Source organism: Chanos chanos, chromosome 3 (assembly GCF_902362185.1).
Source record: "Chanos chanos chromosome 3, fChaCha1.1, whole genome shotgun sequence".
Taxonomy (NCBI): domain Eukaryota; kingdom Metazoa; phylum Chordata; class Actinopteri; order Gonorynchiformes; family Chanidae; genus Chanos; species Chanos chanos.
In genome coordinates this window covers 46,515,219-46,576,166 of record NC_044497.1, presented here as the reverse complement: position 1 = coordinate 46,576,166, position 60,948 = coordinate 46,515,219, and the positions used below count along the sequence as shown (strand labels likewise).

At 42.3% G+C, this 60,948-nt stretch overlaps 2 protein-coding genes across 2 annotated transcripts; one reads left to right on the top strand and one right to left on the bottom strand.

The window, feature by feature from the left end:
* Positions 1-320: 320 nt before the first annotated feature.
* LOC115807089 (probable E3 ubiquitin-protein ligase HERC1) lies at positions 321-42,880 on the bottom strand. The gene is made up of 78 exons (XM_030767950.1): positions 41,957-42,880; positions 40,977-41,072; positions 40,298-40,480; positions 39,688-39,999; positions 39,172-39,268; positions 38,585-38,728; positions 37,901-38,028; positions 37,606-37,750; positions 37,161-37,332; positions 36,619-36,753; positions 35,390-35,555; positions 34,950-35,075; positions 34,628-34,837; positions 34,122-34,274; positions 33,079-33,211; positions 32,549-32,763; positions 31,150-31,357; positions 30,491-30,664; positions 30,094-30,208; positions 29,531-29,657; positions 29,055-29,265; positions 28,394-28,691; positions 27,979-28,063; positions 27,846-27,894; positions 27,373-27,611; positions 26,957-27,148; positions 26,494-26,614; positions 25,848-26,088; positions 25,457-25,627; positions 25,068-25,204; positions 24,752-24,849; positions 24,433-24,531; positions 24,129-24,296; positions 23,426-23,665; positions 22,921-23,004; positions 22,374-22,593; positions 21,785-22,076; positions 20,578-21,365; positions 20,104-20,305; positions 19,009-19,166; positions 18,314-18,397; positions 17,549-17,756; positions 17,238-17,365; positions 16,762-16,970; positions 16,252-16,520; positions 16,014-16,066; positions 15,516-15,713; positions 15,046-15,220; positions 14,453-14,702; positions 14,059-14,275; positions 13,432-13,682; positions 12,741-12,868; positions 12,272-12,396; positions 11,518-11,733; positions 10,718-10,845; positions 10,300-10,499; positions 9,970-10,084; positions 9,575-9,706; positions 9,383-9,484; positions 9,078-9,251; positions 7,875-8,165; positions 7,498-7,563; positions 6,949-7,074; positions 6,505-6,643; positions 6,199-6,380; positions 5,557-5,712; positions 5,283-5,405; positions 5,082-5,184; positions 4,651-4,820; positions 4,312-4,450; positions 3,849-4,015; positions 3,304-3,473; positions 2,974-3,139; positions 2,550-2,626; positions 2,065-2,317; positions 1,645-1,797; positions 871-1,176; positions 321-578 (listed from the first exon to the last, which is right to left on the bottom strand). The coding sequence occupies exons 1-78, from the start codon at positions 42,878-42,880 to the stop codon at positions 393-395; spliced, it is 14,391 nt and encodes a 4,796-aa protein (XP_030623810.1). The 3' UTR covers positions 321-392.
* Positions 42,881-49,249: 6,369 nt separating this feature from the next.
* Positions 49,250-51,094, top strand: esm1 (endothelial cell-specific molecule 1). Its single transcript, XM_030770048.1, has 3 exons — positions 49,250-49,634; positions 50,295-50,441; positions 50,967-51,094. Exons 1-3 carry the CDS (start codon positions 49,328-49,330, stop codon positions 51,044-51,046), a joined length of 534 nt encoding a protein of 177 aa, XP_030625908.1. The 5' UTR covers positions 49,250-49,327; the 3' UTR covers positions 51,047-51,094.
* The last annotated feature ends 9,854 nt before the right edge of the window (positions 51,095-60,948 follow it).

Sequence of the window (60,948 nt, the reverse complement as noted above, 5' to 3'; positions counted from 1 at the left end):
CTGAGGTGATGTTAAAAGGTCCCCCCTGGAAATCATTTTGAATTACTCAGTCTCTTCTGAGTTTAATAACTAAAAATGTGTTTCAAATATGTCAAGTCAATCATTTAGGACCATGTAGAAACACAACAAATGAAATGAATAAAGAAAAAGAAGAAGAAGAGGGGGAAAAAAAAGATTGCTTAAGCACTCCTGAGCTGACTGTGAACCGTGCAGGAGCGAGTGGGAAGCCCTTCGCAATGCACTCAGGGTCTTTTTTTTAAGCCATGTGACCAAAGTACCACTTACATACAGTGAAAGCTGTATTGCACCGATTTAAAGATCAGAGGCAGAAAAAAAGACACCAGGACCAACTTTTGTGCTTTTAGGAAATGGTATCCTTATTGAGAGGCCACTCAGTATTCAGTGTCAGATCCATCTGCGTGGTCTGTGTTTCGGGATAGCATGTAGTTGTCCATGTCTATGGAGGGACAGTTGTGAATGGAGTAGCGCAGGCGCTCGGCTAGCACTGCCTGGCTGGTATAGGGTGGGAGGCGGAGCTGGAAGAAGCACGTCTGGGCTGTTGGAAGGCCATTTATAGGCTGTGGAGTAAGAAGAGGTTTTGAAATGAGAATCACAGGTTTTCATTTGAGAAGTGCATCTAAACAAAGTCAAACAAATGAGAATTTTTGGTTGAAACAGACATGACAGTTGCTTTATTAGAGCTTATTTATATTTCAAATGCCATTGAAATATATGTCATTTGAAAATTTTGTTAGACTCAACCATTTTGAAATTACACAAAAAAAGTGATTGTAAAAAGTATTACATTCAGTAGATTCTGACTACACTAATCAAACTACTGTGAATTTTCAACGAATCTCAAGCCTTTACCCGATCAACTTTGATGATCTGAAACTTTTGTGTGATGTCAGCTGGATTGGACGGTAACCTGGACCGGCCGGACACAAATCGCAGAAACAGAACCCTCTCTTCATTGGTGAACTCCTCTAAGCTTTGCCACAGCCAACCAATCAGCTGGTGGCTGTCAGTGATGTCACGGTAACGCACAACCTTCTTAAGCATCTCTACAGAGACCTCCGGCAAACCACATACTAGTTCTTCCAGTTGCCGAGCGGTGAGGAGGGAGAGGAGAGGCACTGGGATGATGGAAGACATGCCCTCTCTCACGGCTGCGACCTAAAACAACACAGACACACACACACACACACACACACACGCACGCACACAGATGCAGTCAGGAACGGTAACTTTCACATAGCTATATAAATGCATTCTTCAACCTAACTGAACACATACATTTGAGAAATGTTGCCAATATCCAGATATTCCACACACAACACAAATATTTACAATGAAGTTAGCACTCCCTTGACACATAAACAGCCTTCTGTTATTGAAGCATTTGGATAGAAAGTTATATACAAGTCATTTAACTTTGTCAGTTATATTTCAGTCAGACAGAACCAGTTGGCGACTGCTGATAAAATAAGTTCATTTGTAGCATCTGTTTGTTTTCAAACAGCCTGTTCTGACTGGTATGAATATTAATGGAAGCTGCATGTGATTATTGTCTAATGAGAAATAACGTATAATGGTGCTGAAATTCCTGTGGGAAAGTGTGGAAAATGGTTTTAAAGAGAGTACCTGGCCGTCCATTTCGTGCAGCCTGTACTCCAGAGCTCGCTCCACATACTCTGTTCTGTTGGAGAAGGTCAGGGGGATGTTGTGTCCCCCAGGGACCACAGGGACTAGTTTCCCATCAGCACTGTGAGCCACAAATGAATCTAGAGGAATCATCTGGAGATACGGACAGAGAGAGTGAGGACATTAGGACAGTTTCCTCTATTCTCCATTGGCTTATTCACAGTAACTACTGGTGACTCACTGTTTTCACAGTAAACATGGGGTACATCACTTTAACCAATTCCATTAAAATCAGGTCTCCCGCCCCTGTTTATAGACAGGGGTTGTCGAAGCTGAGACTAAATGACTTGTCAAAAGGAATAAAGACATCAAGTCATATCATCAGCCTGTTAAATATTCTACATGTTCTGTATATCTCACCACAGTAAAGTTTTCCTCGGTGATCCCGCTGTTCTCTAGGTGCAGGATACCCTGTAGTGAACGATAGGTCAGGAGGTCAACCTCTTCCAGGTCAGCTCCACTGAGAGGGATAGAGCACAGTTGTTTCCACACCCATGGCGCTAGGTGGAGGTCCAAGGGCTTTTTTGTACGGATGGCTACAGCCATCAGAATACCCAGAAACCGGAACTGCACCGTGTGTTCATCTGACACTGCAGCCGGGTTCAGTAGGAACCTGTCACAACCAACAACGGAATCACTATTAGCTATGACACCCAATCATGTATCCACCGCTACTGCTAGCATTCACACAGCTTCTACACATCAGTAAGAAGTTAGAGGACACTGTGATAAGAATAATGTTGTTATAAGAACTGCGAGTATAAGCATTTGGAACAAGGACGAAATAAATCGTGAGTACAGAGAGCCAGAGTAGATCAGTGCGTCATTATAAATCACTTGTGTACCTGTCAGTGTTGCTGCCCACATCTGCAGAATTGTTGGGGGTGTGAATGAGTAAATCCACAACACCAGACTGCAGCTCCTGAGACACAGAGAGAGAGAGAGAGAGAGAGAGAGAGAGAGAGAGACAGAGAGAGAGAGAGAGAGAGAGAGAGATAGTCAGAGAAAGGAGAAGAGGGAGAGAGATGAAAAAGAACAGAGAGATATGAGAGAAATTTGTTTACTTTGTTGTATCTACTCAGACAAAAAAAAATCCATAAGTGAAAACTATCAGGACAATCTGTGAATTTTTCCTGCAGGCCTAATAGCATTTTGACTTGGGTCTTAAAGATCGTAATGACTTCTAAACACTGCTTTATATGACTCCACTATACAAAAGGTTGGTTTTAATTGGCCTTAGAGGGTTATGGCCCTTGTGATTCGACCAACCTGGCACATCTCAGTGATGGTGTCGTCAAACACGCCTCCGGCATCGTCTGCCCCCTCCCCAACAAGTTTGACCTTCCACGCTCTGGAGGGGAGCCGCAGCTCTGTGGGGTTCAGGTTCACCACTTGCTTTGCAATCTGCACAAATATGGGCTTGCTAGAGCGGCCCCTGTGGATTGGATGACCATGGAGATAGTTGAAACGTGTTGTAATTCTAACAGCCGTCATGTGAAATATCAAGGACTGGACACCGAATGACACGGAAAACACAGTTTCAGATCAGGACTGAGAATGGTTCTGGACTGGTGCAATACAGTAAATACGGATCTGTACCTGGCAGATATTCTTTTGACCGTGATCTGTGGGCCGTAGGTCTTGCCTTGAGTCATGGTTCTAGCTATGCAGCGGACCAGGGGCAGTGCGTTGACTTTAGGGGACAAGAGTCCCCTGAGGTGACCCTGAACAATGGCTGCAGTACCTGAGCTGTAGCGGGAGGCAGACACCTGGACAGAGGTCAGGCATTGCCAGTGTCAAAAACAGGAGAAGATCCACGATAGACTTACCAATACAAATCAATTCATTAAGCATATCCAAGGAGTACATCTAATAAGCGCAAACATTGAACACCTTCGTAATGGCTCAGTGGAATCTGGACAAGACTAGCTGAATTGTGCAATGGACTGCTTGTAACAAACGAACCAACAATAAAACTAAACAAGTAGAAGAGGGTGGAGAAGAGCAGACATATTACACATGGATTAGAGAAAGAGGTCTCACGTATCAGAAATGCAGTTTAAAAATGGAGGTATATTTTGACATAATGTTCTTCAGTCAAAAAATGATGCTGTGTGTTTGTTCCACAGGTGATTTGTAAATACCTGGTTGTGAGGGTCCAGGTTTAGCAGCCTCCAGGACTTGTACATGAGGTCAGAGAAGTGGTAGAGCACCCGTAAGCGTGTGCTGAGGATGTCAGGGCTGCAGTCTTTCAGGGTGTTATACTGGGGAGGTATAGACTGAGGGAGACCCAGCTGCACACCAGCAGATCCTGAATACAGAGGTACATCATTGAGGGCCCTCAGGGGGTATGGACATACACATGTACACATACGTGTGTGTGTGTGTGTGTGTGCGCGCGCAAGAATGTGCATGCAGTGTATATACAATAGTGTATCAGTTAAAGAGAAATTTCTGTATGTGTGTTCCTGTTCCTTTGTATTAGAGGTTCCTATAGGACAGACAGGTGCTCTTCTGTGTGTATGTGTGTGTATGAGTGTTTGCAGTGTTCCAGAGAGCTTTGTGAGTGTGGCCCTGAGTGCCTATTTAAGTGTGTTTGTATCATACCTGAGGTTCTGTTGGAGGGAGATGGTGTGGTCCAAGCTGCACTGTGGCAGCGTCCAGCAGAGATCTGCCGGATATTCTTTCCCTGTAGAGCTGTGACCAGCGTTGGCTCCTTAACTGGACTGGAGTGACCAAGTCCCAGCTACAACACACAACAAAACACCCAGAACCTCTCTTAGTTAGTAACTTATACTGAAAATGAGTACCTCCTTTAGTCATTGTAAGGAAGCTCAAATAAGCTTTTGGCACTGGACACACTAGTAAGCCATGAACAGATGTGTGGTGTTTGTGTGTGTGTGTGTGTGTGTGTGTGTGTGAGAGAGTGCGTGCGTGTGTGTGTACCTGGCCCTCGCAGTTACAGCCCCAGGCGTAGACATCTCCTGTGGAGGAGAGTGCCAGGATGTGTTCACAGCCTACGGCAATGTCCTCCACAAACACTCCCTCCAGCGAAGGCACCACCTGAGGACGGTTATGGTTCTTCAGCATGGAGTCTGGCAGGCCAATCAAGCGCTCTGTAAACAACAACCAGGATACACGCACACACACACACACACACATTTTAGAATATTCACAAACATCACACACAAACACATACAACAACACAGACTAACACACAGTCCTCTCAAACAGATGTTGAACCAACTAAACAACAGCAACTCTTCCTGCTGATTCACATGCACCCACGCGCACGCACTTAAAAATATAAACACAAAGAAAGATCTAGTACAATCTAGTAAGAAAGATTTATGCAAACTTTGTCTTGCAGTCCCTACCTTGGCCAAATGTATACACGTGACCATCCTTGGCCAGCGCGACAGAGAAGTGAGTTCCACATCCAACCTTCTTTACTCCCTTACTGCACAGAGCCTCCACTTTCTGTCAGTCAACAGTCAGACATGATAATCAGTTAATGAGAGAGGACTTTATCAAGTGTCTTGATTGTTGGAATCACAGAAACAGGTTTAGAGCAGTACCTGAGGATAACATTTCACCGTGCATGGCCCTATGCCTAATTTCCCATAATCCCCATCACCGAACGCCCACACGGTCAGCCCGTCAGATGACAGCACCAGAGTGTGATTAATTCCACAGGAGACCTGGACACAGAGCAGAAGAATCTGAACAGATCAGGATTAAACATTGCACTGTGCAAAGACATAATGTTAACTTAATAAGCTAGGGGGGAAAAATGAATATTGAATTTTAATTTTCCATACAAAAAGAAAAAAATGAATGGACAGATCTTACCTGCCCTATGTGGTAGCCCTCCAGTGCAGACACTCTCTCTGGCAACATTTTGTTTGAGGTTGATCTCTGACCCAGTCGTCCAGAATCCCCACTTCCAAAGGTGAAGAGTTTCCCATCTGCTGTGACCACTGCTGAGTGCTTGAAGCCACAGGCCAGCTAAGGAGAACAGAGAGAGAGAAAAAATCATAACTGATTCATGTCTGAAGCATGCTCACTGGCATTCACAAAGTGTATACAAATAGCACTGTTATTTGCATCCCCTTTAACAGCTCTCTGAGATGAACTGCAGTTAAATATCAGGCTAATTTACATCTTCTGTCCCTGGTATAACTGATTATAGCCTAACTGAGTGTTGGAAGCTCCTCTTAATTACTAAACTGTACTAGGGCGCTTAATTATTTCACTGAATGAGACCATTTATTAAAAGCAGTAAGTTCACAACAATTATTAGTTCAGACAAATGGCTTTGCACAACATTTTCAGGCAAAAATTTAGTATCCCACTTGAGAGTAACACAATTTGATTGCTTTTCTAAGGCAAAGGTCTAGCATGGACAATGGGGAACAACTTGAACTCCAGGGCTGGGTTCAGCACAGTCTGATGTAAAAGGCTTTAACATGCGTCCCGGTGCTGTGGGCTCACCTGCACCACTTCCTCCCCCTGTAGAGCCTCAATATGCTTGGGCCTCCTCTGCCTTTCAGTGTTTCCATGGCCCAGTTTCCCATAATCCCCATCACCCCAGCTGAACACTTCACCCGTCTCTGTCAGGGCCAGCGAATGGCCGTCCGAGCCGTATGACGTCACCAGCTGAGTCACCACGTAGCCTGAGAGAACATTCCAGAAAAGTGGGATTGATTGACAGCTGTGGCTTTCAGTAATAGGTCAATGGTGTCTGCTGACAAACCTCAAGGTTAAAGGTGAAGGTGTCTGTAGCATGTTTTATGTTACCTTGTAAAGCTGAGATGATGGTAGGGGTGTAAAGGTCATCTGAGTTACCCTGGCCCAGTCTCCCATAGCTGCCCTCTCCAACAGCCAATACTGTTCCATTTGCCTGCACTAAGAATGTGCAGTTCTGTCCACACACAACCTGACAAATAAAATCAGGTAACCTGTTACTAGATGTAATTTAAACTGTGTTGTTAACTACTATAGGTTTTATAAGCTGAAATAGCCATTCTAACATGTTGTGACAAGAGTAATCTTATGGTATACTATAAGCACTATTTCACATTAAGAGTGGTAAAAAGCAGTGATGATTCTGGGTAGAGGGGAGTGAGGAAAGTTAGACCATGTTAAGTAATGCTGACTACTGTAACGGAAATGTGCCGTGAGTACTGCTGCAGTAAGGGTAAGACACACATGAACGAGAGAGAGAAGAGTGTCATATCATACCTGTTGTGTCTGGGAAAGGGAGGGGGCAAGCGTGGGCACCGTCAGGTTGGTGCCAGCGTCTGCCAGCTGTCCGTGTCGTCCGTTACCCCACAGGTACACTTCACTCTTACCACCCTGCTGCCAGTCCTAATGCACACACATACACATGCACGCACGCATGCAATATTGACTCACAAAAGTCTCTATTCAACATATCCCAAATCACTGCTACTCATGACAGCTCCCCAAACGTTGTCTGTAACAAAACCAATAAAGCTGGGTATCCAACAAAGAGGCCATAAAGTAGTCTAGCTAGACTTGAATGGACCGCATTTCTTCCAGTCACCCTCTGAAGCATTTGGACCCAGAACAGGAGGTCATTTATAATGCTGAACAATAGTAACGTGTGAACAATAAATGATGGAGTGCTGCCACCAGCCTGGCCTTGAGTTAGAGCATAGTTCCCAGGGATTACAGTGACAGTGATGTATGAGAGATGGAGAGATTAAGACACATACACTCTCTATCCCTCTCTCTCTCACACACACACACACACACACACACACTCACCTCAGGTCTGTTGGTGGCCCAAGACATGAGCTGCTCATCCATCATGAAGCTCCATTTACTGTTATCCTGCAGAAAACAAAAGACTTTCCATAAAACTAAACAGCTAGAACAAATCACCCAGTGCTCAAAGTTATAGGTGTGCTGTGATAAGTGGTGTGTTACTGGGACATTCCAACGGCATATGAAACTACAACAAAGCCTAAACTTAATACTGCACAGAGGTACAAACGAACATATTTATGGTATTGAACTGCACTCTAAGGCATATGAGCAAATTCATTAAAAAAACACAGCACAATGTAAAGGACGTCAGTGGGATGGAAACACTGTCACTAAAACGCCAATAAGACAATCAGCATATTGTGGTACAATCTCACCAGAGGTTTGCTCGTTTCGGTGGCACCAGGCTGCTGGAACTCGGGGACAGTGAAAGCCTCTGGGAAGACAGAGCCTCGTGCGAAGGCTTCAGCACTCTTAATGGTGGTGGAGAAGGTGGAGAGCCAGCTCCACTCAGAGGGACAGGAATTTGGTTCAGACCCTGTACTAGCATGGTGGGGTGGTCTGGGCTGGCGACACAGCAGCTGATCCAGGGACAGCCCCACCGTCAGACAGGCAAGACTCTGTAGGAAGGCACTGTGAACCAGCTGATCTCCTACCATCACATGACTCTGAGAAAGAGAGGATAAAATGACAAGATTGGTGACTAACCGTTACACTGAAGCTGACTCAAACAACATCACAGGGCAGTTTAGCTGGGGTTAGATTCACTAAATTCATGTGTTTAAATAACTCTAAATTTAGATGTTATCCCCCCGTCATACTTAAAATGTAAAGTCTAAGTGAAGTTACATCTGACAAAGGCAGAATGAAATAAATCACAATAAATCCGCAATAATCCACGAACATTACTTGTTTTTGTCCTCTATTTTATTTCCTCTGGGGAACCAGCGCAGATGCAATAGACTAGTAAAAATGCAAGTTTGACCCTGAGCCATGTGCAATAAGTGAAGCTCTGTGACCTGCTCTGACTCCTGCCCATTCTATGAGAATTTTCACTGCTGGACGGGCGATTATAATTTAGATGTGCTGCAATATAACAGAGGCACTTGTTTTAATGGACATTTGTCCTTGGACAGATCTGCGCTGATCTGGGAAAACAGCCAAAGCACAGTGCGTGCTTTCACACTAACTGCCTGCATTACTGCACTGCTCAATTATACAAGGTCCTGCTCAGAATTTAGTTACATATATGTCTGAAGTATTTAAAGCGTATACAGTCTGAATATTACACTTTGTTTTATTAAAGATGTTACATATCCATCATCATATTTATAATATACTGGGCTGAAGAGGTTATAAAATTTTCTGAAGTTTAAAGGTATCTGCTACGTATGTATTACAATTCACAAACACTACAATGTGCTCCAACACTTAAGTTTGTTATTAAGTGTGCATCTCAATGAAAGTGTCATGATAAAGAAGTGTCACTGTACATTTAGAGATTAAAATGTCTCCCAACCATGGCAGTAACTGTAGTTGAAGTATGTTTCAATTCCAAGTAAAGTTTGTGTTTTGTTTACCCTCTCATAATTGTACTGCTCCTGGAGGAGTATTGGAAGGCGTTCCAAGAACACGGCCATGCATGGTGCACGATTAAGTCCCAGAATGCCCTGGGCTCTTAGGACAGTCCGGCAGGAGGACAGAGCATGGTTCTGAGAGATCCAGTCAGGCGTGCAACGAATCAGCAACACATCCTGAAACAGAGTTTGGAAAAGTACAACTTCAGAAAACTGTATTAGGCAAATTGCATCTTATTTCTTGATCTTTTGAAACTCAAGTCCATTCAAGTTGTGTTCTATATCTACAGATAACAATATAAGCATACCTTTGACCTCCCGGAGCAGGTAGTGACACCCACATTTGGTACCCAGGTGGTACAGACCACTGAGCCAAGCCCTGTCACTACAGTCTGCAGGACTGAACCATCCTAGAGAGGAATGAGTGAGTGTAAATCAGTAAATTGACTACCCCAAGCCTTATATAAAGTCATCAGATAAGGAAGAGCAGTCTGACTCACTCTCAGGGACCAGATATTGAGTAGACCCCCAATACCCCCAGACACCAGGGCAAGTCCACTTGGACAGAAAGACAATGTCTTCACAGCAGTGATGTGTCCACTCAGTCGGAACACACACTTTGCACTACCACGCTGTAGGGAAAAACACACACACACACACACACACACACACACACACGCATATATGAGGTCTTGGTTCAATTTGGTTGAATTCGAAAACAAACCAAAAAAAGAAACTGCGTAAGCTTGGTGACTCATCTTCTTAAAATAAAGTGTAAATGGAAATCGGAGGCACAACAGTTAGCTGACCCCTGAGGCAAGCAAAAGATAAAACAAAAAATCTTATTTCAGAAAATAAATAACCAAACAAACTGAAAAACAAAAGAGTCTCTGACCTTGACTGCACCACTCTTCTCCTGGCCGGTAGACGTGCTGAGGAAATTAGGCACTGACACACTACTGCCACCTTGTGGAAGAGTCCACACATACAGGAGGCCATTTTGACAGCCACTGACAGGGGAAAAGAACAGAAACACTGAAACTGCACATCTCTGGAAATTTCTATTGGTTGTCTAGGGTAAGATAGTAAATAAAACAACATCTGTATTTTTACTCACTTTGCTTAACTCATTATTACTTGTTACCATCAAAAGATCTATCAGCCCAATCTACAAATCTACTTTTCATGAAACCTCTTCATGTGCCCAAAAACAGTCTGCACTCACACTGCCATCATTAGGCGAGGGTCAGAGCCAGTGCCAGCCAGAGGGCACCACTCGGCTGTGTTCACCGTGCCTGCATGGAAGAGTGAGTGGAGGGTCACCCACGCTGCGCTTGCTCGGCCCCAAATCTTCACCACCTCAGAGCGCCCCACAGACAGCAGAAGGTGACCAGTGGGATCCCATTTCAGCCCACTTACACTTTCCTGCGGAGATCACAAAAGCTTAAGGGAGTATGTCCATCTCTGGTCTCAGTGACCAGTGAAATCTACATACGATTTTATTTTTCTTTGTGGGCAGGATGATGAGTAAGTTTGAGGATATTTGTGAGTGTTGTGAAATGTCACTAATTGAGCATGTTTCATAACTCTGTGTGTGTGTGTGTGTGTGTGTGTGTGTGTGTGTTTGCATGTTCTTGACTCACAGGAAAAGCAGTAAGTAATACAGGTTGTTCTGTTTCATAGTGCTCAGCTGTAGCCAACAAGATCTTGCCATCAGGGTAACCCACAGCAAAGGGTTTATCCACACTGTACCACGCCAAACAGTGAGGAGCTGAGACAGAGAAAGAGAGACAGATACAAAAAGCTCAGTGAAACAAACTGGCTGCAAGCAACGATTAATAGTGTTCATGCACTTCATGAGCTGTGCTCCAAAAAGCAAATGTATGAATAACAGCACGACAAGGTTAAGTACAAACACTTGGATACAACTGACAGTTTTTGCTCCCCATTCATTTTTAGGGAAGAAAAACAGGAATAGCAAACAACAACAACAAGAACTGAACAAGAAGAACTGAACAAAATCAATCAGTTTTTGGAACCCTCAAAAATGATGAGAGAGGGTAAAGCACTGAAATCCAGCACTACACTTAAAACAATCTTACTGCAGCTAGTTCTTATTCCTCACTTATTTTAAGTGCTTAATAACAGTTACCTAATCACTGAAATGTACTTAACATTGATAGATGGAGATAGTGTACAAATTTATGAGTAATTACGTGGGAAGGGCAGTATGCCAGTGCTTAATTACAACATTTGTTATATTATAATTACACAACTCATTATACACAGGAAACAGATCATTAATGTCTAATGTTACAGTCAATCTTTTCTCTTTTTTTTCACACCCTATCTTCATTTATCCTTTTAATCTCTTCTGCAGCTGCTGTTAAAGAAAACCAGTTAACAGTGCTGGTGATGCCATTCTGTTTATACAGCCACTCACTCTCTTTTCTTTGGCAGTGAGTCAGCTCTGTGCAGTCTGATTGGAGATCTTCTGAGATCTCGAGCCAGCAGAGGGAGCCATCCAACCGGCCCACCAGCAGGCTGTCAGGACAGCTTGGCTGGCATGAGGCACCTTGGCTTGGGAAAGGAGTGGACGTCTGTACCCAGGATAAAACCGTAACCCACGATGGCTGAGCCACCGTGTGTCCTTTAGAGCCTGGAAACATAATGATATGATAACAGAGAGGGTTACATGGAAGAAAAATGAAGTAAGGCTTGTGTACAGCATTTACATGTATTCATTTAGCCAGTGCTCTCCTCCACAGTGACTTATAATTATTTTCTATGGCAGAGATCACACACATTTGGCACAACCTTGAGGTTGAGTTTATTGTTCAGAGGTGCACTGGCAGGCTACCATCACGCTTAGGAATAAATTCCCTAATTACAGAAATATTTCTCTCACTTTCATTTGATTAGTCCAGCTTTGTATTTGTCTCAAGGGAGTAGAATGACTGAAGGCTATTATCTTTAAATATGATAGTAACTAAGTACTTGTTCAATATTTCTCTCTTATGCTACCCTTGCATGCTCAGCTATGGTGAGAATAGGTCAACTGGGTGTTATTTAAAATTCATTTGTGTATGATTAGCTTTGAAAAAATGATGAGAATGTTTATAATTTCAGAACACTGCTCAATTGTACATGAATGTGTGTTTGTGAGTCTGAAGCTGTGTGTTGGTTGTTGATCTCACCGTTGACAGTCCAGATGGTGATGACTTTGCTGTGGAAGGCAGCCAGTAGTTTTCCTCCTGGACTCCAGCTCACTGATGACAGAGAGTGAGCTCCAACTGAGCCCTCAGAGCTCTGATCCTCTTCCCTATGAAAACACAGGATATAGAGTGAACGTCGCATGTACTGAGGCTGACAGCACAAATTCAGTTATATACAGTTACATCACGTTTAAACGTTTTTTCATTGATTGTAACGAAACCTCCCAAGAATAGTTATCCTACTTATTATAAGTGATTTAGATCCTGGTCAAAACACAGGATCATCGTTCATTGATTGTGGTGGCAATTATGGTTCCTTTTAAGGTAACTTCCAAAGGTAATCACACCTCAGCCAAGTATCACATGAAATATGCCCCTTATGCAGGCAACATTAGCATGACTCTCCAGCATCCGGACACTGTTCATATGGCTGTGATGTTGTTGCACTGACCCGATGTTGAAAGTATGTGTGTGTTTCAGCTCAGCTGAGTTCTGAGAGATGTCCCACAGACGGACTGTCCCATCTTGAGAGCCTGTGGCCAACAGGCCCTGGTCACTGTTCCAACTGCAGCTTGTTACCTACAGCACAGCCAGAGAACTAGAGATTAGGCAGGTACAAAACAGGGCAATAATCATAGGGACAGCTGATATTAAAGACAAATGGGCAGTAAAGGAATAGCACAGAGTTTCATTTTCAGGTAGTGGTAGTAGTGAGTGTTTTAGTGAATTTCTCTGACTAACTGTTAAGTTTGTGGTTTGTAAAGAATTAAGTCTTATTTACATATTTGCAGAGAACCAAATACCTGTGTTTAGCATTGTAATACAAACTGAGGACTGTATTGTTGATTTCTTCAACTGTTTTGGCTGCTTTCTCTCCATAAGATTCTTTAAGTAATTCATTGAGGGTGAGAGTTCAAGAGGGGTTGAATATAGATCAGGAGTAACTAGCTATGGTCATACTTATAACAGGCAGATTAACGGCAGTCCAAGCGAGAGGAAATGCTGATAAAGAGCAGAACACTACAGAGATCAGAGACCAGGGTCACAACTAGTATTTGGACAAACCGTATGCAATTTCTTTAAAAACACACATCAGACCCATTAAAACAATGTGTAGAAAAGGTGAACAGGTGTCTCTTTACTCTGCTCTGATGTCCCTCAAGTTTTCTCAGATGGCACTTGCGGAGGTCTCCGGCCATGTCGCTGTAAGTCTGTGGTCGTATGGGGTTGTCTCTTTCAGACGCCGCCAAGGCCTGGACAAGCTTCTGGGCCGCCCACTGCCGGTGCCTACTGGTCAGTCTGGCAGAGAGGACACAGGCTGCCAAAGCATTGGCCAGCTCTAGCGGACCCACACGTACCCGTGTCTGAGAGGTAGCAGGAGGACTCCCTCCATCTGTCAATCACAGACAGTTTTGTGAAAGAGCCATCAGAGCAAAGTCATCATATTTGACGAGTTAGTCATCTATCTCAGAGCAGTAAGATATACGCTGGTCTGTGTTAAGACCTTCCAAAATATGCAAGTTGAAGCCACAGATGAAGGTATTTTGTGTTTTGCATTCTGTGTATTATTGTATAGTATGTATTGTTAAATCACAATACATTATGTGTGTTATGCATTACCATGTCACGCGAATAAGAACATTAACATGTTTCTGATTTATGTCAGCATGCCCAAAAATCCGTTCTCAAAGTGAACAGATGTGGAACATGTACAAACAGAAATGAATGTAAAAGTTTGAGTGTCTGTCCATTTGTTCTGGCTTTCTCACCTCTAGACTCAGTGGACTCCGATCTCTCAGAGCTGTAGCGGTAGCGGATGCCCTTCTCTGTCAGCAGAGACACCAGGCTCTGGGTCACTAGGAAGGTAGGTGGCGTTAGTTCCTTGGTGTCGCGTGGTAGCCCTTTCAGACCGGAGGCCAGACGTGCTCCCTGCCGTGGATCAGTGATAGCCCCGATGTTCATGCCTGTAGCAGCAGCCATTAAATCCTGACAAGAAAAGCACTGATGTCATAGGATGAAGTGACTAACAAAGATATGAATAATGACTGACAAACAGGGGAGAATGAAAGATAGAAAGGGAAAGAGAATGATGAAGGGAGAGAGCATAGGAGAGACAGAAAAACAGAGAATGACAGTGAGACCAACAAAGTGAAATTCGTGTACCTGAGTGCAGATGTCCACTAGCTCTCTATATGCGACCGGATTGTGAGAAACCAGACTGCCGATGGCTGAACTCAGGAAGGACAGAAAGGTGGAGCCTGTGCGGTCAGTTGTGGTGCCACGCCCTACTCCTTGCTGCTCCGCACCAGAATGAACCCTCCCTCCCGCTGCCAGGCACATCAATCGCACCAAGATACGGATATCTGCTAAACCCAGAGCTTCCAGGCCACTTGACTGACTACACATGGAAGTACTGAGAGAAAAAAAGAGAGAATAATGGAGATGGAGAGAAATTTAGTATCACTGAAATGCACGGCATGAATAGAAATCTAGTCTAACCCTAACCCTAACTCATATTAACAACACAAATTTTACAACATACTTGCATAATTAAATACATTATATAATCATAAAATTCAATGGGAAGTAAACATACGCAGACGCAGTGTCACATGTTTTATATTCAGAGAATGTATAAGCATGGAAAGCTTATTAATGGACATGATTTCAGGGCCATTTTCTTTCTTGGCCCTGTTTATGCCTGTTGAAAACATGCCTTTGTTGCAGACTGATCGGATCAGAGTGTGGCTTAGTACCTTGAGGAGATCTGAGAGAGAGCTCTCATAACCATGCTGTAGGCCAGTAGGATCTGTGCAGTGGAGGTCACTCTCCTCAGCGCGAGCAGTCTCTCCTGAGGGTCCCTCAGAGAGGCAGCCTGCTCCCCCAGACTCAACGGAACAGAAGTACTCTTAAGTTCTGTGCTGACCATGCCTAAGCGTGCAAGAACAGAAAATTACAATGTCACACCACAGCATAAACAAGCACTTAGTCAAAGCTGATGGAACTCAGTCAAATTCTCAGCAAGTTGGTATCTATGGATTTTAGAGAGTTAATACTGTGCCCTAATATAATTTTGTATCTTTGCAAAGCAGTAGGTCATAAAGGTCTCTTTCACAAAGCTAGGGTCTTATTTGGTTGTTAGGTACTAAATGGATAAATTTCCTGTATTTTCTTTAGAGCAGGACCGAGTTAGACCAGTAGACGTAAATAAATACATTTGATGCACCTTTATAAAGCAGGCCCTTATCTCCACTGAGGGGCCCGTAGATGAGCGCTCCGAGGGGGTCGTGTTCAGTAAAGGGGATTGGGTCTGGTACCAGTTTCTTCTCACTCAAACCCAGAGGCCTCAGCAGAATCTCAAAATCTTCCAGCCCAGTCAGCCTGTCAGTGTCACTGTCTTCCTGCTGCTCCAACTCCCAGTCATCTGATCCAATGCATACAGACAGAGATTTAGCATGATGGCATGCACAAACCCACATACACACACACCAATACAGAGTCAATCAGACATGAGTAATCTCATGAGTCATACTAAATCAAGGAAGATGTACAGTAACAAGCTACACAATCTGTTTATAGTCAAAGACTGAATGCAGGGTCAGAAAGGACAGAAAAGAACCAGTGTAAAAGCAGAGACAAAGACCCTGAGCTTAAGAGCAAATAGAGCAAATGCAGGTAAAGGTTTATCTTCATGCGGAGAAGTTTAGTGACTCAAAGTTCATACCGTCTGATGTGCTGTCCAGTCTTCCAATCAGATCGGATGCCACCCCTTTTATCCTGGGCAAAGAAAACACATTTTCTGTAGGGATCCGTGTTTGTTTCACAGTGAGGATTTCACAAACCCCTGTACAACCAAGTCAGAATCATGTGACCATCTAGCCTAGGATGATGTGTGATAGCGATGTGTATGATATCTGAGCATGGCTGTTTTCTGTATCCGGACATATCTCTCCATCATTCACCTGTCATGCTTGGGGCCATGCTCTCCCAGGTTGGCCGTCAGGTATTTTTCCCTGCATACATTGCAAAGCAGGTAGTAGGGGCTGCCTGAGCCACACTCTCCGCCAAACCAGCCATCCACGTAAGCTCCATTGCTACGGTAACCACAGCGCCCTGCACTCTGGCCACAGCCGGGGTGATGCCGTTTCATATGGTTATTAAACTGCAGTGTGAGTGTGCTGCACAACTCGCACTCCACCATCTCATGAGGTTCTGGGTGCTCCTCACCTCCCTTAAAGACACACGCACGAGCACACACACACATTGACAAACACACAGACACACCACACCACACACATACACACACACATGCACCACAAACAGAAATCATTTCAATCCATGTGCTTCATGATTCACTGAACTGGTTTACAGAAGTATGTACCACGCATTTTATGCGTTGTATGTTGAATTTGAGTATGGAGCACATGATGTCATTAGGTGTTACAGTTGTACAGGTATTTAAGTGTCAGCACCTCGACCAACCACAACGTATCTCTCTCTGAGCTGATGAACTCCGGTGTAAGGAGCTCCTCATAGGTTTCCTCCTGATATGGATCATCCATGTAACCTAGCTCAGACTCCTCCTCTGCTCCAAATGGGTGTGTTTCCACATGGTCCGCCCAGTCAGTCCCACCCACTTCTTGCCGAAACAGTGCTGGAGCCGGATTTGGTGATGGTGAATCTGAAGCAAATAAAAGAACATACAAACCAAAGAACGAGACATTCTTACTAAACTGTGACAGTATTGATGGGTTTATAAGAAAGGAATGACTTAGTTAACCTACAAAAATGCTGCCACTGTGGTTTGAAATGACTGACAAAAGTGGAAACTAGGGTGTTTATGTTTTAAACACAGAGGCCTGAAAAACTCTATGAAAGTGAGTATAAAGTCTTTATGGGCAGAAAAAAAGTGGAATGGGGAACTGAGTGATTCTGTTCTGACATTGACCTGCTCTTCTAGGGGAGGTTCTCTGAGTGAGACCAGAACGCTGCCGACGGGCAGGAGGAGGTCTGTTACGGGTCAGATGAACATCCAGAAAGTTCTCCCTCTCTACCAAATCCAGACCAGCCAACAGACTGCAAGATAAAAACACGCACACGTGTGAACAGACACATATGGAGGTAACAGAGATTGAAGACCAAGAACTGAGCATTGAAACTACATGTATTCACATGTCCATAAATGCATATGAAAATGTGTGTATGTACAAGAAAGAGTGTGTCTGACTGTGTGTGCATCTTAAAGACTCTTAAACTCACCTTTCACTGGGTTCTGTGCTCTCTGGTAGGGTGAGTGGAGCTGGAGCTTCAGGGCACTGGACTGTCTCTGGGCCCTCAGGGGAAGGGGTTTCAACGGTGCCCCCTGCTGACGAACCCTCTCCTGCCTGCCCGTCCTCAACTAGAGGATGTTCCAGCATCCAGCTAGCCAACACTTCAATGGTGCGTGGGTCCACTTCACCAGTGACTCCTGAAGTGGAGGGCAAACAGGAACTGAATGACAAACACTGGAACAATCTCACATACCAGATGAATCCACATCCTATTCAACAAATCAAAAAACCTCCAAAAACATGTATTACAGAGGTTAAACATGGAATACAGAAAAGAAAGATTAAACATACATAAAATTCAAAGTATGGTAGAAATAAAAGTCAGGATTGGAACAATGTGAAGGAGATAAGAAGCCTGGGGTGTAGTGGGCACACAAGAGGCAGAAATGAGGCGGACACAGATTGTCCATTGATTTATAGACAGTGATGCTCAGGGTGATTCCAAAGGAGAGAATGAGAGGAAAAGCAAAAGACCCCTTTTGAATCTAAAATTGAGTGAGATGTTATAATTAAAATCAATGTACTGGCCTTCTAAAATACAAAATGTAACATAATGTAATGTTATCAACAGCCATGAAAAGCATGTGAATATGTGTATGTAAAGGTAGAGGTTTACGATTAACTCCTGAGTAAATGTACAGCATATGTGAATAGATTTGAATGAAACTGTGACAGTTATAGCTATTTGAGATACCTGCTGCTTCCATGGCTTTGTAGATATGCCTCATAGAGAAGCCCATTTCTAACAACCGTACTGGGACAAAGATTTGGGGGTGTTCTGGAATTACACAACAAAACAAAACTTACACAACGAAACAAAAATGATGGACATATTCAGACAGAATTAACAAAAAAAGATAAGCTTTGTGTTCAAGAAAGAATAGCTGAGTAGAGGGCTCATTAAGCTTTATTCTACGATACATCACAAAACTCTATTACCTGAAGATTACCTGAAGTGTGCTATGACACACATATAACCAGGCTAAACTATTCTGAGTCAAGAGTCTGAGTTCATGGTGAGAGTGAAACACAGGATGTCATTCACACGTGTGGGTGAGAATAAAATTAAATTAAATTTCATGCATTCAGAAATCCATTCACAGCAAAAGAGAACACATAACCTCCAGCACTCGGGTAAAATGCAAAAAAACGCCACATACAGCCGTTGCATCTCATGCAACAGCCAGCTAGTGCCTCTGTTGGCCAATATAAATCGATACTTATGCCATTTTTCTTGTTTCTCTCTTACATGATTCTGTGTATGATTCATTTGTTTCTTTTTTCTCTCCCAAACTCAAATCTTCTTATTTTCTTAAAATCAATCTCTCCCATTCCTCTCCTTCCCATTTTTTGTCTTTTTTTTTTTTCATCTCTATCTATTTGTCTTACCCACAGTGGCCCTGGTCTGGCCGCAGGGCTCCAGGAAGCTGGTCTGGAGCTCTGTCAGAGGCTCGCAACAGGCGGAAGAAGCCAGGTTTAGGCCGGGGGGAAGAGTGGGGTTATGGACCAGGCCAGCTAATGTAGGAAACCGTGCTAAAACCATCCGCCTAGAAGAAGCCAAGACACACACAGGAGCAGGGCTAGGCTTAAACACACACAGGCACAGGCAAGGAGCTGTAACTCCGCCACGTGCTGGCACACAGGCACCAACAGACCTGTGACAGGACACACTAAATCAGAGAGAAAGATGGGGTCTGTTCTGTGCCCGTGGGTTAGCACACATGTCTTCTTATCTCTGTTAAATGGCAGTGACTGACGCTGGCAGTTAGACAGGCAGACGGGCAGGAAGTCGAGAACATGAAAGTTAACAAAAACACACTGACACACTCACCTGAGCTCTCACTGTTACCTGTAGTCACATGACTCTGAGACTTTGACTGAGTCTCAGGTATGCTGTTGTCTGACAGTGATCTGGAGCGGGAACACTCAGCCATGTCAGACAGCTGTTTATCTATCTATGTATAAGACTGGGTGTATACACGTGGTACATAGTGACCACAGTTAAATAAAAATGCGTGTTTGCCAGCCCAGTAACTTAAGCTGGGACCTTTGCTAATTAAACACAGACAGCCGGATAATACTCCGAACTATCTAAACACTGCAAATATAATCTATTTATAATTTTAGATGGTAACACTTTATAATAATGTGTATTTATAAACTTTTCATGGATGAGTTTATCATAAAAAAACAATTATTAACAATTGTAAATGATTGCTAAATAATTAGCATTTATAAGTGGGCTAATGTTAGTAAATGTCATTCTTCAATGTGAAATTACTAAAAATTGATTCTACTCAGGTTTCCTCCATCCTAAGTACATTCATAAAATCCCATTTCAACCCAAGTTGAAACTATTAAACCAAAACTGTAACAAACCCTAATTCAAAAACATTTAAGGTTAGTAAAGATTTTGCTGCTTATATGACCTCAGCGTTCACCCATCCAGTGAAGTTCCATTAGACGTTGATTCTCAGTACTCACTGCAGTAGGTTGATAGGCAGGAAGGGGTTAAAGTTTTCCAGGCCATCCGCATGCAGGGCTGTAAGTAGTGAAGCTGCCAGATCATTGCTGGATGGGGAGGCAGACTGACCGAATATAGCCGTTCCTTCAGAGCCGTTACTGTACAGTGAGACGGAGCTGGACGACTTAGACACCGGTTGAGAGGAAGAGTGAGCCCCAGAATCTACACGAGTGCACACGACGGCGTCAGTCACAGAGAAAACACAGTTAGGCAAGCGACTCCCTATCATTAGACCTGACAAAATGAGGATTTCTCAAATCCACTGATAAAGAGATCCTTATGAAGATCACGAGGATAGGATAATCTTGTTCAGACTATTATTAATAATAAATATTGTTTCAATATAGTCAATATTTCTGTATTCGATACCTGGCTCAAGTTTACACAAATATAGGTATAATTCATCCACATTACTCAAGTCATTTTCTGCATACCTTTGTGGTCTTTGCTCCCACTGTCCTCATGTAATTTGTTTAGAGCACCCTTAAAGATCATAACCTGTGCCCTCTCCAGGTCTGACAGGGAAACTGCTTGTTTGATGGGGCACGGTCGCACGGCCCACTTCACCATACTTCTCACCACAAACTGGAGCACAGATCGCAGCTCTGCAATGTCTTCCCCAGACACAGAGCCCTTAGCAGGGTCAGGGCTTACCACCGCAACTCCGGGGTCAGGCTTTGGTACCAGGAGCAGGTCTGTGAACTTCCCACAGCTCAGGATGACTGCCAGGGATTTTAATGCACCCAGGAGCAGGTAGGACATGCGCACTGCACGGAGTTCTAGAGAAAACAGATCAGGTCTGTGATGCTGGGAGGGTACTGTTGGGCAGGGAGTGTTTTCGTTGTCCTCTGAAAAGTGCCTGGAGGTTTTGGGGGAGTGTGTTTCGCCATGCTCATCTTCTTTTGTTTGTTTTCTCTCTTCCTCTGTTTGCCCCGCGGGCATCTCTTCATCCATCATGATTCGGGCGATGTCCTCGTCTAGCCGACGTTCCAGGTCACTGCGTGAGACAGCATCGGAGAAGCTTCTTTCAGATTTTGCTGTTCCCGCTCCGATTCCAGGTCCCACTTCGGGTTCCTGTTCTTCCAGGATTCCCGTGAGGAGGATGAGGTCTAACAGAACAGAGGGCTTTAGACCCTGGACACGAGATACATCCAGCTGAGGCACATCACAGGGCTCCAAAGAAGACAGAGGAGTGTCGCTGGGTGACCAAGAATTCAGGAAGCTTGAGTTAGTGGGACCGTAACCGGACACAAGCAACACGGAGATGAATGGAGACAGGAGATCAAGATAAATAACACAAAAAAGAAGGAGAAAATGGAGAGAGGGAGAAAAAAAGACAACAGAAAATGAAAGAAGTGATCACAAAGGTGAACAGGGAGGGATAAATGGTTAGAAAGAGGTAAACAGAAGAAGAAAAAAAGACATGCATAGAAGGAATGGCCAGCGGGATCATTGAAATAAATAAGACAGATGTAGTGCAGATACAGATATTATTACATCATCAAACATTTAATGGTGCTGAGTTATCTATGGGGTGGGAATAACTGCTATAACATACAGAGATTCACAAAGCACTCTTGTATCCGAGTATGTGTGTTCACATATCTGTTTATGTGTGTTCAATGTCTTCAAGAGTTGTACCTAACGGTGAGGTCAGCTTCCTCCCACTGGAGCTTAGCAAGGGGGCTTCCTGCTTTCAGGACTCCGAGTAGGGTAGCTCTTCGACCGCTAGGCTTATGGAGGCAGACACCTCCTGCACGAAGCCCACTATCCACCCCTCCAATGAGGGCCAGAACAGGCCACACTTCAGAACACAAGGAGCTAAGCTGGGTCTCAGACAGACCTGACGGGCCAGAGAGATGTTCTGGAAACTTCCCTGAAGTTGCTCCACTCTCTCCTTGACTCCTCTCTTTCTCCATGACTCCACCCTCCCCTCCTTCTTTAGTGCTGTGGCCTAAAAGGAGAAGATGTTAGGACTTTTCTCTCATTTTTTGCCTGATTTTGCTGAATCACAAGCGGTCTTCTTAAAAACCTTTTTTTGAAATTACCTCAGTGTTTTCAAGGGAAGTCACCGTTTGCATAAACATTTCATTTCAAACTGCTGATACATTTTATTGCTTAAGCTCTTAAAAATAGTGTGATTCCTTTATACAAGCTTGTTATTAGTTCCAACAAATTAATCAGAAAATCCTCCATATATCTTGCCCACTAGATTAGCTCATATCCTAACCTGGTCTCGTAGGTGTTATCTCTGTCATGATTGGAGTGATGCGTCCCAATCTGTTCAGCATGTGCTGGTTAATGTGTCTGGTCCAGTTCTCATTCTGATGTAGGCGTCTGAGGAGCTGAACAGTGGCTTCCAGTAGAACCGTGGTCCGTGGGCTACACAACGGTTCCCCTGGCAACAGGTCACTAGGCATGCCCCTCATCTGAAGGTCACAGAGCGCCACCTAGCAGCCAGTCACATTAGGAGGCATTAGACTAATTTCCTCTTTGTCTAAGTTTCACAGCAAGAATGACATGACTGAGCCACACAAGTCTTGAGCGGTTAATTATATAACAGATGTTACTAGAGAAAGGGGCCAAGGGAGGGGGTCTCTTTCTGGGATTAAGGTTTTGTAATCAGTAATTATACTGACACAGTTCACATGAACAAGCTGTCACATCTCACAGCTGTCTTTTACATTAAGCACTGTATACTGATTTTGTTATTCATTGACTCTCTTCATAAATACAGAGGCACTGACTAAATCAATAAGAGAGACTAAGGCCCTCACCTTCTCTCCTGGGTTGCTGCTGTAGAACAGCACACAAGGATAAAGCTCTGTGGCATCCACCCCTTCAAAAGCCAACTTGGGCTCCTATGGATACAGAAAATAACTCATTTAAATATTGTACATGCAGTAAAGCAACAATGGCCACCCATATGTAATTTAATTCATTTATGTCCACCTAACTGTCTTATGACTGTGAAATTCAGACAGTGGTTTCAAAGCCTGCCAAACAGTACAACTGTGTGCAGGCCAAACCCAGCACTCTGATGTGTTTACATTAAATGCATAAAGCCATTTAAATAAGCCCATACACATTTTATCACAATAGTTCACCAGGCATTTAGAATTCCCACTACGAAGGGTCTGAATTCAAAACAATAAGGACACTGTGAGGTTTTTAAATACCTCATCAGAGGACAGGTAGTCTGAGCTACAGAACTTGACTCATGAGGTTTACTAATCAGAATGAGCAGGGACACAAACCCTGATCCAGACCCTAAGAACAGACCCTGTTATTCTTGGCGAAGGAGATGGTTCTGGCCTCCATGTCCAAAATGCAGGTGATGGTGTCCCCCTGTGTGAAGGAGGGTAGAGCTCGGCCCAGCTCCCCTCCGTGGTACAGGCTGCCGCTGTAGGCTCGGTACAGCCACATGTCTGTGGTAGTGCGGTGGTTATAGTCCCTGATGGGCCAGCGAGACACACCGATACAGGTCCCTTCATTGCCCTTATTCTCCTTGGTGATGTAGAACTGCACAAACAGGAAGTAAGAGTGGCTAAAGTACATGACACGTTTACGTAAAAGGAACAAATCAATTTTTTATGTACAGAGAATGTGTGTGTGGGTTTCATAATGACTAAGACATGATGACAACAATGAAAACCATATACTGAAAACATGTGCACTTAGTATGCTAAATGTTGTAATTTTCTCCTCATGGGTGCTCCAGCCTTAAAGCAGTATGATAAATTGGATTAATCAAACGTTTCACGGCAGACAGCACAACCTCTGATAATACATGTTGTACAAAAATAACCAACAGGCAGTAGTCCCAGTGGAGAAGCACTGAGATTAAAAAAAAAAAAATCCACATGCTCAGAAAACAGCGGTACTTTGAACTGTCCTTGAGTCACACGACTATTTTTAATGAACGTGTGTAGCTGGACAAAATCAAGTGTTTATTTTGGCAATTTTTTTTTTTACATGCTCTCACCTTCCAGATGAAGCAGCCGGACGTGATGGCAGTAGTAGCCAGGCCGTAGCCTTTGCCCCCTGACCCATGGGACAGCACATTGCCACTCTCCAGTGAACAGCAGGTCAGTTTGTGTGGGTCAAAGGAGAAATCCCCAATAGGTATACACTCATCCTCACTGTCAACTTCCTTTAAGGCACACACAAAAACACACACACACACACATACACACAGGCAGGTGGAGAGTGAGAGAGCGTGCCTGTCTTGAGATTGAATGTCACCAGTTTTAATGTTTGTGCCAGAGATGCTGTATAGATATGGATACCTTCTTTACGCTTTCAGACACTTTTTCTACATCCTTCTTTGTTGCTAAAGGTTCCTCCCACATATAAGTGGACAAAAGCCCAAACAGTTGTTCGACAATCTGTCAAAGAAAATAAATAAAATTTATATTCAAAACAAGACATTTCAAATAATCACTTTCTTCATTCAAAGGCCATAAAATTCACATGCAAAAGTTAACTCTAATTGAAAAGCAATGAACTGATGATTCCTAAGCGCTATACTTGACTGCAATGTAACGGCACACATATGTCTGCTATGACAACGCATGTGAAAGTGAAAACGAGTTTGCGATCTCTGACCTGTTTGATCTGAGCAGGCTCAGAGCAGGCTGGTAATAGAGCTTCCAGAATGTGGAAGGCCAAGAGTTTAGTGCGAAGATTACGGAAACAAGGTGAACCTAAAGCAAAAAGACACACGTTTAAACGAATGCAGAATGTCACTGAGCCCTGGGATTAGGATATATGTAAAGTTATGTGTTGTAGTGCAGAGCTAATAAAACGGTTATAAAGCAGGACGACAGAGTGCGATAACAGAAGTTAGTTTGGAGGAAGAAAGTAACTGGCCATCCTGTTAGATGACAGGCAGTATGTAGACAGTGACTAATATGTGTGCTACCTGAGGTACACTTATAGGAGATAATGGTCATCAGTGGGTTAATCCACTTAATGAAGGCAGTGACTGTCTTGGTCACCCTCAGTGAAAGAATACGCCTGAGAAACACTAAGAAATCAGCAAGCTGGGACTCCACAACCCTGGCACTGTGCACCATCTCTACTCCACCTGTCAACCACACACAGACACATACAAATTAATTTCTGATCAAAACCACGGTATGGGTGTCCAGTGATTTGAAATCTGAAATATAATTTCACTGGCAGGTTTCTATGCAGCAAGTTGCTTTAAGTGCAGTTGAAACTGTTTGTTGGACTTGCATTCCAAACTGACATGTACAACTGAGAGAGTCCACTGTGTTGACAACTGTTGGCCTAAATAAGATTAATGACTCACTGTCTTGTTTGGGCCTCTTGATAGTGTTGTCATGTTCTGTGTCATCTGCAGCATTGCTCTCTACTGCCTCCTGCTGGTGAACAGTATGTAACAGACCCTGCAGCTGTTCACACATCACATCCATTAGCGCTTCAGAAACATCCAAGGGCAGAGAATCTTCACAGGAACTGTGGTAAGAGAATACACAAACAAATACACACACACACACCCCAAATATGTAACATTATGACTATAAATACAAAGCAGCAGTGTCAGTTTTCTCAATATGAACCAACAATATGCAACAATATGAACCCTTAATAACAGCAGTAATGCTCTACCCAAGTGAGTCAACAACTAGAACATTCCTTCCCTCCCCTCTACATAAGCTCAGTAATGTACTCTTACCTGGCGGAGATGGCCAGTATCTGCAGTAGTCTGGCACTAGCCAGTTTGACCGCTCCACTCAGCAGCATGTGTCCAGACACTGAGGCAGCCAGCCAGCGCTGGTTCATCAATACACAGGAGTTATCTGTCAGAGTGGACAGAATATCCAGGATCCCACTCTGAATGATGATCATCACATCAACGGGCTGGTAATGGAAGTTCAAGGCAAACACAGTGGCTAGGAGCAAGTGCTTGTAAGACTCTGCAAGGAACATATAAAGGCCTTTAGATTACTACTGTTTAAGGGATATTTGGATCAATCTTAAGGCAGTGACAGCATTAAGCAATGAGCAATCTATGGGACATTGACAACTAAAATAACCACAGCAGAATAACAGATTAAACTCCATCATCACAATTTTAATAAACGTTATTGTTGCAGTTCATAACTTATGATTACACACAAGTCTTTACATAATCTTTCATTCTTGCTCTCTAAGAGTATGGTTCTGTCTGTGTGTGTGCGTGTGTGTGTGTGTGTGTGTGTGTGTGCGTGTGTATGTGTATCCAATACAAAGTACCTCCACCAACCCCATTTGAGACATTGGTGCAGCTGAGCTGTAGCTTCATTGTGTATGTACACAGTAAAGAGAATCTGGTTCCTTACCTTTCTGTTCTTTCTCTAAGATGACTTTCTGACGGAGCACACGCACCACCTGCTGGTAAAGAGTGTGTGCTGCAGCCTGCAGCTCTCTCTGTGTGCTCATATGTGCTGACTGAGTCCCAGCCTGAGTACACACACAGAAAGTACAAAAGCAGCATTTAAAGGTTTCTAAACACACTTGTTCCAGTATGTGCAAGCAGTGGTTTTAAATTTGTCTAGAGATTTGACTCTAGTATGTTCATTTACTTCATTATTTCATATGTGAAGTAACTATAAAAATGACAGTGAGAATAGCCTTCGTAAGTGTGACTGAATGATAAGTTAGGCAACAGGGTTGTAAATGAACATACAACATGTAAAACTCAATTCCAGTGTAATCACTCATCATTAGTCAAGTAAACTCAGATCCACGTCAACCAGGGACACTGGTTATCATTTGTGTAGTACATTCAGGTCCATGTCTTACAGTGTAGTGGTGGAGTTTATCACTTGGTTGGCTGCCTGTAATTGAAGTCCCCAGGCCAAAGCAACCAGAGAGAAACTGGAGCTGCACTGACTGCAGAAGACCAGGGAAGCGTGGGGGCGCTGCTGAGAGACTGCTCTTCCCCTCAATCTCATGTAGGAATGAAGACACCTGACAGAGAGCCTCTAAACGCACCTACAGGAGACAAATACGAAAACACCATTCACATGAAGGTCAAAAATCCTTAAATAAAATAAAATATTAAAAAAAAAAAAAAACAGGAGAAAAAAAGAGGTTCAGGGTGCCATGTCTGCAGATTTTTGGTTGAATGTTGGAAAACTACAAAAATCATCAGTTTCAGAAGAATTGTGAACATAGTGAATAATATGTGTGTTAAATCTGTCTCTAATTTTATTCACCTCTGCCCGCTGCTGTTGCTGGACCATCGCCAGAGTGATGGCTTTAGGGTCGGCCTGTCCGCCCACCTCCCTCTCCACCAGGGCAGAGGTTCTGACCAGGCCGCCACAGAGGAAGTGGTAGACCTGGCCTAGGATGGGTGTGTCAGCAGTACCTGGGCTCAGAGTTGTGGTAGGGCTTATACACTGGCGTAAACGCTCCCATGCATCCTTCATAATGCCAAGAGAACACAGAGGCAACCCTGTACAGAGCATGAGTTAGAGACACGAGTTTGGGTCAAAGGTCATACAGTCTACCTGCACTGGTACTGATACTCATTACTGGTCATTAACAGAGGGTAGACAAAGAGTATTACGATTCAGTATAACAGCAAAATAAATATTACAGAAACATTTATTTATCTATCAATCTATCTATCTATCTATCTATCTATCTATCTACCTAACAAAAAATAAGATTTGAAATTTCAACTCACCCATTTTGCTTTTAAAGGACCCTGAGGAATTCCTTGATTGATCTGAGGTCTATCAAAGTTATTAAAATACAATTAGCAATATTTATATCATTTGAATGACCTAAAAATGTAAAGCTATTAGATAACTGAGTACCTCTCTCTCCGTTTCCCTCCTGTTCTCTACTGAAAATCGATATTCCATCTTACTGCTAAGTCCTTCTGTGGAGGAGCTGGATTTCCTGTTGGAAAAATCAGGGTGAGCTCAACATTGGTCCCTCTCATTGAAGCGGGATAAGGACATTTCTCTGGACTTCGGTGAGTAACACTTACACATAATAAAGTTTGAGAAGTTTTCGCAGTTGTTATTTAAAGGTTCCTGCTGTAACTGACACTGTATTTGTTTTCTCTTTCTCTCTCACATGCACACACATACTTAAATATACCAAATTCTCTTACTCTATCTTGTGAAATTTCACTTCTTTTCATAGTTCTTTAAGTCCCCGACAGACCTAAACTATCGAGACCAACACAAACGTACCCTGTCTGCCCCAACCGCTCCCCACACAAACCTTGTCGTGTGACGCTCTGTCTGCGCGTCTATGGGCTCACTCTCCTCTTGCCATGCTGGTCGGACACCCAGCACCAGGAAGAGACAGCGTGACACCACTTGGTGGCAGGCTGCAGGGAAGGAGAGCCCTTCCTCAGAGGCTTGGTGACGTTCCCACTGCCTGGTTGGGGGCTCTCTCTCTGGGGTACCAGGGCTTTCAGTGCTGCTGGGCAGAGTACTGGTCCCTGAAGACTCATACACTGTCTCATTCTGCTGGAGCTGCATAGCCTCCCGTGTAGCAAGAAAACACTGCAGTACCTCTACATTACACACACACACACACGCACATATTAAGGAGTGTTTTACTTGCTTTCTTCTGAAACAAACAATTAAGAAAATGTGTTTAATCAGTTCCATGAGCACTCTACAGGGTTGTCTAAGTAGAAAAGGCAGTGTCTAGATGTATATATGATCCTCAGAAGTGGTGCAATGAAGATTATGAGGAAAACTGTACACATGTGCATGCTCACACCTGTGTAGGATACAACACAGAATTGAGTGTGATTATCACACTTTTTCATACTACTTATGTAGTTCAAAAACATGAGGGTATCTCCTAAAGTTTAGTGAACCTGTGTGTGTGTGATGTTTTTGAGCTATAATACATAAAGTAGTGCGATTACCGGGCAAGTACATACTGCTGATGCTGGGGGTCTCTTCCTCTGGTGGTTCATCCTGATTATGCTCAGCCGAAGACATCTGGCCCATTGTCTCGTGCTCCCTCCCTGCCTGCTCCCCTGACGTGCCCAGCTCCTGACGGTCCTCGCTGGGGCTCAGGGAACCCAGAGAGTTCTGAATAGGTTTGGTTTTCAGATAGAAAGAATCAGCGTAGGACTAAGATTCTGTAAAGATGCTTTGTGACAAAGTTTAATTTGAAAGCCCTAGGTGAACTGAATTGAATTGAGCGGTTCATCATCATGACATGTAGACATATTAGGGTAGAACTGACAGATATTTGACTGATGTACTCATGTTCAAGAGAACATTTCTCATCAGAGAACCAACCTATCCCTGCCCTCATTCAAACAAGAAGTGAGGATTTTAATCACATTTATAACTCCACTGGAGTTAAAAAATGATCTCAGCATTGGCAGATTACCTGTTTAGTGGCAGATGATGCTTGAAGGTTAGCTGCACTTGCGGTGCTTTCCTTGTAAGACAAGAGCGTGCTCCGAACCTTATACACCGTCTGATAAATTTCAGTCAGCATCTCACACGGCTGATACCTACCACAGCATAAAAAGACCAATTTTACAGTCTCACATCGGTCTGAATAATAAAACAGGTGATAAGTTATTCAACCACCAAACAAGAGGTATGTTTATATTGATTTATAGCTGCCATTTCACATTCACAGAACACATAGTCATTAGAACTGAGTCATCTATCACAGCCTGAACAAACCAGCAGAGGTTCCAGCACCATGCAAATGAATTGTAAGACAGGAAGTGATGAAAAACCTGAGCAGAGAAATGTGAGATGAAGGGAGTGAAACGGATGAGTAAAGTGTACAGAAGACTGACCGAGGACACAGCATGAAAACTGTTTCAAAAAATAGGAAGAAAACAAAGAAGAGAGAGCAAAAGTGAGTGAGAGAGAAAGAGAGAGAGAGAGAGAGAGAGAGAGAGAGAGTGAAAAGAAGAGAAAGAGAAGGTCACTCACTTGTCCTGCCAATAGGCTTCGTCCTGTAGGCCAGTGTGTTTGAGTAAAGCAGCCAGACAGCAGCGACATGCTGTTTCCAACAAGGAGTCACACACTGGACCTCCACTATCCCAATCTACATCACACAGGAGACAAATGACAGGACAACACAGAGTGACCTGAGAACTAATACAGTCTAATTATACTGAAGATAAACCTGACCAAAAAGCTTCAAAGAGAGAGTGCATATGTAATGAACTGAGAGGTAGTTTACTGTTCTCATGTCATATCACACTTTTCCACAGTGGGGCTGCCTAAGTGTAGCTTGTCTTGTTCTTTAAACATCACACAGTACAAAACGCCATCTCTTTCCTCAGTACTCTGCTCGGTAATAGAGCCTGATCCTGCTCTTTCTCACCTTGGCTGACAGCGTACTCCTTCATCTTTCTCCACAGGGCACAGGCTGGATCTCGTGAGGAGCCAAGGGCAAGTTCCAGCAGTGTTCTGTTCTCTTCAGAAAGTTCCAGATCGGCTAACCGAGCGTCGGAGCAACCGGTAAATACCGCTTCAGTCAGCCATCCCATTGCATTGTCTTATAGGAGAACATATTCACATTACACATGATCCACCACAAGTTTGTTCTGTGCAAGACAATTCATCAGAAGAGGTAGCCTCATTAACTGCGTATCTGCAAATCACCCAGCATTTGATGCTTTCGTCAAATGAACTGAATTTCAGTAAACTTCGTTAAGTTTAATTTCGTTAAGTTGGAAAAAATGTTTCAAATCCTTTGTGTCTATTCACATATATGCACAAACACACACCACATGTGTGTGTGTGTGTGTTTATTTTACATACAAACTTCTCCAATTACAATAAAGTGTTTGGGAGAACGACAGCAATAAAGCATTGAATGTTACTATGCATGTATGCATGGTTGTCAGAACCAGACACAGAACCTAAAACAGAACCTAATTACTTCATGATAAAACTGACATAATCTATGAACTGTTAGTAGAACTTTCCATCAAATGAATGTCTCTGAGTGATCTTAAGGCAGCGCCATGTCAGGATTACCTAGTTGTTCAAAGTTCATCTCCAGGCCATTCCTCAGCAGTGGATTGCATAGCCAAAATTCTGCTGTCTTCTCCTGGATGGATAGGGGCGGGCCCTGTAGCATCCCTCCCAGACAACGACCAATTACCAATGCCACAGATCTCTCTAGATCCAGAAGCCACATCCATTCCTCTGTCTCTGCTCCAGTGGCTTGCCCAGCTCCCTCTGACTGATCTGGGACAAGAGGGAGTGTTGTCAATCATTTCAATCAGTCAAGGTCCACTGCTGCGACATGCTAAGAAAGGCAGCTCTCTCACTTAATGAGTTAAATGATGAGGTTTCTCCTCTAGGAGATATTAAATCCTAAAGGAAATAATTACTAAGAGGTTTATTCTGTCCGGTACAGATAGTGACAGACCTGATTGCTAATGCTGGGGGATTCAATTAACAACACCCCTGTTAACCAAAACATCCACTTCATGCATGTGTGTGTGTGTGTGTGTGTGTGTGTGTGTTGTGCTCATGGGTATTGCTCCCTCCAGCAAGTAAGTTTACAACAGGATGAACTGTATGTATGCGTATATGTATGAGAGCACCTGGGGACTAGGTCTAGATGTGTATGTATCAGCGGCAGCTTCTGAGCTGGAAACAGAGGAAGAACAAACCTCCCCTCCAAATCTATTATTAATTTCAACCTGTTCCAGTTTATCCACCTTGATTGACAATAAAACTAATAATTTGCGGAATAATTAATACCAATCACGTAAACAGAGTAAATGATTATCAATGTCATTTTGTGATAGAGCTACTGTTGCTAAACTTTATTGTGCATTTCACGCAACACTGATGCATTACACAGATAAAAGAGCCTGTTTTTTCTAACCTCAAAGTTTATTCTCAGAAACTGAGCAACTTTACTTATATTTTTTAAATCTGAATTTCGTAACACAAGAAAGCTACAATGTAAAACACATTGAGGTTTCCAATATGTATTCAGATAATTGCCATCCTTGTTAAAAAATTTCACACTGTAGCTTTCACTATAGCACACAAGCTTCAGACAATCCACAGTGTTTCACAAGCATTTAAATGGCAGAATCTTGCAAATCAGAAAAGCACATTTCACATTAATATTCCCTGACATCAGGCAGAGAGCATATACAATTATCCCCAAATCACAAGAAAGTGTGGGTATAAAAATTGCTACTCAGCTCAGTAAAGAGAATTAATACTATCACAAAATTACATTGGTCAACATTTACTCTATTTTACGCGACTAGTGTTAATTATTCTGCAAATCGTTAGTTTTATTGTTAATCAGGGTGGATTAACAGGAACAGGTTGAAATCAATAGTAGATTTAAAGGGGAGGTTCGCTCCTCCTCTGTTTCCAGCTCATCAGCTGCCACTGGTATGTATACATGTATGCATGTCTTAATCTCACCTGGGGTTGCTCCCTCCAGTTCCAGTTCCTCCAGAAGGCCCGTGGTAGGGAGAAAGCAGTTCAGTTCGTTGAGGTGCTCCAGCAGAGAAAGCAGGTGAGGCAAGAGTGGCCGGACCACACCCAGAGGCAGCAAAAGCAGAGAGTATGTAACCTGGCACAACAGACTCCCAGCCACAGAGCCAAACAACACCGCTACACACACACACACACACGCGCGCGCGCGCGCACACACACACACACACACATACACACACACGCACACACACACACACACACATACACAGAGAGAGAGAGAGAGAGAGAGCGCTCTGCATCAGAACCATAAATGGATGGATGGATGAATAGCCTAGTATTCAGAGATGAGTTACTAACACCATACTCAAAACAGATCATTTTGATATCAAAGCAAAGTGCTAGCATGGACTGGGATCCTCAGCAACTGGCTCAGCAGTGATCCTAGTCTTTGTTATCTATCAGCTGAAGGCGGAGACAGAGTAAAAGACTTACTGTGCAATCTGTGGATAACATGTTTGTCCAGTGAGCTCTCCTCCAGCAGAATGGTGGACCTCCTGAAAGTCTCAGTGGCACAGGGCAGCAGCAAGCACAGGTGTTTATGGAGCAATGTCACACTGCTGTCATCCTGAGCGGAGCAAATAGGATCTTTAAATACTGCAGGTAGATGTGGCAGTGTGACTGTGCCTCAGAATTGGTGTTGATGTAGCAGCATCACCGTACCTCAATATAAGTGTAAATGTAGCAGCATTGATTGTACCTCAGTATTGTTGTAGGTATGGCAGTGTGACTGTACCTCAGTATTGGTGTTGGTATGGCAGTGTGACTGTACCTCAGTATTGGTGTAGGTATGGCAGTGTGACTGTACCTCAGTATTGGTGTAGGTATGGCAGTGTTACTGTACCTCAGTATTGGTGTAGGTATGGCAGTGTGTTGGTGCAGATGTAGCAGTGTTACTGTACCTCAGTGTTGGTGTAGATGTAGCAGTGTTACTGTACCTCAGTGTTGGTGTAGATGTAGCAGTGTTACTGTACCTCAGTGTTGGTGTAGATGTAGCAGTGTTACTGTACCTCAGTGTTGGTGCAGATGTAGCAGTGTGACTGTACCTCAGTGTTGGTGTAGGTATGGCAGTGTGACTGTACCTCAGTGTTGGTGTAGATGTAGCAGTGTGACTGTACCTCAGTGTTGGTGCAGATGTAGCAGTGTGACTGTACCTCAGTGTTGGTGTAGATGTAGCAGTGTTACTGTACCTCAGTGTTGGTGTAAATGTAGCAGTGTGACTGTACCTCAGTGTTGGTGTAGGTATGGCAGTGTTACTGTACCTCAGTGTTGGTGCAGATGTAGCAGTGTGACTGTACCTCAGTGTTGGTGTAGATGTAGCAGTGTGACTGTACCTCAGTGTTGGTATAGGTATAGCAGTGTGACTGTACCTCAGTGTTGGTGTAAATGTAGCAGTGTGACTGTACCTCAGTGTTGGTGTAGATGTAGCAGTGTGACTGTACCTCAGTGTTGGTGTAAATGTAGCAGTGTTACTGTACCTCAGTGTTGGTGTAGATGTAGCAGTGGGCCAGCAGGTGTTTGTGCAGGGCAGACAGAAGGTGATGGAAGTGAGAGGGAGGCTCAGTCTGTTTCTGCCTTTGATTGAGCTGCTGTTTATCACTGTTCTTCTCCAACTCACCGAAGGCTCGCTCCTAACAACAGACAACACATATTTCTTACTACAGGTTAAGAGACAAACAGGCTTTCTGTGACATTCATATTAGCAGCAGAACAGACTTGAATGTCCTCCAATGAACGTTCTGCTGACTCTTTTACTACATTTGATTTTCTCAGTGTTCTCTTTTAATTCTATTCAGAAGCATTACACATCGGTAACAACTTTCCAGTTCTAAAAGTAGTTCTGCCTTTATACAGCTTTCAAAATTTTTTTCTCATTTTTTCACAAGCCAATTTCGAGTTTGAGTCATCACTTAATAGCGTAAAAAGTTTCCTTGGGACATTTGAAGCAACATGGAACACAGCCCAAGCCCTGAATGAGACTGACCGTATAGAAGCCGATGCTGAGCAATAAGGTCTTCAGTAGGACCTCAGCCAGATGGAGATGATCCAGTCCCTCTGTGCTGCCAGGGGCCCGGTCAGGGGTTGGAGGAGGGGGAACACTGGCTGTCAAATCCCCTGGAGAGCTGTAGCCCAGCAGAGAGGCTACATGGCTCTGCTCCTGCAAGCTGTTCAGCACCATGTCCAGCTGCAGACGCTGGAGAGGTACACAGGCAGATGTAAGGTGTTTAAAAGACTTGCAATCAAAGTCTGACAAAGTCTTAAAAGTCTGACAATCAAAGTAGGTGTGTCAGTATGTGTTGCAATACCTGGCCTTTGGAAAGGCTTTCCCAGCTCTCAGGGCCCTGAGGTAGCAGTGAGTGTAGCAGCTCTGTTCTCTCTCGAAGAGGAGGCAGTAACAGAGATGCTCCAATTGATAGTGTGCTCATCACCGCCTGGACAGACACACGCGCGCGCGCGCACACACGCACACACACAGTTTTTTCTTTCATTACTGCAGACAAGAAACTGACCCATCCTCAAATACAGACTTCGAAAAATTGTCTTACCTTGAGTTGTATCTTGAAGGAAAATATAATAAACTTTTAAACCACAGAATTGTTGATTTGCTTTCTTACAAAGAACAAATGTTCTGTAATTTGGATATAACTGTTGTTGGATATGTTGTTACAATATCTTAACACCACACTGATGTTGTAATGTTTCATTTGAACTGTGAATTCAAAAGCACTTGTGATAAGGTAAGGACCTGTTGTATGGAGTCTGGGACATTGGAGTCTATGAGCCTGAAGAGCAGGTTGCGAAGTGGTCTTTCTTGGGCACCCAGAACAGAAGCCCCAGTGCCCCCAGCATGGGCCAGAGACAGGTGGATGGATAGCAGCTTCATACAGAGCAACACAAACTGCTGATGCTCCCTGACACAGTGGAAAAAAACAGACAGTGTCACTTTAAAAAAAGGAAACGTGTAAGATGACCTTCATTTCACCAGCCATATGTTTTCCAGTCCGCCCCCTGCCTGTGTGCCAGCACCTATGATATCATAATCCTGGGCTCTGAGTCAAGGTAAAGGTGACTTAATTTATGTTACTCTAAAGAGGTCCAAGCTTTTACTTTCAACACTATGATTTTTCACTCAAAAAAGCCCAAACTCTTCTGAATAAGTCAGCATTCCAGAAATGCAGAACTCACTCAAGACTCAAGCACAGGGGTCCAGTCCAGGGAGGCCAAAAAAGGTGAGGACAAAAACCAGCAGGTCTGGACTTGCCCTACAGGTCTGGACTCTGTGCCCTTTGCTTTAAAACTGACAACAGCTCTCTGTTTAAATACATGCTCAGCCTGCAGCAACATGGCAACTCCAGCCAATTAGGAAATGAGCTCATATGGGCTATAAATATCTTATATCTTTGCTCAAAAGAATGTCATTTTAGACAAGCTATATCAAACACATTTTATTAATGACTAACATAAGAGCCAGTAAACATTTTTAAAGTAGTGATCTCTGTGCAGTCTGTGGCTTATGTCTGTTTCTTCAAATTGTGACGTCTGTATTTCTTTTTTTCCAACATATTCTGAGGGGTGATATTCCAGTTGCTCTGGTCAAACAAGCATGAGCTGTTTGTTCAGAACTAATAAAAACAATGGCTTATGGCAAATTTGTCCAACTGTACATAGCCCCTGAGATCAAAAGAGATGCTTTTACTTTATGTAGTGCAGTACATCTTAATGACTCTACATGTTTGTGTGCTTGTGTGTGACAGATAGACAGACAGATAGATAGATAGATAGATAGATAGATAGATAGATAGATAGATAGATAGATAGATAGATAGATAGATAGATAGATAGATAGATAGATACATAGACAGATAGATAGATAGATAGATAGATAGATAGATAGATAGATAGATAGATAGATAGATAGATAGATAGATAGACAGTGCATGTCTGTACGTGTATGTGCTGACTCTGCTGTCTTACTTCTTAGAGGAGAAGGGTGCAGGGGGCGTGTCAGTGCTGATGCCATCACAGTAGCGTTCCAGAAAACTTCGCAAGTATGTGAATGTGCTCTCTTCCAGATCCACACAAAAAGGCCGGTGCCAAGCCACAAGCTGCCTGCCAGTCACCAGAGAAGGGACACACAATCATTTGAATTATTCATAAGCCATATGGCAGGACAATAAGGTTAAAAAGGAACCAGCCAAAAACAAGATAGGACATGATGCCCATTGCACTAATGCAGTACAGCACATGAACTCAGTCCAGATGAACACATTGTGTATTGTCCAATAAATTAAACAGAGAATGTAATTAAACTTTGTTTTATTTTTCTGCTTTCATCAATTTAAATTGAAAAGTTTGTTGTTGATCCAGAGAGAGAAAGTTTGACTTGTCCAGTTTTGCTTCAGCTGCTGGATTCTGCTTTTCTCTAATTACCTTGGAAGGACAATTAGATCTGGGCCAGTGATATTTTGATTCCTTTATTTTCTCTTGGATAACATCTTGCTCAGCAGCTCTCTTACCTGTCTGTGGGCACTGCAGTCCAAGCCAAACTGTGGGAGGTGCCTGCTGTTATTTGCTGGATTGACACTCCTTCTAGGCCAATCACTTTTTTGGGTTTTGTGACTGGTGTTGAGGTATGACCCTGCCCACATTGCCCCATGGCATTGTTACCCCAAGCATACACCTCATTTTCTAACAAGAGAGGAAACAGAATGTTCCTGTTAAATCTTTACAATTCCATTACAGTGAGGAAGAGTAAAACGTTACCAAAACCCAACTAATGATTTCTGATTTCTTCCATATGAAAATACTGACAACTTGTCATTAAGGGGTTCAGACTGAGTGATACAGGCTGACACAAGTTTCATGCCTCTGAAGTGTAGCTGGGCAGACATTGGAAAACACAAGTAAATAAAATTAGGGGGTAATAAATTACATTATGAAAATAAATGAGCTCCCTCTCACCATGAGACAGGGCGAGGCAGTGACTGTCTCCACAGGAGATGTCTATTATCTTGGTGACACTCAGTTCCTCGATGAGTCGAGGTCTGAGTGCTGTTGTTTCAGATGACCCGCAACCCAGACATGAGCCGCAGCCCCATGCAAACACCTGTACCAGAGAAAACACAGATCAACACACAACTATTACACATTGAGTATTTGTGTGTACAAGTACAGGATGAGCAGTTACAAAAGGCCTGAGCCCTTGAGAAAAAATATTTGTGTGTGTGTGTGTGTGTGTGTGTGTGTGTGTGTTTACCTGGCCAGCAGAAGTCAAAGCAAGTGAAGACTGGCTCCCAGCACATACTTTCCTGATGATGTATCCATGCAGTGCTTCAATGACCTTGGGTCTGTACACACGATTAGTGTCTCCGTGACCCAGTTTTCCTGTAGCACACACACACACACACACACACACACTCCGGTTACATCTGCCTGTGAAAACATCTGATATAACCTTGAAGGAAGTTCCTTGGGTTTTAAAAGTCTGTAAACAGGCAAAAGTGTTACAACTACCCTCATTATGTTGTTGTGTAACTTAAATGATATAAATGATTTGCAAAATACGTTTATGAAATGTATCTGTAGGGGATCCTGTTGACATAAAGGGCTTTGTGAACCATTACTGAAAAAGTCATGTTCCCTTGCAGCAACATACAAGGCAAGTAAGAAAAACAGTAACACAGATTCTGAATCAGCTCAATTTCTGTGACACTAATTAATGACTAGTCATCATATTGTCTGTTTAAGTAAATATGCTGAGAGCTGGATCAGATCTGGACATTATCGGTGTGTTTCATGCTGAGGTTAAAATAACATTATTGAGAATAAAATCTGACATTAGTGCGAAATGTTCTAATGAAACAGGGTATATTTCTACACAACCAGAGACAGTGACGTAAACGCTATGTAAAACCTGATGGAAAACTACACGTCGTTTTACCATTATCTCCTCCACCGAAGGACCAGACTATACGCCCATCCTGAGCGACGGCGATGGTGTGTGAGCTCCCACACGCTGCCTGACCCACTCCACTGATGTCCTTCACCAGGGTCGGCACATTTCTGCTGTGGCTATCGCTGTGCCCTGGGTGGATGAATTCAAAAAAGAGAGATATAGAGAGATTCTGAAAAGAGGCACCAGATTACATCCATAAATGGCACTTCAATATCATCTTCTGTGTCATAAGAATTTTAATCGCATACTTTGACACTCATTTTTAATGAATGTTCTGTTCTGTTCCCATACTCTCTTGACGGCTAAGTATTTAAGGATGCAAGACTCAGATAACCAAGAATCACTGGCCGCCTTTGAAATTCCTACCACAGTAAAATTAACTGACCTGATCTGAATTGAGCTGGAACTGAATTGGACATCAATGCACTGTTGAAAACTGCACTGCACCGATGCAGTGAATGGAAACTAAACGTGTAATTAGAGGAACCCAAGCACACTCAAGTACACTGCACCAAACTTCACTAGACTAAGCAAGAAAGTTGAATGCAACAAGAGAAAAGATGAGAATATACCGAGCCTTCCAAAGTCTCCCTCTCCCCAGGTGTAGAGTTCTCCATCATTAGTTACCGCTGCACTGTGTCTGTATCCTGCAGACACACAGACCACCACCTGCCAGAGGATAGTCAAATACACAGTCACTCACTGTCATTCTGTCAAATTCTCCGTATGGGTTCTTTAAAGTGACTAAAAACACATGTACTTGGAATCTGTTTCACCACAAAAAATTGAAGTCTCAGTACACTGGGTAAACTGTGGGGAATATGGGAAGGGGCTTAAAAAACGAGGCGTCTGTTGTATTGGAGTGGGGAATGTGAGATGTATGGTACATCTGAGGTAAGTGTAAGTGTATGTCTACATGTGACTTCAGTGTTTACATATTAATCTGTTTGTTAATTAATCTTTGTATGAGAGCACGTGTGCAGGAATGAACCTTTTGATGAGTAACACATAATTTTTAATACACAAAGGTTAAATGTGACTGTTCATTTGAAACATGAAAATGTAAGAGAGGATCCTTTTAGCTCTACCTTGCCTAGCAGAGGGCCTTGGATGATTTTGGGGTATTTCTGTGTGGCACTGTTCCCGTGTCCCAATTTTCCATAATCTCCGTCTCCCCAGCTGAAGACCTCTCCCTCCTCTGTCACTGCCAGTGTGTGCCCGTCGGAGCCCTTGGATGATGACACCTTTCGCATGTTCCTTGGTGGGTCCAGCACTAGTTTTTTAGGCATTGATTGGTTGTTGGAGTCACCCAATCCCAGCCGACCATAACTGCCCTTCCCGCAGGCCTTCACAGAGCCGTCGGCAGACACTGAGAAGGTACAGTACTGGCCCGCTTCAATCTGCTCCAGAGAAAAAACACAGAGATATGAAATCATGTCGGCTCTGATGAGGGACATATTTAAGCTGATCAGAGAACATCTCATATCCTTAACGATTATATTCCTATGCATTTCACAAGCATATATAATTGACATAAGGAAAAGGTTACCATATCTTCAAAAAAAACAAAACAAACAGACATTTTGGCCATGACTGCGCAAGTTAACATCATCCACACATCAAGAAACACCATTCACATAAAGAGAAAGCCTCCTCTCAATCAGACATACACAGACAATGCAGTAATAATTTCTATACCATCTGGGCATCACTGAAGCCCTGTGCAAGTTTGGGCTGTAGGATCTTCTCCAGTGTTCCCTCTGCCAGCTGATGGCTGCTATTACTGCCCCAAACATACACCATGACTGCATCAGTCTCAGTGCCAGAGGAGCCTGTTCCTGTGCTACACGCACACAGGCAGTTAGATGCTAGGTTACAGATCTGTGGAACACACACACACACACACACACACACACACAGACAGACACACACACACACATACACATATACACACACACACAGGTGATTATGTAAGAAACAGCTTAGGAAAATGTACAACAAATTCAGAAATGCCACAAATGATTGGCTGATTTCACAGTTAAACTCTCATGTGAGTGACACGGTGCTTAGTGCAAGCAATTTGCCAAATAAACATCCACACTAAAAAGTGAAGAGAATTTTGCGAACATGTTGCCACTAAAACAGAATACCGTTGAAATCTCATTGGAAAAAGTGTTCTATTTATATGAAAATGAATTTAATTCAACTAGGCTATGTCATCTAGAGATTATATCTTGAGAAGGTTCATTCTGAATTTAATCTCATCAAAGTCATTTAAATTCAGAAGAAGCATATGGAACCAGTTGGAAATATACACTGAGGCCAAAACCCACACACAAACACACACACACACACACACACACACACACACACACACCTCTTCAAAGAGGCAGAGAGCGACATGTGAGAGACTACAGAGTCCATCTGCATCTTTCTTCAGCACCTGAGTATTGGCAGGCTCACCACGGTAACCCTGAGGACATAAACAATAACAGTAAAGCTCAGTCAGCAGCACTCCATTCCTGCTGAAGAGCTGCAGAGGCTCAGCCAGAAAAAAAAATTCTGCAACACATAATGAAACACAATGTGACTTTACCATCCATAGTACTGCCATTCAAACATACTCTACGTTAATTTGAACAAAGCCCCAAGTCACACTGTTGAAATTTCAGTGTCAAAGTCCCAATGTTAAGCGTATGTAACAGACAAACATACACATTCCACGTTACACACAGCGCATGGCAGATTAAATTGACAACAGACAAATATAAGATAAACATAAAGTTAAAAAAGAAAATATTGACCGTTTGGTTCTATATGGGAGAAACCTTCTCGTTGTGGAACCTTTTGTCATATATTAAGATGTGAATAAATCAAACAAGACCACATGGTGGGCCTGCACAGAGCAGGGGCTTTCAGGAGCCGGAAACCAGCCAAGACACGCGGTCAAATGAAAGGACAAATCTGATTTAAGACCAGGAGAAATGTTTCAGCTCTCTCCAGACTGTACACGTGAGGAATTCATAACGATGAAATGAGAGATCTGTGATAGCTATTATACACTGGGCTGGACTGTAATGGACCGCTGTCTATGAAGACTTAAGTGCTTACATTAATGAGAGCAATGCATTGTTACACTGTGAAGAAGAGTTGCTGCTGCCCTGAAGCCTGGTTCTATATGTGCTTTCATTCTCATTCACACAAAGTGCTGTAATTCAATACCCTCTCTGTGTGTCTTTCTACATGCCATCCATTATCCATTGGTGTAGCTAAGTACTCGCACTCTGGTATCAGCATAACCACTAACCGCACTGGTTAGTGAGCATGAGAAAAACAGAGAACATATAAAGCATATACCGAGTGCTGCCTCATCTGTAGCAGCATCTGCTGGATTAGGTCATACCCCACACCAGCACCCTCTGACCCCGAGGAAGATGATGCCGAGGCAGCTAGTGCCACCTCCACCCACTCCAGAAGGAAGCGCAGAGAACCTCTCTGCATGGCTAGTCCCAGCAGTAGCTCTAGCGCCAGCCTGCGTCCTGCCTTGTCAGCACCGCCACTGCTGACTGCCGTCTTCTTCAAGAAGTCACCCACTTGAGTCAGGCAGTCCAGCCCTACTGCTGGGATTTTGTTCTCATTGGCCAGCGAGAGGGGCGGGAGGGAAGAGAGAACGGAAGAGGCTGTGGCCAGGACGTCGTTGCACAGCGCCGCACTGGGGTCTTCACGCCCCCGGTGCCAGTTCTGCTGCAGAAGAGCAAACAGCAGGCTCAGGCCAGTCCGAACACCCATCTCTATCAACACATCTGTGCCAGATTTGGCCCGTGATCCTGGCAGCCAGGTTTCTGAGACTGGTTCAAGAGCTCCAGCGTCAGAGCTAGAGGAGGGCTGCGGGGGTGGCGGGGTCCGAAAACGGTCATGGTACTTGCTGTGAAGGGAGTAGTAGATCCGTTGTAGCACCACCAGCCTGTGATGTAGCGCCAAGGCGTAAGGAGTCCATGACAGCATACGATGGGCCAGGCAGCGTTGGCTGTGCAGAAGTGCAGAGAGATACTCCTCTCTCTCATCTTCAGCGCTAGACTCGTACTGAAAATCAGGCAGACGTGGGCCCATCAGATCCTGGACTGGCTGAGCCAGTCCTACAACTTCCTTGTTGTGGAGCAGCTTGGCATAAAGGCTGGCAGCACCATGGCGCGTGGCTGTTTGAATGCTGTCCTCGCTTGCCCAGGAGCTGTTCAGGTGCTCCTGCCATTTCAGCATCACGTGGGTTGGACAAGACACCATTACTGCTCATTATCCTCAACACTTAGAGGGACACTGCAGAGAGAGAGAGAGAAAGAGAGAAGGAAAGAAAGAATGAATGGTAAGACACTTTTGCCAAATGGATAGGGCTTTCTCAAAATTAAATAACTTCACAGGAGTTGTTTCGCCGGCCAAACTCTAGGCGAGTGGATTTCTGTTATGCACTGTGGGGTGCATTTGTTGCTATGTTAAGTCTTTTCTCAGCTCCAGAGAGGATGGCACCCTATGCCATCCATTATTTAGCCTGCCACATCCAAACCAATTTACCCAAAAGTCAATTATGGTCAAAAACAGCAGACATAAAAGGAACAAGCCATCATTAACAAACCATCATCCTGAAAGTATAATAGACTACTGAGTAATACCCTAATGCATGTAGAGTGCAGGGCTGTGTTTTCACAAAAAATCATCTGCATCGGTTTGCTGAAAAAGAATCAAGGGCATTTTCCTCACGCTTTGTTTCATTATAACATGGACTCTATATTCATGTTCATATTGTAAAGTGGCGGTCTGCCCTAGCAGTGGACATTAAAATGGGCCTGACATGTTTATCAGATGAATTAGCTCTAGCACAGTATGTATCAAACCTTCCATTAGCACTTTCATTCTCACAAACATATGATGTAAGACCAGAATGCAACCCAATCTCTGCTCTACAGGTCGTACCAGTAGTCTAGATCTCTGGCAGACATCCGACCAACACTTAATATATCAGGGGACCAGTTGCATCTATTGGTTGTTCCATGCAATATGGCCAACTTCAATGACTATGTAGCCCATAGAGATCAATGAAAGTCTAAGACTTAGGCTTAGTTTAACTACGCAGAAAAACTTCAACTTCAGTCACTGAGTGAGAATTTACATGAGAAGGTCTGAGAACGTCTAGCTATGTAAAACGGTGCAGTCAGGGCCTTCCATGATATTGTTTATCTGCACTGATAATGTTTCATGTCAACAGCAACAAGACCTTCACATGTGTCACAATACTGGGTCACCCTCTATAAACAACCACATTCACAGACACTTAAGTCTGGGTTTTGTACTTTCCTTACAGGGTAAAAAAATGTCATACACAACAAGAGCAATAAATACACAAGAACAGATGTGAAAACACACTTTAATTAGCAATTTTGCATTGAGTGTGAAAAACTTGCTTGTATGCTGGAGAATAAAAACACTACACCCATGATAAACAGCAGTAACCCTGAGTGAGGGGTATTGTATGCTGGGGTCTAATGTGTGTTGTAACTTCAGGGATCCTCTGCAAAACTTCTCACAATATCATATTAATATCATAAGGGCTAAGACACACACAAATTATACATATAAAATGTCTTTTTTCAGGCCGAGTAACTCATTTCAAATCTTAGCACTTAACTTTCACAGACAAACACACTCACACACACAGTCATACCGATTTAGTGTCTCCAATTCGCCTAACCTGCATGTCTTTGGACTGTGGGGAAAAAAACAGAGCTCCTGGAGGAAACCCACACAGACACAGGGAGAACACACAAACTCCACACAGAAAGGACCCTGGCCACCTGGCCGGGAACCGAACCCAAGACCTTCTTACTGTGAGGCGACAGCGCTACCCACTGCGCCACAATGCCACCCTTAGCACTGAACTGAGTTTGAAAAATTAGCAGTTAACAAAATACACAACACAAATACTCTGCTTTCAATTTCATTAACATTTGGCAATGAAGTAAGTAATCTTAGGTAATAAAACTCCCAACCAAGATAAATTATTAAATATCTGGACTGAAACAGAGCCAAGATGATAATCTTGCTTTATGACTGAGATAACTTATCACAAGCATAATATAAATTAGTCGGTACAAATGTAGGCTCCCACCTGTCTTGTGTATCTCAGCGATCTGAGCCATTTAGAGTAAAATCTCTCTCTCAACAGATATTCACATGACACATTTACCACAGTAGCTCAGTTTATCAGTTAATGTTAGTTGCGTGCTTTTTTGTTGTTATTTATTGTTGTTTTAATTTTTATTGTGTGTCTGGGATTAACTTCAAGAGACACTGCTTTATCATTTGCATTTGAAGTACAGTGGAAGTTGGCTACTTTTTCAGCCACTGAGAAATTCAACCATGGCACCTTTTCCATTCTGAGAAACTTGCATACCTGCTGTTAATTCCTATGGAAACTTCTATGTGAATAACACAAGCGCTGTCTCCACTGGGATAAAATCATAGTTGACTCAAGACCTTGTTACTGACTAATAATGACAAAAGAGTATCTTATTACATTAACATTGCTTGAATTTTGATAGAAATGGCTTCAGAAGTTGTTTTACAAGATGCATAGCTGGTATTGATATACCAACAGTACTGAATACCAACAGCTCCTCAACACTTATGCTCCTGGGCCTGTGTTATCTTTACAAGACCTTTTCTCACAGGTTTATGTCATACCGCTGGGCAAAACATCTTCTCTCAGGTCATACAGCCTCCTGTTTAGACCAGTGAAGCACACTGCGTCCAACTAAGGTCTAAGTCAACAGGTTTGTATATGCCCTTTGACCCCCTGGGCCCAAGCCCTCCTTTGTAAGAATGCTGCTGACTTGTCCAGATCTTTGTGTTGGTTCAGCCTTCCACAGGGCAGTAAGTAAATCAAAGCCCGACACATGTAGAAACTAGGCCTTCCTCTGGAGCTCTTTCAGAGTCCCAATGCCACCAGCACATCACTGAACCCAGGAATTTATTACACCCTTCAAGCTATATGGTTTCCCATGTATAAAAATAACAAGAAGCTTCTCAAAGCCTTCTGCTTTACAGTGAGGACTCAGCAGCAATATGTCGCTAACCCACTTCATCTTGCAATTCACACTTTCTACTGACAGGAGCTTTACTGGACACAAGACAGGCCTAACATCTGGAAGACAATCATTTTGAGGGGAAAGAATGATTCAGCTTTATGGTTAGTGGCTCTTTTAGTGTGGTGTTTACTGCTTCTGTGCTGCCAGTTTGACCAGATTACAATATGTGAGTGCAAATGTAGGTGAAGCTTAGGTTACACGTTACTATATATAACCACCAAATACTAAGTAGCCCTTATAAACTCAAACAGTAATTTTAGACTGTGCTCAGAGAGTATGATAGAGTCGCTGGTCAGGATTTTAAAACCACATTTATGCAGCACCTATGAGCAATAAACTGGTGCTGAGGTTCATTTTAATAAACAGCTTAATATATTATAGCTGCCATTTAAAAAGAAAAGAAGATCTATTTCAAGTGGGAAATCCACTAAGACAGGTCATTAACACTAACGCCATTACATTCTCACCATCACTAGTTTTAACAGTGAGTACGATAGAGGGAACCCAAAAGGAGAAACACAAAAAGATAAACAATCTCTAACCACTCAGAGAAGACAAGACTAGCCACATGAACAGGACTACTGGATTCTGTGGTTGAAACTGAACCACATGAGAACACAATAAGCTGCACTTAAGGAGCTGAAGGATACGATATGAGTCAATTAGATTCCTTGACAACAAGGCTAAATCCTGGAGATGGGGCAGGGATCAATCTAAATGTTTCTAATGATCAATCATTTCGTGACTGAGTTAAAGCATCATTGTTAACCATAACCGGTAAACAGTCAATACCATGAAGAATGGCTTTGCGACTGACAGCTGTAACACCTGACAAAGCAATGGCAACTGTGAAAACCTGGTCTTGTCTATGGCTGGTTGTATTTCACAGGACACTGTCGCAAGGCATGAAAATATAGGCGGTATGCCAAACATGCAAACATCAAGGACAGGTCTACCAACCCTAGAGAGAAGGTGCATTAAGTAGAGGGACAGCAAATATTTTTAACAGAATGCTATTCCAAAGACTCGGAGCCATGGTGTCAGGTGTAAACTATGCTACATGAGTCTTGTCTTGTAAGATGTCTAGACCTCATGATATTGTGTGTGTGTGTGTGTGTGTGTGTGTGTGTGTGTATTTGGGGGAACGGAAGGCTAATCATGACATCACGCTACACGCTTACAATCATTCTAAACCCTGTTACTCCACTGGTTGTTCAGAGGGGATCATAACTTAAAAACAAACAAACAAATAAATAAAAGTCTGTCCACAATACAGCGTGGTATACTTCTCGCGTGTTTCTTAATTAGGCTGAATACTTCATATGATGTGCACGAGCGAGAAAGATTATCAAAAACTTAATACTAATGTAAGAGACTGGCCCAGCCATTAAGTCACAATCGTTAATAAGACAAAGACACCGACTTCGAGGCAAATAAAATAACCGATTTAACGCCCAAATTTAGCTTTTAATTATTCCTGTTTCCGCCTATATCCGTGACGACAGACAGCTGCTTAAATTCTGACAGCTGGCAACATTTTCTTTTTGCAACATACATTTGATCTCTTATCAACGAATTGAAAAAAGAGCAAGATAGCAGATAACTCACCAAACAGTAATTCAGCTCTATTGCTGCTGGGCACAAAGACGCTTTCAAGCTACTTTAACAAATGCCTATACAACGCTGAAATGCAATTTTAAATTAATACATACACACACACGTCGGAAATACTGTCAATTAAACTGGCTTGACATCTCGCTAACTTACCAGCTCAGAATGGAAGAACAATACCAACAGTGACAGTTCTCTAGAACCCATTAACTGTCTGTTTTAACAAGTTATGGGCGTATACAGCTCTTTAATCTGTTTAATTTACCCCGAAGTGACACATGAATCAATGTTATTATAAAGAAAATACTTACCTCTCTTCTCAGTGTCATTCACACCCAGACTGACAACTGCTTTCGATAGCCAGCTAGCGAACTAGCAAGCTAACGAAGCAATAGCCTACCCTTTAAGTCCCTTTAAATTTGACAGCAAAGCTAGCTAACATAAGACAGCAAAATCCGTATCAATAGAATAGATCATGCCGTGCAACCAGCTACCGACAAAACTGTGAAACCCGAAAGGATCTGACAGGGGCCAATTGGCCAAAATTCAGTTTTGAAATCTTGTTGCAGCACCGTTACTAAACTAGAGGGTGTTTCCAATGAAATAAGCAGCTCTCCGCTAACTGACTGTTGCCATGAAAAACAGCACCATAGCTATAATCATGTACAGAGAGCGCAGCTCAGCAACGCATCATGCGCTAGCACGCACACCGTTGGACGTCAGGCCGTTAAAAGGTCTAGTGTGTCTGGGGTGCCCGACAAGTAGCCTACCAGCTTTCTATTTTCGAAAAGATGCCCATGCTGCAAATAGTTTACTATAAAAACACATTAACAGCGTGTTTCGTTTTATGGATATTTATGCTCCCGTAACCCAGTTGTTTTCTCTTTTTAATTCCTATTCTTTTTCGTCGACAGTTTACACTAACCCAATATCACGGTAAATTTATAACTTTCCGTTTTCCGTTTAGTCTGAATGAATATGAATTATGTCTACGACGAGTTTCTATCTATCTATCTATCTATCTATCTATCTATCTATCTATCTATCAATCTATCTATCTATCTATCTATCTATCAATCTATCTATCTATCTATCTATCTATCTATCTATCTATCTATCTATCTATCTATCTATATTAAATTGTGCAATATTATTATTCTGTGTAATTTCTTTTCCAATTAAGACCAGTTTAAATTTATTCATGTCGATGATCCCCACTACTTTTGACATCTCGTCGCCACCTAGTGACACCTGTAAAAAATTACTCCACTAATATTTATTTGTAACGCCATAACTACTTCATTGTAAGTAATGCATGCTGTACACATGCAATAACAGAAGACAAACATGGGCAACATTAACAAAAACGAGTGTACACAGAAACGATGCTTAACGCCGTTTAAGACCTATTTAGCTTTTCTGGCTCCACACGATTTTTTGTTAATCCATGTAGTACACCTAGGAGACACATCTTTCTCAAAATACATTAAATATTGACTTTGCAGATTGTCATCCAAAACCTACACAGATTTTACACTGTTGGGAGGGGAAAAAATGTTACACAAGAGTGAAGTGAAGAGCCAGAGACGGGAACTAAGGGGTCAAAGGGACACCTTGAAATCCCACATACAAACACCGTCAAACTTCAGTAATGACATCATTTTGCACGAATTTCAATTCCTGGATGGCAGGTTAGTTCTAATCCCACTTCCCTACCGGATTTCTAAAACGGGGTGGGGGTGGACGGCGGGGGGGGGGGGCAGGCTGGCAAATAGACAACAACACCGGATTGAGGAAATTGACGAGGGCATACCATGTGCAAAACAAACTTGTTTAAAGCTGACAACCATGCAGCACGACGTGTTAATTCTTTACATTCAAGTCGGCGTCGTCTGTTCGGGAGTATTCTTCCCTGGACCAGCCATAAGAACAGCATCAGTCTACAGTCATTTATAAACAGCGTGAAACTGACTATTTAGTGATGTATTTATTTATTCTGGCAGCCGTTTTTGTGTTCGTACAGACGGACGTTGAAGCTTGGAGCCCTAGTGTCAAGTATGCAGTGAACTGCCCGGAGCGATGTAACGTGGACTTGTGCGGTGGTACGCAACGCTGCAGGCGTACGGTCCTGGATGACTGCGGATGCTGCCAGGTTTGTACGGCTGGACGAGGGGAACACTGTTACCGGACCGTGTCCGGGATGCATGGGGTGAAGTGTGGACCGGGGCTCTTTTGTGACTTCTACAAAGATGAAGACGACTACGGAGATGAATATGGCATTTGTAAAGGTAGGGTACATCATGACACTTGCTTAGATGACGAATGATAAACACTATGGCTATTCTCTTTATGACTCTTTAGATTCAAGGAAGGTAACATTTCTTCATTATGCAAAGTCTTGAACGCAGTCTGTTATTCCCATCAGTTGTCCCGCAAAGCGTAGCGAAGGGTTCAGCGTGTAAATCTGAAGTTTCACAATTTAAATAAATAAATAAATAAATAATATTAAAAAAAAAAAAAGTAGTGGTTCATTCTTGCACACGAGATACTAAAAATCCACTTTGGATATGTGTTGCTTTACTGTAACTGAATAGTATATCATTTCCAAGAGGTGGTTTCTTAATAGCTAATCTTAAAATTTAATAATAATAAAAACTGCAACAACAACAAGTCTGCTCAAACTAATGGGTGTAGCTACAATGACTAGTTTCCCTGCGCGAAGGAAGTTTCCCTTAACAACTGGCCAGGGCTTTAAGAACAATCTGGGCTGTAAAATGTTCAAAGAAAGTAAGATCTGATAGATAAAACTACTCCTATATTAAATGATGTGTTATCACACATACAACAGACCTGTCTTGTAATTGGACTAAAGAACATGTAAAGATATGTGAATTGTGATTGTGATAGCAATGTTATTGTGACAGCTAATCGCACTCTCTCTTTTCCAGATTGTCCATACGGGACGTATGGTGTAGAATGCAGGAAAACATGCAAGTGTAAGTCAGGAGGAATCTGTGACAGAGAAACAGGCGTTTGTCTCACTTTCAAATTCTTCCCCAAAATGGCCAGCAAACTTATACCTCAGCCAAATCAAGGTAAGTATCTCCTGACAGATTTTTAGAATTATATAATAGGGAAATTTAATCATTTCAGTCAGAGGCTTCAGCGATTGCAGAGGAGGAACCTTTTAAGTTCCTATCAACTAATTTTGGTTGTCGGCATTGATGACAGCCAATCTATAATCTACCTGTTTATAAGTCTTTCTGTGTATCTTTTGGGCAGTCTTTGTTGTATTTCTGTGTGTGTATCACATACATATGTGTGATATGTGTACATGTGCACATATACATTAGTTGTTCTTACATTAGTGTAAGCGATGTTGTGTAATATATGTTTATTCTTGTAATACTGTGTATCTCTGTTGATACAAATTGTCATACAACATACTCACCAACATACTTAAGGGTGTAATAAGCTACCCATAACATTTACTTTGAGATCACAGTGTAATAACAATTACACATGCATACATACATATGCTATATTGAAATAACATAAAAAGAAACGATTATGTTATCCCACTTGATGTAGTTATAAGTGTTTAATCTTTTTATTTGCAGGTAATGAGATGGGCTCTGGGGACACTGGCAGTTCCAACAGGGATGGATCCACAGCTCCAAAATGGCTGAACCCTCGCTGACACCTGTTCTCTACCACTTAGCGTATTCAGTACAAATGTAGCATAGTAGTAAATTAAATGGCAAAATATATTTTAATATGTTTCCAAGATACAACTGAAGATATATGAAGAGTTTTGTACTGCTTATATCAGTCATGATCATGTTTTTGTTTTATGCAAAATGTAGCCCTTCACAGACACACACACACACACACACACACACACACACATACACAGAGATGGATAAAGAGCCCAAGTATGGGAATGAGAGAGAGTAACTCATTCATTGTTTACTTTAAGAGTGCACATTTAAATTGTATTAAATTAAATTGTAAACTCTTTACCTTGAAGTTCCCAAACAGATTGAAAGTGTGTTGCACAAACACTGACAGGCATTTTCAGTCAGCTCAGCTAAATTGCACAAAAATATATTATGTAAGTCCAAGTTAACTCTTCAGTATATGTGAGTTTTCCGCCTTAACAACTGTATGTGTTTCCATCTCTTGCATTTTATTTAAAAATATCCAGATATATCCAAATGCAATGAGCTGACACACTACAGAATATCCTAAAAATGTAACTGTATTTGGAAAAATATTGGCTTGATGATTAAATGACAAGCATTTACTGCAGATGTGATGTACTAAGGCAGTGGATTGTTGAGCACATCATATAATACATAATCCAGTCCACAGTCATGGCTTGGTAGCATTTGTTGATTATGATATTATTTGTCCTTAGAAGATCTTACAGATATATTGGACTGAGATATCTTGCATCAATTCTTTGTATCATTACATTATCAACTTTATGTTACCATGTAAAAGTTTCTTATCTAATCCTGCAGGATTTATGTATATGTTTATGTATATTGAACCTTGATCTTTAAATCCATGACTCTTGTACGACCTCTTTGAATAAGACACTGTACACTTTCTTCTGATCCTCATTGCAAAATGTATGGGTTCAGTATTAAATGCACATCAACATAGAAAAGAAAAACGTTGCCTCCTTGACTCATTTGATGTATTATTTATGCTCAAGCAAAGGAAGACTGCTCAGTCATGATGATCGCATAGCATGAAATTATTTAATATTCATAAATCTTATTTCTGAATTATGAAAAGAGCGGTGATGTCAGAATGCACAGACGTGAGTTGGGAATTTCACTTGTTTCTTCTTTAACTGAAACAGTACGCAGAAAAAAGATTTGGGAAATGAGTTACATCCTTTGATGAAACATCTCTCATAACAAGTGTGTGTCAAGGACAGGTCACAAAGTGGTTTGGCCTCTGAGTCTGGGAGTGAGTTGTTCAACCCTAAGAGGTATTAAGAGGAAGTTTTTCATTTCTTTGGGAGCAAAACAATTAATTACCTTAATTGAATCTGCATTTTTTTCTACCAGATTAACCCATTGTCCTTCCGCTGAGTCCAGTTTTTAATGTGGGAACAGATGCTTTTTCATTGAGAGTGGTCTGAAAATAAGCGTTGGGGTTAAAAATAACCAATGCAAACCTCACCTCTCTCAGAGTTCCCTGTACACGGCTGTTTTCCAGCATCCCACTTGTTTATTTCCTGTGCTTCCTGACACCTGTGAAAATGGCCCAGCTTCCTGTTGTTGTTGTGTCTGTCTTTGGGACAGGAATTTAAAAGGCTGGAATTTGTCAAGTGACACACGTCATTGTAGCACTGGACAGGCTGCCAGAGCCTCTGGGTTTCCGTGTGAGTTTATCGCAACTTTTTCCTGACACATAGTTTAAACACCTAAACATAAACACACTGTTTATTGACATGGCTGGGACAAGGATTGTCACACAACCAATTCTGTGTGATTGTTTATGTACTGTTCATCATCTGAACATTGCAATGTGACAAAGTTTAACATTTCTGTATAACATTTCTGTTCTTGCTGAGTTCTTGTGGTATGTGGTCTCAAATTCCGTATTTATTAATAATTTTCTGACACGAAGCCATTTGGGCCATTTTCATATTAAAGGAGTAGCTTTATTTAGTAGGATGTATTTCTAGATAAATATACATGTAAGAAAGTTCCAACTGGTAGATGAGTTGTTGAAAACCTCATCTTTTATTCAGTAAAATTCCTCACCTTCCTGAGAACACAGCGGTGCTTATTTTAGTTGTCTATTCTTAACCTTTTCTCATGGAATTATCCTCTTTCTCAGGCATGATTTCCTTAGCAGCTATGACACATTTCCGCCACAGCAAGCCTCCATATTGGATACCACACAATTTAAAACTGTTTCTTCACAAAAGCCGAATGCTAATATACTGTTTTTCAAAGATTTTCATGGGGAGGTGTTTTGTTGTAGCTTAGAAACAGTTGAGAAATCCTTTCCAACGACATGTATCTTTGATCAGATATAAACCGAAAAGTCTCTAAATTCTGATGTAGCTTTGTCACACAGGTGCCCAATCCCTTGTAACAGCAGTTCCATATTAGCTCACAAATCACTTATATTACTTTCATGTTTTTTCGTCTTTATTAATCATCCTCTATCAACTGTCATTTGTGCAAAAGTTTCATGTGAAACATGAAGCACGCTTACTGCACGAGGTATGTAACAGCATTTCTAGATATTTTATTACAAAGAACAGTTCTGACTATCACCAAAGTGAAGCCAAAGAGGAGGCCAAAATGGCCACAGGAAGCCTCTCCAATAAGTGTGAGCGGTAAGTGTTAGAGAAAGAGAGAGATAGATAGAGGGAGGGAGAGAGAGAGAGAGAGAGAGAGGGAGAGAGAGAGAGAGAGAGAGAGAGTGCTCTCAAGAGACAGGGCTGATAAGATAGACCCTCACAGTGGTGGTGTTGATATCTCTCAGGCACGCATGTTCTGGGCATTCCCTTGAGAACCGAAGAGCAGCGAGTACTGCAACCAAACAAAGGGGCTTTAGAATAACAGGAAAGTGTTGGTGAGAAATACTCTTCATCTGACTCCCCGAACACGTCAACACCGCCCTTCAGAACACAAAGGTACAGGAACGCAGCAGTAAATAAGGCTGATTTACGGCAAAAGGCCCCCACTGATACCTAAAGTAGGTCCCCTTCTATGGGCTGTTTATTAGTGTAAAGTCAAATGCATAATGAGCAGCAAAGGGCAGTGACCCTCTAGGAAGTTAAGCCACGTCTGGCCGTGCTGCTAATAAAACAATGAATCGGATATCTAATTCAGGGGATTAAATGAACAGAGAAAGAGAGAGAGGGGAAAAAAAGACTGATTAGAAGTTTGGAATTCCATCAGGCTCTTGAGTAGGCTGACGCCTTCGAATAATTCTCTCACAGCTTTGAAGCTGACATGCTGCATTTTTGCACGCAGACTCCGGGCCCTGTGTCAGCTGGCTGGGTCCCAGGTGGCACCATCAAATAAATACGGAGCTGATTATTGGGTATGATCAGAATTGAACCCTGTGGCTTCCAGAAAGTTCCTTTATCAGTGTAATAATGTGTGGGTTGCCAGACCTGTGACTCCTGTGACCTGACAAATATTTGAAAGCTCAGTTCAAATGTACCTCAACACATCACTTACACGCTGTTGATCAAAGCGAATTTTACAGTTATGAATCATGTCATGTTGTTAATATGAAAGATTTCTTGTTATTATCCTGAGATTTTTGTCCTTACATACATATCTACAAAAGTTTACTGTCTGTTAATTAAATAACATACCTGAAGCCTTTCCTCCCTATGCTGATATAATCTCAATTTTCAAATAGTGAGGAAAGGGACAAAAACAACCCATCTATTTCACCCATTAAAAAAAAAAAAAGATTTATTTGGCAAAGTTTTGCTGTCCTTTCCCTTATGACAAATTTAAACACAGTCATTATGTATGATAAAACAGATTGTAAGAACATTATTCTCCTTAATAATGCTTCATCCTCAGCGATTCTTCATAATGGTTTTGAATAATTTGTTGTTTACGTCCAGAATAATTTGGGATAGTGCTTACTTCTTTCAAAGCAGTTCTTTTTAAAGGCAGACATTTATTCTAGGGGGAAAAAAAAAACTAAAAATACTAAATATCTTAAATATCAAAAGTGAGTTGACCTAAAACCGTCTACTATTGTTGTGGCTCTCTCTTGATTTATTTAACATTTTGTTTGATTTGAACCTGCATTGTGATTTTTATCCAAAGTGTTTCCTATGTGGCAAAATGCCATTTAACAGAAATGTTATGCTTTAAACCCCACCCTCGCTGCTGCATGACACGCTATCTGAGCCAATATGATTATCGGTGACCAAACACACCTGTCAGTCAGAGATAACCATGTTTTACCACAATGGGTCACTTGGAAAAACAGTCCTTGTCGAATTTTTTGCAAATACTGTAACCTTCATAAATACAGAACAGCCACTTAGTGGAAGCTTCAGTTTTTAGATACACAAGGGTTGGAAATCTAAAAAACTGTAAATCATATGAATTCAGTTTTCTTCAGGTCAAGCGTCCTCACGCTCTGTTTTATCAATATATACACGCCAGATAGCGGAGAACCATTCCAAACTGCTTTTTGTTTTGTTCAAATGAAATTGAAACATCTTCAGATGACAACAAATGCTAATCTGTGCTGTTGGTCTCGGTTATGCAATCTCATTAATGCCAGCAACACAGTTTTCAGAACTGTACGTCAGTAGATGATGTAAACAAGAATGCTGCGCCATACTTTGGGACGTCACTCGAACGCATGAGAGGGAAACAGACTCCATCCATCATAACACCCTGGGAGAGAGGAATGGAAGACGAGTGAGTCATAGGAGGGGGAGAGCAATTACACAGTGACGATAGTTGTTTGTGTGTGTGTATGTGTATCTGTGACAATCTGTGACAAGACTTCTTCATCAGTAGGAGATAGACAGATGGATAGGCAAATGTATAGACAATGTGATTATGAGCAACTATATTACATAGATAAGAATATCCCTCAAACATAATCTCGTGTGTTTTGTTTTGTTTTTTTGGTTTTTTTTCATTTGATTCAAATTTGACCACTGCATATTCCAGACTGTTTCACTCAATAGGAATAAGAATACTGGTGTTTCCTAGTAATTCTTGGAATTAGCCGCAAATGCTTTCATCTGAGTTCTGATACTCAGTATACGAAAAGAAAAGAAAAGAAAAGAAAAGAAAAGAAAAGAAAAGAAAAGAAAAGAAAAGGCTTACAGGAGAAAAATGTAACTCTTGTGTTATCAAATAATTCTTGTTTTCTTCAATATGCAATTTTAGTAGGCACCAAAAGGGGGCAGTAAAGTGTAGGAGAACCACTAAGGACTTTGTGCTTCCATACCAGATCCAATTTCCAGCTTTTACAGGCAAGCACTGACAGCATATCTGTTACCAAACTGCTCTTTGAATCCATCCAGATTTCAGATATGAAATCTTCAGGAAGTCGGGCATGTTTTGCAATGAGATGAACAGGATACGGAACATTGAACCTTGTTTTGATTTGGCTTACTCAGCGTATTTCAAAATAGCATCTCATTTTTAATAAAGTAAACAAAACAGCACTTGAATTATTTGGTGGAAAAAGCATATCTACTTGTAGAACATCTGTATGATTGACCAGTTGACCTTTCTGACATTTCCACAAAAAATAAATCACTGGCATGAAACCAGTTAAAACTCCCTTTGTGGAGGACAAGACGGGACTATGTGAAAGAGAATAGAGTTTAGATCAGCAGAATACAAATACTCTATTATGCTTGCAGTTTTTGAACCACATACCGAGCAAGTAACGAATACAGTGTAAGTAAGAACTCTTACTTGTTACTTGTATAATACAGAGCCTCTATCACAGTGGCTACTTTTCACTGGTGTTTCCTAAATTAGGGTGGAAACTTTGAATAAAAGTGGTTTCTGACATGCTAATTCTCTAGATGACAGTTTGCCCTCTTATTTCTTTGCAGAACATTAGTTCTCCTAAGAGTTGGACAAGGTTATGTTGAATTATGTATACACAGGTTGTCTGAATCTCCTATTCCTGCTGTTCCACTGGTGCCTCTGTCATGCAGTCACTATTTAATTCACTATTCTTATTTCTGGCATCATCGTTTTCCAATATTCACGAAAGAAAGCACTGCAGAAATTCCACAAGTTTTGTGCTGCCTGTCACAGCTCTCTGGATGAAACTCACTGAGGATGACTGAGGTAGTGAGATGGCTCAGGAAAGTATCCTGCCTAGGCTGATGATCCTGCAGTGTAAAGTCAGTGAGTGAGTGGACACCAGCTGGTCAGGAATATTGTGTACAGCATAAATGGACAACACACAGTTTCTCACGCAGTGGGAGTGCACAGTGGGGTTAAAGAAATCTCTCTCTCTCTCTCTCTCTCTCTCACACACACACACACACACACACACACACACAGAAAGACAGAGAGACACACACACAGAGAGAGAGAGAGAGAGGAGAGAGAGAGATAGAGATTTCCCTCTCCCAACAACAGAGAAAACAGCTTGATGTACAAATACATTAATGCATACAAGCATACAGACTGAAAAATAAATATATATAAACTCACAGTTTCACACATAACAATGCACTGCTGTGAACTGTCAGAAACATATATGTCACAATGTAATAAAGGCCAAACTAAAAAACATTACTGTAATCCAAAAGGTGCCTGTTAAAAAACCATCATCTAGAGGATCAGTTCCAGCAGCTCCCTTGACTAACAAACAGGTTACTGATCATCATCTATCCTTAATTTGACATCTGTGTTGACAGTGAAGTATAATCAGGAGGCTAAATCAGCATTATGCTGTCAGTAAATTCCCCTGTGTGTTTCTGAGAGGTGGAGGGTGGCCATAAACATCGTCAGGGGCAATGACCTATGACAGCACCTGTCAGTAAAGGCAGGAGATGACATAACCTTGCAGTTTCTCTTGCACAAAGCAGGGTCAAAACGCAAGGGCAGCCACGGGCAGACCTGCCATCAGATAGCTCCTGTCTGACTCATTCACTTCTTTCAGAGCAACACTGATACACAGCCGTCAGCCCAGCCTCAACTGAACACGTCTCTAACTGAACATGTCTCAGCTACCCTGAGAAGAGAAGGCGATTTGGAGAGACAGCTGTTGGGCACATTTTCTGTTCCTGAATTCACTTTGTAGTTGGTGTCATGCCACTTCGGATGTGCTTTCAGTGACTTTAACCCGTCAGCGGAGCTGTGGAAATGTTGTATGTTGTTAAACAGATTATGCAGAGGGCATCAACACACATGCTATCTTGACTCGTATTCCATCTTATTCTTACTGAAGCTAACTTTGTGTTTTCAGCTGATGTGAAACACATGATGTTACCTTTCCGTGCCTCATTGGCTTGTTGTGTGAGAATGGGGGATGTTTTAGTCTGATGTGCTTGTCAGAGCACGAATCAGCCCTGAGGAATGTGCCAGCAGGAAAACTATCACCAAACAAGCAGATTCTTCTCTCTCTCTCTCTCTCTCTCTCTCTCTCTCTCTCTCTCTCTCTCCTCTTTTGTAAACAAGTATGCGAAGGGCCCATAAGTCCGTCTGTGTACGACAAACGTCTCCTAGAACCTTCCTCCTCTGCACTGTACCATCACTTCTGCTGTCCCTTCACTGTTTATAATCCCTACTCTGACCATTGACTTCCAGTGATCTTTCTCCGTGTGTGGGGTGACCATTCCACTCGGATGATAGGAGGGTCAGCATCCGGAGGCCTCAGAATCCGTGAGAACTCGGGGATGGGTCTTTGCATTGCTGTACTATCTACTGGGATGCAGCTCATTTCTCACAGGAATAGCCACAGGGTTTATGTCGTTTATAACTAACTTCTCAGTTGCTTGTCGTTTTTACGTCAAATGTCAGAGAGGTCTCGTGTTTTTCATTCCATAACAGTAAAGCATGTTAAAGAATTGCCATGCGTACTTATCTCTGGGGAGAAGAGTGTAGTCCCAGAAAGTCCAGTGAAACCCAAGAGTTGCTGGAAATTTCTGCTCTGTTTTTTACATTCATAAACTCTGTGTGGATGCAGACTGCCATTGAGTCATTATTATATTTGTTTTAAAAAGAACATTTCAGTTCTTTACTTAATGATGGTTATTTAACACAATCATCAGTCTGGTTTAGAACGCTAAAAAGAAGTCCTCCTTTAACTTTGGCTGTGTTAACAGATGAAAAGAAGTGACATTCTACTCCTTACCATGCGGAGTTTCCATTTTTCCATTTGTTCTGTCTGGACATGGCCAGCAGTGTGTGACTTAGGGTTCACTTGCCAGATTAAGGCAGAACTCAGACTGACTTTATCTGGCAAGTGAAGCTTGCTTCAGCATGTTGTCACTGTCACTCGCATACGTTCTGGAAAGCACTGAGGTTCTCTCCTGTAGAAACAACCTCTCTGAAACTTCAGATTTTCTGCACAAGCACACACAGACACACACCCACACACACACACACCCACACACACACACACACACATTGAATTAAGATTTTATTAGTCCAGCTGTTCTGGAAACCTCAGCATCTCAGAATCAGCTCAAGAAAATACTTGAGTTCAGCCTTGGCATTCTTCACATGTACTGCTGTTTTTACAGGGTCTGAGCTGAAGTTAAACCTAATGTACTCTTTGGCATAAAGCACACAGAGAGCCTGGGGTGCCCTAGAAAGCTTTAATAGCATACATACATTTGCTTTAATGGCTTTGTGGAATAAAGCCATGTGAATGGGTGAGTTTCCTTTATCTTCCAATTCTATATTTAGCATGCTCCTCTTCACTGGAGACAAATGACAGTCCCAGTTTCTTAGCATGGGGCCAGCTGGAGCAGGTAAGGCTCCTGTTTGTTTGTTCAGGAAGTAATTACAGAGACTTAATGTGGAGACAATGAAAAGTTAAAAAAAAAAAAAAAAAAAAACCCACAACACCAGAGGGCACCAAGGTGCTAAGTTAATAACGAATTCAATATGCCGACTGTTCATTCTCTGCAATACAAAGATTCATGATTTCAGGAGTATTTCAAATGTCTTCAATGCCATCAACTAAACAACAGGAAATTAATCACAGAAAAACTTAATGGCAGAATTGATTCATTTTCTTAGGCCCGAGTAATGCATGTGGCATGAATTTTGTCTTGCTACTGCAGCTTCTCCATACATACATCTCTCCATCTGGTTGAATGATGTTCAATACTCTAGGAATTTGTGAGAAAATCTGGAACTATTTTGCCAGATTTAAACAGCCTGATAATACCTTGCTCATTACCCAGTAATAGGGTTGTCATGTCTCATCTATATAGTCATACTCATATATTTGGAGACATCATGCTCATCCTGCTTGAACATTCACATGGTCCTTGAGATGTCATGGCAAATGCATGATACGATAGGGGAATTGAGTTTTGACCCGATTTTGTCCTTGAAGATTGTCTGAATCTGCCTGTCAACAGCTGGGACACAGTAGGAAGCCCATACACATCATTTAACATGGATGTCCTCATAGTACCCATAATCATTAATTATCATCCAGTATTTGGCAAAATCTCTGCTCTTAAATGCAGATTGCTGATGGAAGGCGCGAATGGCCATATGCGGACACTGTATAGTAATTAAACACATAGCACATGCAAGCAATTGACAACTGCCCCCGTTCCGCCAACCCTAGCATGCAAACACACACGCGCACACACACACACACACACACACACACACACACACTCACACACATGCACACACATGCACACACACACACACACACACACACACACACACACACACACACACACACTCACATACACCCCTCACATGCTCAGATGTACCCTTTTGCCTCTACACACACACATATACATGTAGAAAATATGCACTGAAACATAACCACACAACCTGCTATCATTAAGATTATGAATCTGTTGATTGTAAGAAATCAAAGTAAGTGATGATGGTTTGAAATGATGAA

Bases quoted from the DNA above. Each gene is read 5' to 3' on its own strand.
- LOC115807089 (XM_030767950.1), bottom strand. From the start codon at position 42,880: ATGGTGTCTTGTCCAACCCACGTGATGCTGAAATGGCAGGAGCACCTG. The intron at 35,076-35,389 runs GTCCTTACCTTA...GTGTCTGTCCAG, and splicing joins TCCCAGACTCCATACAACAG to GCGGTGATGAGCACACTATC. The intron at 14,276-14,452 runs GTACACGAATTT...TTTTCTTGTCAG, and splicing joins TAGTGGACATCTGCACTCAG to GATTTAATGGCTGCTGCTAC.
- esm1 (XM_030770048.1), top strand. From the start codon at position 49,328: ATGTATTTATTTATTCTGGCAGCCGTTTTTGTGTTCGTACAGACGGAC. The intron at 49,635-50,294 runs GTAGGGTACATC...TCTCTTTTCCAG, and splicing joins TGAATATGGCATTTGTAAAG to ATTGTCCATACGGGACGTAT. The intron at 50,442-50,966 runs GTAAGTATCTCC...TTTTATTTGCAG, and splicing joins TATACCTCAGCCAAATCAAG to GTAATGAGATGGGCTCTGGG.